The sequence below is a fragment of the Calypte anna genome, chromosome 14 (assembly GCF_003957555.1).
Source record: "Calypte anna isolate BGI_N300 chromosome 14, bCalAnn1_v1.p, whole genome shotgun sequence".
Taxonomy (NCBI): domain Eukaryota; kingdom Metazoa; phylum Chordata; class Aves; order Apodiformes; family Trochilidae; genus Calypte; species Calypte anna.
Genome location: NC_044260.1, coordinates 1,047,638 through 1,106,741, shown reverse-complemented (window position 1 = coordinate 1,106,741; position 59,104 = coordinate 1,047,638). Strand labels below are relative to the sequence as shown.

Here is a 59,104-nt window from a genome sequence, read left to right as displayed (position 1 = left end):
CTAAACCTCCCCTGGCACAACTTGAGACCTTTTGTGCCCTCTTGTCTTGCTGAGAGTTGCCTGGGAAAAGAGCCCAACCCCCCCCTGGCTCCAACCTCCTTTCAGGGAGTTGGAGAGAGTGATGAGGTCTCCCCTGAGCCTCCTCTTCTCCAGCCTCAACACCCCCAGCTCCCTCAGCCTCTCCTCACAGGATCTCCTCAAACCATCTTTCTGTAGAAAAAAAAAAAAAAAGAGATGCAAAAAACAACAGGTACCTGGGTGCCATTCCCAGCCAAAGAGATTTTTCTGTTTTCCCCAAACACAGAAGCAAAATGAATCCACGACCTGACAAGAGGCAGCCTCAGAAGCTGGAGTGTCACTGGGGCAGTGGGTTTGCACAGCACCAAACCAAGACAGAGGCTTTTTTTTCCCCCACGACCACTCTGCCCATAGTCAGGTCTCCAGCACCACTGCAGCTTCAGCATGAAGAAATGAAGTATTTGATAAGTGATCAGTCTGATTGGCAGCAAACAGGGAATCTGGATGGGCTCTGGAGAGGCACCTCTTGAAATAGCCTGCTAATGAAGTACCTTCCAATTGAAACCATCCTGAACCAGAAGCTGAAATGACTTCCCAGCTGGAGGCAGGCTGGCTGCTCCCCCAGCTGCAAGCCCACTGGACCCACGGGGCAGAGCCAAGGCTGCAGGAAGGGCAAGACTCAACCACTGCAAAAATGAGAAGTGGTGAGGGCTCCCAGGGACAGTTTTGTCAGTTCCCCAATCCTTATTCCATGAGCAATGGCTTTAAAAGTCACACCTTCCCCCAGACTCTTGTCTGGACAGAAACACAAAAGCCTCCAGTAAAGCCAGGAGTTGATCATCCCCCCAAAAGTGCCATTATTTAAAGTGTAACGTGGTTTAAAGAAGCAATTCAGCCACCTGCAACACAACGAGTCTTCAGTTTTATTGAGTTAGCAGGGTCTCAACTGACTCTGATTTCAGGGATCCATAAGAAAGCCTCCTTTCTCCCAGCAAGAACAGCCCTGCCCCAGGGAAGTGAGGAAAGCATCCAAGAAACCACATCTACAAGACACAAGAAGCATCACTCTCAGGAACAGTCAGATTTCTCCTGGCACCTTGGACTTGGAGCACACACCTTCAAGCACCTCAACCAAACCATCAACTGACTTGAAAATTAAACGATGGCAGCAAGAGGTTTTGGTGCTCTTTTTGTTTGTTTGTTTTTTGAATGGGATCATAACCACTATGCAGAGTCTGGACAAAGCAACACGGCTGGAATATAAGCAATACAATTTTAATTCTGACCAGTCACCTACAAACCCCTTTGTCTTTCCACTGTTCTGATGGCATTATTAAATATCACGCTTGTGACATCGGCTTGGGAAAAATGACACAAAGATACAGGTATTATGATACAATAGTACAAATGATAAATTATTTATACAGTAAATAATGTCAATAGTCAGCACAAATTCATAAAAAGCAGCCGGCTCCCAGTATTATGAAAACAGTTTGGTAAATATTTAAATTGTAACACTTGTAAAGGAAGCGAGTCTTGTGAGATTCTGCTGTGAAAAATAAACCATATATTTCTCCACAATTTGTGCAATATTAATACATACAGTACACGTTAGAAACTGTAACAGCAAAAGGGAAGATGGATAACAATAGTTGTCTTAGCTACGGGACTTCAAATAGACTGTAAACACCACAGCCCACCATGGTTTTCCTTCTCTGTCCCCTCAGTGTAGTTTAAGTTTCTGTATAGTATAAAACTGAATAAATAACTGAGCTTATTTTGGGTTTAAAATTATGCCAAGATTTTTTTTTTTTAATTTTTTTTTTTACAAAATATTTATTTAACACTTTATCTTTGGTCAATTTGACCAGTAAGGCTATTTTGGGATTACTAACATTTTAAAAATCAAAAGCACTTTTTAAGATTTGCAAGTGAGAAAAGAAGGGGAAGAGGGAAAATACATTTGGAGAAACATGCCAGAGCAGATGTGATCGGATACACACACGTCCTCCATGGAAAAAAAAGAAAAAAAGAACAGTGGGAGGGTGAGGAGGGAGGAAGAATTATTCTGGAGAGCAGATAAATTATCAAGGAATGAGTTTTTACCACTCTGGACACAACTGAAGCTTCACCTGGGGCTGGGACAGCAATCCCTGTCCAGCCTCACTGCTCCAGCTGGAGCCAGGGGCTCGTTCCCAGCCCAGGAACCAAGGAGATTTACCAAACCTGCTGCTTATTATCTTCAACTCAGCTCCTGCCACAACCCCCCCCCGTGTCAGGCTGGGCCTCTTGGCACAGTAACTCCGTATCCTGATGCTTGACAGCCCCAGGGGTTGGGCTGATTGCTCTTCAGAGTGCCACACCATCCTTTATTGTGCGATATATGTCTATTTATATATATATATATATCATGTAAAAGTACTACAGCTCTTACAGAAGTGGCTTGGAAAAAACCAACAATTTGCCATTCAGCAGTTTCATTAAGCTTAGGGCTTCCTACCAGACCAACAGCACCATGTTTATCAATCCCTGGTGACAGGTTGTGACTCTGAACTGTAGATGGCTTCACCTCTTTTAAATACTTACTCTCACCCCAATCTTGCCTCTAAAACCAGTTACCTAGTGATAAACCAGAGGACGCAGTCAGAACTTTTTGGTTGAACTGACAATGCCCCACTTAACTGTTGCAAATGTATTTAGGTGACAGACTCAGGGGAAAAAAAAAAAAACAAACAAACCATCAAGCGACCTCAGTTCCACTGCTGACAAAATTAAATTGGAAAAAATAATGATAAATCTTGCCACAGATCAATTGGAAAGCACTTTTCACCATCCCCCCCCCCCCCCCCATCTGCAAGGATCACACCCTTCCTGGTCTACACTTTTCAATAACTTCAACAACAACAAAAAAGTAAAGTATTTTTCCTTACTCTGAAAGGCAACATGAATGTTTTGTTTTCTTAAAGACATACTGGGTGTGGACATCAATTCTCCTTCCTCCTATATAGAAACAAGAGCAGATGAATCCTACTTGCAAACTCAAGAGTATTCAAGAGGACAGAACAATCTGCAGAGAAACATCCACACATTTAGCATTCCGTATACTAATAGAGCTACACTGACCTACACAGCTAAAATCTGTGATTGTACCCTAGATTTGATAGTCTTTCAGCCTCCCCTACCCACCAAAAGGTAGAACGCAGACCCTCCCATGTTAGGCAGCCCCTCTCTCCTGTGGCACAGCCCCACGCAGCATCACCACATCAGAACACACGACTCTGGCAACTTCTTTCAGCTTCTTTGTTGGGTTGGTTGGTTTTTCCCCCCCCCCACCCCACTTTCTTCTAATTAGGGAAAGGTCACCAAGATGCATCAGTTCATTCAGAGAGATGCCCTGGAGGCAGGAGCAAGCACAGGGACATCCCTTTCCACATGCTCTGCAGAAGTTTTCTCAGGAAAGCAGAGCTCAAACGTTGCTGTCTTTGCCAAGGCCAGGTCCCCACCAGAAACCCTGGCTGAAACCTGAGCGTGGTTTAGTGCTGATGAGTCCAGACATGCAAGTTAAAATGTACAGTTCAGCTTACAATTAACAGCTGTAAATGGGATCAGTTATTAATATGGAGTGCACCTTTCATTAAGAAAAGAAAATTAGTCAATAAAATTAATGAGTCATTGTACATTGAAAGTTTTTAAACATCTCGAGAAGTATTACAAGGAAAAAAAAAAAAAAAAAAAAGAACAACACCTCTCTTCTGGTCTCTTCACAAAGGCTACAGGTCTGTCTGTTTTGGGACTCAGGAAATGGGAACAAATCAAGGGAAAGGCAACTTTAGTGTTTTCTCTTTTTAATGTAGTCTTAAATCACGTTATGCTCAAATTCAAGTCATCTAAAAATAACTAGTCACGAGGATTTGTGTTCGATTTGCATTATGAATACTTCATTTAAAAGTAAATAGTTTAGTGTTAATCTTCCCTTTTAAACTCTCTTTACAGAAACAAAGAGCTAAAACCATAAATAAAGAGGGCATTAAAACCATAAAAATGACATTCGCCAATATCTTAATTTTTCAGCCAGACTTGATAAATCTATCAAAACCAGACAGTTAAATAAGAACCACATTATAAAAATTAGCAAAAAAAGGACTATTAGGTAACTCTGCAAACTCAAATATGAAACTGTACTAAACAAAATATGTGCAAAAGTATACAAGAGTAACTGCATATAGCAAGGTTAAGCCTGAATTAGTTTTAAAGCTTGCCCCGGTGAAACTGAATTCAAAGTTGTCCCACTGTATTTCTTTTTTTTTTTTTTTTTCTTTTTTTTCTTTTTTTTCTTTCAACTCACATTGTAAGTCAAATAAAAACAAAATACACATAACTTCCAAACGAAGCTGGTACTGGACAAGCACAGAGCAGGACACTCACCCAGCACGAGTGCAGCATGCCACTCACAGAGAGTTCCTCAGGAGTCCTTAGAGAGTAGTGTACAAATTCAACACTGCATACAACAGCACACATTATACTTGACAACTTGAGAATGTTCTTGGGGTGGTTTTGTTTTGTTTTGTTTTGTTGTCTGCTTTGTTTCCTTTTGAGACAAGCTTGCTTTCTCAGTCACACCTCTGAGAGGAAAGCAGTGCGATTCTGCGTTGCAATGTTTAATGCATAAAAAACCAGCCACCTGGGCCCTCCAAATTGTTCTCTTCTAAGAGTAAGGACTATGGGTGAACCAACAGTCTAGAACTGTGTATAGTTATGTGCAAAACATTCACTAGCACTCTGAATCTCAGGTTTATCATATGGGCATAGGAAGTGACAGATGCAGGTAAATAGTAATTTCAGGATCCAGCACACCATCTGACATCTACAAAATAGCCAACGCAGTTTAAAATGGCAGGTTCTCCCTAAAAAGTGTATTGAAATGATTAACAAAGTAACAAAATGGGCAGAATCTAACTTTGGTGAAAAGTCTGAACATTTCACATAATGCTCAACAAGCCAAAGTAAGGTACCATCTGTAGCAAAGACTAGATTTAGATTAACTGGTAAGTAGAGACAACTCTTCAAAGATCATAACTGTAAACTGCAAATCTACTTCCAAGTCTCTCACACACCCTTCAGTCCACACAGGCCACGTTTGTTTCGCTGTAAAGACTTCAGCCTGGAAACACTATGAAAAGAAAGTTCCTTTAATTGGGTCTTTATAGGAGAAAAGGGTTAGTTGTACTTGTAGACTGGGATGCTGAGGGAGGGATTCCCGTACTGTGAAGAGGTTGGGTCATTGATCCTGCAATGCTCACGTTCAGCCCCTGGCCCATCCGTGTTATAGGGGCCACAGTGCCCATGGCTGGGATGGGTGCCATTCCCACAGGTACTGGGGCCACGGAAGACAGAGGTATTGGCTCCATGCTGATCGGTGGCACGGCGCTGAAGGAAGGGCTGGTTCCCATCACAGGACTGGCTCTCATCTGGTTCAGAGTGAGTGGCTGAGGCTGAATAACTTGGAAAGGGTTGATTGGAGTTGGTGCTGTAGCAGCTCCTGGTTTCGAGAGAAGGGGGAAGGAAGAGGGGAAGAGATGGCAGCTCCACCAATATAAGGTTTTGGAGATTGTCTTGGCTAGCAAAGAAGGAATTTCCTGTCCATCCCCACATAATCCCAACCCCAAAGAACACAACAGAGAAACCTGCATGGATGCCATTCAGTAACCTAGGGCTGCACTGGTGCACAACTACAGTCTGTCTCCTTGAACCTACCAATGCCATAAAACATCCCTTTGCTGAGCAAGTTTCCCCTTCTGAGAGCAGTCACTGGAGGCACAGGTTCTCAATTTGGTTGGTTGGAACATGCCTAACCATCTAGAGCTTACTAATTTGTTGGGTTTCTTGTTTGTTTGGGGTTGGTTTTTTTTTTGCTTTTTTTTGTTTTTTGTTTTTTGCTTTTTTTTTTTGTTAAATGCTACTTAAAATCTGCATTACAGAAGAGAACTGCAGGCTCTCTGTACTCCTTTAATGCAGACTGGCTACTGCACATTTGTGCCCTGGCTTCAAGATCTCATCCAGTCAGCTCCATTTAGAAGCTGTACATGCTTCTGGCACCGAGTTTTGACAAGAATTCATAAAGTAAACAAGTTGTTTCCGAACTACAGCAGTGCTAGAAAAAGCAGGGAATAACTTTCCCAGCGTTTGAGGTTGTCTGGACTGCTGCCAGCACTACAAATTCATTTTACCATACATGCAGAGTGCTATTTGCATGGCCCAGTGACCCCTTATAAACTTTTTGGAGTAACCAGTAATGGCAGACACACAGACTTCCTCTTGCTAAACACTGCCAAGGCTGTTCAGAATTACTGGTTTTTTCCTACCCAAGAAATTTAATAAATTGTCTTTTTTTTTTTTTTTTTTCCATTGAAGAAAATAAATGCTGCAGGAGCATTTAAAAGTGCTTCACCATATTACTGTCACACAGAAATTTCAGTGCATACCAATAGCTTTTAAAAAAATACATTTGTCTTCCAGGTTTTTTGTGTCACCATCTAAGTCTGCTGTAAGTGAAGCCACACTTCCAGCAGGGGCCAACCTGCAGGAAAACTCCAAAAGCCTCTTTTGTGCAAAATACAGTGAGAGTGTGGGGGTTTTGATCAGAACTGGTTTATCACACTAGCCTAAAGACAGCCTAACCAGCAGCCACTAAATGATGCTGCTGAGTTACAACTGTTCAGCTCAACCCAAGGTCTATCATTTTGAGACAGCAAGGGAAAAAGTGGGAGAAAAAAATGCTTGAACAAAGCTAAACCAGCAGATCTGCATCAGATGGAGGGGCAGAAAGTCTGCTCTCTCAGTGTCCAGCACTACACTTTGAAACCTCACTTTCCTGCTGGCTGAAGTAGTCAAGAAAAACAACCCCACAAAAATCAAACAGGACTGAGTTGTGCAGAGTTCTCCTAGAGGAAGGGAAAGCTGAAATAGAAAACTGAAGGAATGTGTGGAAACAGACCTGGTGCCAAGAATGGATTCAGTGAAGTAACAGGTTGTGGTGGCTTGGACACCAGTGAGTCCAGGTTCACCAAAGCAGCGTTGGGGCCCAAAAAGGACTCGGGGGTTTTCCGAGCTGCACTTTGTTTGCCTGATGTCATGCTGGAGTGCTGGGAATCAAAGAGATCGGGACTTGTGGTACCGCTATGCTGAGATGGCAAAGTGGAACCTGATTCAGCTGAAACAACACAAAGAGAAAAACAAAACTTATCTCATTAATCTACAGTCAAACAAAGAAAACCCTGAAGTCTCTGATAACAGAAATGTTTTAAAATCTAAATGTTTGTATTAGTCAGATTTCAATGCTTCAGTGCGTTACACCCTTACAGCATGCAAGCAGATAAACGTTCTTGAGAAGAGCATGAAGCAGCTGAAGTTAAGAGTTGCAGTGATCTACTGAAGGTGCTCCCTGAACTGCCCTGGACAATGCTCTCACAACTACACTGCAGCAGATGGAAGTCTCCAAGGAAAAACTACTCCAAAATCTTGGCTTCTACCCTTCCACCACTCCAGTGCTACACCCCTCCTAGCTAGGTGTCACCCAGGTTTCCTCTTTCCTGTTCAAAAAGCCTACCCAAGCTTTGAATTACTCACTACTCTTTCAGGCAGAATCATCCTGAAAGCACACAGTGTCAAAGTGTTTACACCTTGAGGTCTGGCAGTTTTCATTTCAGTGACTCCAGGCTACAGAAAACAGAAGTATTCATAGATGTGTGTTTTCTCATCTTCCTATTATTGTTACATGCTAGAATTTACAGACTGGAAGAATTCAGTCAACATTGGTCTGTTTGCCTCTCTGAACACGAGCCGTGCTCCAAACATGCTGAATACTCTAAATTTAGAAGTAAAACAAATTTCTGGGTCAATGCAGCAAAAGATTACAGAGTGAAGTTCTATGGCTTACAGTGCCAAAGGCCCATTCCCCATAAATTCATGCACAGGCCAAAATGTCACCAACAAGCTTCTACTGCTGCATTATCACCAGCTTTATATTGAAAGTAAATTTTATTTTTTTTTTAATAAAACTTAAGAATAGAGACATTTGTTACTGAGACTACCACCCAGACTGTCCACATGCTAAGAATTTGATTCATACCTGGCTTTTTGGAAGTTCGAAGTGTGTCAAATTCAGAAAAATCATCTTTAACTGTACCATTCAAATTACTGAAGAGGTCAAAAGATGTACTTCCTGTTCAAAACAACAAGACAGCCCTGTCATTAACAGATCTTCTGTTGCATCACACTCCTGATCCCACTGATAGGAGTTTCTAACCCATCCTTGTTACCAAGAAGCCACTCTGTCAGGTTCCAGGGCAGCAGTTCAGATCAGCTTGGGTGCTCCTACTCTTCCCCAGGACCAGGATAATGTCAGAAAATTTAAAAAACTCAGAATGATCTGCTTTTAAATCAGAAGAGAAAGCACACCTTAGCATGCTGGGTTTTACTGTCTGCAGTAGAGAGGTGCATAGGCAGAAGAGAACAGCAGTAAATTTCCAGCCTAAACTATAAAGTGTGTTGTTAATCAGCCCTCAAGTAAAACACACTTCTGAGTGCAGCCCCAAAATGTATCATTGCTATAACTTAAGTGATTGATTCACGCTTCCAAAGCTAAAAGGAGCAGAAATGCAACAGAAAAGGTTATCTAGGGCATGTAGAGATGGCAAAGCCCTGTTAGCTAAAGCACCAGAACTTGCCCACAGTTTGCAACAAATAAAAAACATTTTCAAAATCTGGACACACCCTTACCTCAAAATGGAGGAAGAAAAACCACACCTAAATGAACAGCAATCTCACTCCTGAAAAGGTTTAAAGTTCGGGGGGGGTTTTTGGGTGTGTATTAGTTGAAATTTCTTAGTTTAGTTCTAATCTTAACACATTTCCAGCAAATGAAGGCATGGACTTTGCTCGTGAAAAGCACAAAAAGAGAAAGCCCCAAGAGAACAAGGTTATGTATCCCAACAACACTCCCTTCCTGTAACACCAGAGTTACAGAATCATTCTCACAATGATCCAGTTATTGCCCTTTGCCCACTGAAAAGCAGATTAAACAACTTCTTGCAGTGCTCAGCTAGAGACTCCTTTGTTTACTGAGGTGAATGTACAAGCAGCAAATGCATTTAGGATGCATTTAGCCATGATGCCAACAAGAAAATGCCAGGCACCAAGATTCATCAAGGCTGCATTAGTTACAGAGCATGGAAAGACAATTACATCCACGCCTTCTGCATCTTGCCACACAGGGCTAGGGACAGCTTTCACACTCTCAGTCTGAAGTAATAAACCCTCATTTGCACCTCTAAAAGTCTCTCAGAGCATGGAGCTGCTCAACCTGTCAATCTACGTCTGCAGAGACATCCATCTGCACAGCCATTTATCATGATGAAAGGTAAAATTAGAGTATCATTCATTTCCAGAAATTACGTCCTTGTCTAATTAAAGATAAAATCCATTTAAAAACAGAACAGCAGCAGCAGTCATTAAGTGCTCAGCATGCATCCACACATACCAATAAATAATGTAGAAGGGTCAGAGCACAAAGCAACACAAATTCAGTGCTCTAAGTCAGAATAATTACATCTGAAGCACTTTTTGCTGCTAGCTATTACAGCTCCCATTTATTTTACAGACCAGTAATGCAAACTGTTCAGCACACAGCTTCTTTTAACCAAGCAAAGCAAGAAAACCATTTGGATTTCACATTTATTAGTCAAATAATATGGATATGGGATGAGAGGGTTTCTCACCAGAACTAGAGAGGGGTTTGTTTGCAGGTGCTGGTCCCCAGGGATCCACAGAAGACTTTGCTGCAGTAGAAGATGGCTGAGCAGGAGCCCAAGGGTCAACATTTTTGGACAGAGGTTGAGCTGTGGATCCTGCTGGTGCTGCCCAAGGGTCAACGGAAGCAGCTGGTTTGGCACCTGCAAAAAGAACCACCAGGAAGAGGAACACAAGTCAGAGCAGTTTCACTTTGGAAAGCTTTGCTTGGAGACTCTTTTGAGCCATTACTACCAATTAATACTAAACATAAATAGGTGAAGCAGTTCAACATCAGGAATACTGTTAAGTCTCAGCTTCTGTGTTGTGCATGCTGAATAAGCACAAGTGAAGTCTGGGCAAGGCAGCTGAACAAAACAAACCTCCTTGTTTGAAACTGAATTTAAAAAAAAAATAATCTGCAGTGCCAGTAAGAAAATAAACTTGCTTTTGTTATAGGCAGTGCCACCACAACACACAATATCTGAATGAAAGTGACCTAAACCATGGTATATTTATAAACTCATAGAAAAGCTTCCTAAAAAGCCTCTATGCAAAAGGCATTAAGACTTAAACAAAGAAATCAGTAAGGTTCAAGTGGAATAGTTTTCAAATTCTTTTAACCAATTTTCAAATTCTTTACTGTTATTTTATAAACTATAAGCTGCTTCCTCGAGCTACTTGTGCTTTTTTACTCCTATTTGTAAGCACTTTTCCTGATACAGATGTAAGGTCCAATGATACCTCATTCCTATGTCTTTTTTTCAACCCCAGTGCCTGTATGTTCAGGATTCCCATTTTTACTGGGAGACATTGGCAATTTTCTCATTCCTACAAATTCAGGTAACAAAATTGCTTGTAAAACAGGTTTTGGACAAGGTTAAGGCTTCCTAGAGTAAAATGACAAATTAAGGCAGTAAAGAGAAAAGGAAACAGAAACAAACTTGCCTCATTGCATACAATTTCCTGCCAGTTTTTCCTTCTCCCTTCCCAACCTACTCATTTATTGCTCTTCAGCTAAGGTGGCCTCTTCTTCCTCCTCCCATTAACCAAAACTATTTTGGCTTATCAAACCCTAGGGACCCTGAAGCAGATCACACATCAAGGTTTGCAGTGGGCCAGGTCTGTGTTGGAAGGTCTCACTCTCACTTTGTTTCTGGGTTGTTCTTCCCCTCTCCCTGGCCAGAGTGCAGGAATGGGAACTCAGGAATTCCAATGCACATCCTGTGCAACTCAACAGTCATCAATTACCTTCAAGACAGATGGTACATGCACAGACATTTCCTCTTCCCAAGGAAATTTCTCAACCAGTGATAGTTTAATTACTAAATGAAAACAACTCTATAATCCAAGAGAAGGACAGAATTACCCATGCAGTGTACAGCTACCCTGTGGGCTTCAAGCTTCAACTGAATATTGCTTTATTTTTCCAAACTACATACAAATCTCCCTTGGCATCACAATATTCTTGAAAACCAATTCAACACTACACACAGTGGCACAAACTCCAGTTTTTAATGTTGCTTTTTGTCTCACCAACAGACGCCACAGTCTCACTGCAGCTTCCAACCAGGAAATGTTGAAATTCTCCAAATGAGTCCAACAATTCCCACACCAGTACTTACATTTCCTTTATCTACCCTTAGTGCTGAGTTACAAGCAGTGCCACACAAGAAATGCTACTGACAGCACTTCCCAGAAACGGAAGCTTTCAAAAAAATGTCTTTTGTTTCATAAAGAGAGTGCACAAAATTAGAGCACTTGGGCAGACACCTTCCCGTAGCTTCCATTATCTCCCCTGAAATGCCAAAGCACATACAGGACTGGAGAAATATGGTTTAATGAGTCACTCTTTTATTAGCAATCAAATCATAAATCTCTCATCTTCAAAACTATCCTTGGGAGCAAAGTAAGCAGGAAGCTGGAACAAGGTTGTTCTATGGCATTAATAAAGTTGGGAGCCATGGAGAAGAAATGCTGTACGTGCAACTGATGCAAGGAAAACGTTGTGAGAGGATGATACATCAAGCACAAGATTTGAAGGTGGATTTTGTTTGGGTTTTAACCACATGAAGTTAAACTGAACAACCTAGAGGCCCCAAACTTGGGACTTTTCCTGATTTCATGTTTGCAGTTTGCTTGAAACAATGACAGGAGGTTTACTCTTCTCTTTCTTAAGATTCAAAATGCAGACACAAACTCAGCTGCTTAAAAAGCAAGAACAGTACAGCTTCCATTTGTTTCTGCTTGGAAACGAGTTAGGAGAACACTAGTTCTAGAGCACAGGAAACAACCAAAATGGGACAATATCCTCTCATCACGAAGTGTGACACTGAACACTGTCATGGAGAAAAGCTCAACATTAAAACACAAAAACTTTTAAGAGAAGTGTTCCTCCTGGCAGAGTTCGTGCTTACCAAAGGATTGCCATGGGTCAGAGGCAGTAGCTGCAACTGTGGATCCTCCCCAGGGATCAGTCTGGTTTGCAACAGCAGGGGGGGGTCCCCAAGGCTCTGTTTTCTGGGGGGCTGGTGCCGACGAGGGCAGGGCATCCATTAGGTCCAATAAAGTGGTATGCTGAGGGCAGGAATAATCTGAGCATTAATCAAGAGCATCACCAATCTGAAGTACAAACCCATGAGAGTGAAGAAGCAATTCTTAACGTATTTATTTTTTTTTCCTTTTACACACCTGCATTGACTAGTACTTTGAAATTTAACCCACATGGCAGAAGCTTTAAGCTATACAACAACAGCAATCCCAAAAGCATAAAAGAGCTCAGTATTAAGCTATTTTGTGTTACTGTATTTCAGCTTTTGGCAGCGTAACCGGGAATTTCTTAGTCGAAGGCACTACTACCTCCTTCTTTTTGGGAATTTTAACTGTGTCTCTGCGACTCTCCTCCAGAGCCATCTGTAATCTCAGATCATCTCCGCGTCTGAGGCGCTCCTCCTGCAAAGGAAATCAACACTGGTGATATAGACCATTAGCCTAGACTCTGCTGCTTGCTCCCTCCAGGTTTCCAGCCCCCTTGGCAGGACACTGCCAGGGAAGGGCTGGGCAGTGCTCCCTGCCACCCTAGGAGTGATGTGCATGCCAGGCAGGCACAGTGGGATTGCCAGGATTATGTGCTGGAACTTGTACATAACATGAGGGGAGGAAATAAATAAAAAAAAAGAAGTATTTCTTGTGATTCTTGCCTCAATTAAACAGAGGTCTGGAGTACCCTGACATCCATTTTGCTGAGAAATTCACCCTGATGCTGTTTTAGTCCTAATGGGAAAGGCCATACAGCATATTATTTCCAAAAATTCAGTTGCATTGCTCAAATCACCACAGAACTGAAAGGTAAAGTATCCCATCTCCAAATTATTGTCATGTTTTTTTCTGACCATTCAACTTGCCACTGAAGGATGTAGTGATTTAAACTTTTCCTGGCTTTTGTCATCTTCCCCCCACAAGTAATGCAATCATTCTAAAGAAGCTTCAGTGAATTCATCTAGATAACTCCATGCACATTTTGTAGGTTTTTAACACCTGTAAACTACCATGTTTGTGGTACATCCAACTACTTTATATACCCTTGCACACATCATGTCTTTCAGAAGTTGACTTATTGCCCTGATGGTACTCCCCTTGCAATTTATAACCTATTTAAACTGATAGATTATGATTTTAATTTTCTTTAACTTTGCTGGTCAATAATCAAGTTTATTGGGTGATACTTTCTCTTTCCAAGCAGAGATACTGAAGTCTAACATGCAGCAGTAAGCTAAACTTGTCACAGGGAGACTCTCAGACACTCAGCAGGCTGACTTGAATCTTCACTTACAACTGAGATTCAACAACTTTGTTACATATTAATATGCAGTAAACTTTATCCACAATTATAGCATTTACTTGAAATTCAGAGTGAACCCCCTAAGAATTATCACAGTAACATAACCCATGTGACAGACTAGAAACCAAGTTATTTTAAATAGGTTCTTTATAAATTCTAGTACTCTGTCAGGTCACCCTTCTGTTCCACATAATTTCCCCAGATGAGCAGATCATTCAAAATTCCATTGTAATCAGAATTCACTGACATTTCTTATGCTGGCCCCGTTAACGAAGGTTTTCAGGACCAGTCCCATTTTCAGTTCTTCCTAATTGAAAACATCTTCAGTAGCATGATGATTAACATCCTCCCACCCAAAGCCTTCAAGCAAAGTGACTGTCATCTTCCACTACTTCCAACAACTCAGAGGCTGCAGTTACCTTAAAAATAGATGGTTTTGGGGTTTTTTTTGGCATGGGGAGGGAGGAAATAAATAAATAAACCAGCAACATCTTCCAAAGCAGCCTTTCTCTCCCTCTATTTCACCTGGAGCAAAGCCAAGCTGCCATTTTAAAAATAAAAACAAAACCAAAGAGGACTGTAGTCTGGACTATCAAAGTATAGTAGGAAAACCTACACGGGAACTGACCTGCTCCGCCACTTCCCGGCTCATGGCCAACGCAAGCTGCAGTTGGAGCTCCTCTTCTCCACTTGTCTGAGGCCGGGCCTGCTCGAGCTCTGAGGAAACTCGAGGGGATGTAGCTGTTTGGAAGACACAAAAGATCGGATTTAACAAGGATATAACACAGGTTTGATTATTCTTCTGGCCAGTCCACCCCACTTTCACACAGCGGTCCTCCCTGGCTCAGCAATGAGATGTGGGTGTCGGAGGACACCGACTTGCTGACCACCATCACTTGGCTCCCTGACCTGTCAGAGAAAGCTCCTACCAGGGCTGAGGTTAACCAGCCAGAACAATTAAGCATGGAGCAAGGAAGTTTGATTGCTTGAAAAGTGTTACTGGAAAACCAAGAATTTTTGTGTTAGTGGGGTTGTAGCATCAAGAATACATCAGCAAAGTGGGGAGGACACAGTCTAAGAAACTACAGAATTAACAACTGAAGAAAACATTTGTTGATACTTCTTACATCTTTCAATGTCAGCAAGAATTTGCTGGGAGTTGGCCAATACCAGGGTAAAATTGGTTACCACCCACTTTTCTGTAAAATAATCCAGCCTTAATGGGACAGAGAAAGAACTATTCTGAGCTAGGCAGGCTCAGAGCCCAACAAGACAGCTATTCATCCTCAACATTTACAGAAATACTGGGCCATTCTCTGTTTAAAAACAAAAAAAGGTTGGTATATATGTTGAGGAATGTTGGGTTTTTTTTCCTGGTGCTTGGTGTGTCTCTGGATGAAGAGCTCTTTAGCTAAGTAGCAGCTGGTAATCTCCTTCAACTCCTCCACACGTAACAGTCAAGTCTGACAGCTCAAACACACAGTTTCTCAAGACACAAATATTCTTTCACTGATGTTTTCACTACAGTAGCATGCAGAAGTTCCCATCTGAATGGAACAACATTAATAGGGTTATCACTAAGCAGTAATTAAGCAATTTCTGTCCTCTCCGAGAATTCTCTGCAGATCTAGAAATATCTTACTTTGGCAAGGAAGTTTGGGTTTAATGGTTGGAATTCTGATTACTTTGGCAAAATACATGTTGACATTTAAGAAAGGGAAATAGTATTTTTAAACTATGTTGTCAAGCTCAAAAAAAATCATGTTTCTTCTTAATAGTTCAGCTAGACATGTAAAATTAAGATTGCCAAACTTGATTGAAAAAAAACCCCAAAACAAACAACACAACTTTTTCAGGCACTGTTTAAAGCCTCCAAGTATTTCCCAAGGCTTTCTCCCCTTCATTTTGAGGCTAAAATGACATTATAATGCCAAAAAAGTGCAACCTTCTCTTTCCCCCAGGAGGCCAGAAGGAAGCTGATTCTCTGTAAATGAGGAATGACCTTTCCTTCCCACCCTACACCCAATGTGCCATCCCATCCCATTCCCTTTCCGAAGGGACAAATTAATTTTATCACCTAGAACAATTCCTTTCACCTTGTGCTGTTCTGAAGCTCTCAAGCCAACCAAACAAGCTCTTTGCTTCACACTTAATATTACTCAGAGCTCAATTCTATTGCTTTGTCAAATAAAGCAACATTCTCATATCAAGTACCTAAATTTAGCCTGCTTCATGAGTACCTTTTGCTCCAACAGTCACAGACAGGATCTCCAATAAATTATATGGAATTCTGCAGACTAACTGTAGGAATAAGCAGGGCATCAGATAACAGGATGCCTGCCAGGACAGAAAATACAGCCTTAAAATGTTTGTCAAGTTTGACTATTCTTATATATAAAAATAAAGAGAATTAAAAAGAAAACAGGATAAAACTCAGTATGAGGTTACCGACAGGTCACCCACAACAGAAACACTGAGATTCCTCTCTGATTACTCAGTCAAATGAAGTAGCAGTAAAGCAAATCTATGTGGACTCAGCAAATTATTTTATGATGCTAAATAGTGTGTAGTTTAAGAACTGAAACAGGGAAAGAATCAGCTGAAGAAGAGATTACATCAGACTGCCTGCCAGCAAGGACGTTTACCAGCAGTTTCTCAAGAACCAGCTTTACAACTTATCTGAGGAAAAATGATGTAATAAACAAACACAGGAGGTTATGGTGAAATGCAAAGAAAATGCTAAGAAAAGTTGTCAAACTTGGAGAAACAGGAACATAAAAAACCCCAGATGACTGAAAAGGGAACAATGGAAATGGGGTGATACAGAGAAAGGAAATGATTGCTTCGATGATGATCTTCTACAAATTGAGGGCACCAACTGCAAGTGATTGGTGCAGAGAACTTTCTTTAGTACTAAAACATCTAAATGCCAGCCACTAACCTAACATCAGCACTACTGCCACCAAGCTATAGGCAGAATCCATCTAACAGCCCAAAATGCAGTTCTAGTCATTCAAACCCAGGACAGATGATTTCCCAACAGAATGGCAGTGGCAACGATTCCCTCCTGAGCACAGAGCTTATTTTATATTTGCAAAAAGAAGACCAAGCAGTTTCTCATTGCTAAATATACTGGGCCTGCAAATACTATGGAGTGAGAAAAGCTATTTAAGGTAAAAGGGCAAAAAGTAATGGCATAAAGTAACCAGGAATACATTAGGGATGCAAATAGGAAGAAGCAACTTTCCAGCGGGAATGGTGGAAGGGAAGAGTTGGGAAGGGAAGACTGGGCCCCTCAGTTCAGGAAGGTTATCAAGGTCCTGGAGCAGGTCCAAAGGAGGCAACTGGGCTGGTGAAGGGATCCAGCACAGATCCTGTGAGGAAGGGCTGAGGGAGCTGGGGGTGTTGAGGCTGGAGAAGAGGAGGCTCAGGGGAGACCTCATCACTCTCTCCAACTCCCTGAAAGGAGGTTGGAGCCAGGGGGGGGTTGGGCTCTTTTCCCAGGCAACTCTCAGCAAGACAAGAGGGCAGGGTCTCAAGTTGTGCCAGGGGAGGTTTAGGTTGGAGATGAGAAAGAATTTCTTTCTGGAGAGGGTGATCAGGCATTGGAATGGGCTGCCCAGGGAAGTAGTGGATTCTCCGTGTCTGGAGATCTTTCCAAAGAGCCTGGATGTGGCACTGAGTGCCATGGGCTGGGAACCACGGGGGGAGTGGATCAAGGGTTGGACTTGATGAGCTCTGGGGTCCCTTCCAACCCAGCCAATTCTATGATTCTATGAGTCATAAATAGAGCTGGATAAGCATTCAAATGGGACAGCCATAGCCACAGAACCACTGAATGTTGGGGGTTGGAAGGCACCTTGAGATCCTCGGGTCCAACCCCCCTGCCAGAGCAGGATCACAGATGGCAACTGGACTACCAGCAAGAAGTGACCTCTGGGCTTCTGTTTCTTTGGCTGCAGTTGTGGAGCAGAGCTCGATTTCTGGCCTTTTTTGCACGAGTTTTTCCACCTCTGCTGACACAGCTGCATTCTGTAACAACTGAGGAGCTGATGGTAGAATGGCTTTAAAACGATGTGAAATGAGTTAGAATCAACTCAGTTGGTTTTCCTCCTGTTTCCACACAAAGGACTGGCTGGCTGAAAGCACTCACCAGTTCCAGGCCTGAACAGCATGCAGCACTTGTGTCCTAAAAAGCTGCAAGAACCAGGGTTGGATGTATCCTACTCCAAACATCTCCCTCACCCTCCCATGGTGGGTCCTTGCCTCCCAGCCATGCAGGGACACAGCAGGATTGCTTTGGCAGGGAGTTACATTACCTCACAGCTCCCGACAGAGCCTGGCATTCAGCAGCTCCAGGATCTGAACACAGATAATAAGGGGTCTCACAGATAGAGCTTATTTCTTTTCACTTCTCAGCAATTCATTCTACTTGGGTTTATTAACTCTAAATGGCACTTCAGAGCTCCTTTTACAAAAAAAAATTAAAAAGAAATAAAAAAAAAATTTTTAAATTGTCTATTAGAAATTCTTTCTTGGGCCTCACTTTAAAAAACATTGATTAAAATGTTACTATTTTCCATTTACATTTCTACATTTGTTATAAAATCATCTGCACCAAATAGCTATCATATTTTTTGAAAAAGGATTAATGAGACACAACACCCTGTATCTGGTAGGAACCTGACATGTTTCATCCAACAACTTCACTCCTAAATTCTTGCAGTTTTATAGCTACCCTTCTACAGTGGCCTCATCCTGCACCAGCATTTCAGTTCCAAGGATCTAGCATGAAGGTTACTGCCTTAGTAACAGTACCACTGCCACACAAAGAATCCCTTATCCCACAGCACATGACAGTTAACTCAGATGTTTATGTAAGATGGGACTCAATAGATCAATTCTGACCTGCTAAGCACTGCTTTGTTCCTGCCTGGAGAATCTGGAGATCCCTGGGTGGCTGCTGGTGCTGCAGGGAGCTGGGCCACAGGGCTGTCCCCTCAGCAAGGCTCCAACTGCACTGCAAGGAATTCATTTCCAACCTCAGTTAATCACTAAAGCAGGATTCCACTCCACCATCTGCCTCTCCAACAAGCTATGACGTCTTTCGTGTGTATTTATTGGTAATTTCCTATTTTTTTGCCTACATTAAAAGCCCTCTGTACACATCTATGGGTTTGGCTAAGTTAATGAGTTTAAATGCATCTAAAGTACACAGAAAGCAGAGTCCTTGCCTATATTTAGGACAAAAACTAGACTGGGTATTTTCCTTCAGAAGTATGTGCTTGTTTTTGGGGGGTCTTTTCTGTTGTTAAAATGTCAGCCTAGATGAAGCAGTGGCACAGAATGGCACAGAGACAGCCTCAGCTTTCTAATTTGCAGGTGGCATTTTTAGGAATGGATTTCAATCCTTGGTCCCATTTGTTCAGGAAGAAAAGCTGCTTCCTCACTCAATCGGGACACCTATGAAAGCAGACAAAACCAAGGCCAGCTTGAAAAATTAGAAAAATATCAAGGTAAGAACTTCAAAACTGAGAGCAATTCACTTGGGGCCAAGCAAAGATCCCTTTGGCAGTATTCAAATGACAGACTATTCAAATAAAGGTAAGATATTTTCAAAAAGCCAACCTAACCTCTCAAGTGATGAAAGGGTATGTGCAGGCTGCTTGATCTAGAAGGAATTGTGTAATCCACCTTTCCACTGGGAACTGAAGAGGTCTTTCAAATCCAAGAAGAAAATTGATAGCACCTATTCATGCAACAAGGTGGAGCTGATAAGCCTACTGCATGATTCCTATTTGCTCTGAAGCAGACAGAGCACTTTTGAAATTCATTTAATGCTGTGTACAAATCCTTCAGGTTTGTTTTGGATCATCTTGGTAGACAGTTAGACAATTTAATTGCAACTACAGAAGCCTGATTATACCAACAGCTTCTCCCACCTTTACTTAGAGCACCAGAAAAACAAAAGTATGATGAGAGGATTAAATGAAGTTGTCAAGTGACAACATTTGGGTAACAAAGAACTAACAAATTCCTTCAACACCTCAAACTACAGACATTATCCAAACAGCTCATCCAGATTCAGTGCTGGAGGACATGGCAACTATTCCCTGAGATGGAAGGCCAGAGATGTATTCCAACCTGCAAGGATGCAGAACAGTTAACTATAAAACTTCTGAATTCCCTCTAATGTCAAACCCAAACTAGACATTCCTCAGAATTATTTTCTACTCCAAGCAAAAGAGGAGGCAAAGCTGAAACAGATGAGTGAACACAAACTTGCTGACACTTCACAAAACTACTTTTAAATAATGAGTCCATTTTATGTGAATAGTCACAGGAAATATTTAAACTCATCATTTCAGTTGCAGAAAATTGCTTCCAAAATCTTTACAGGTAAGGTTAACTGACTTGGCATTTCACAAGATCCAAAAAAAGCCCTTTTCAGTCCACCTTTACTCCTATCTTTTATTAAATAGACTGCATGCATGGCTCTGATTTCTCAGCCAAGCATCTGACCTCTGGGCAAAGTGCTCCTCTGGAATCACACCCAGCACCTTGCAGTGTTCCCTACTCTGCTGCATTTGTGTAAATGCAATCAGGACATTAAAACACACACACACATCAAGTCTTGCTCTGCCAACATTTCTAAGTGCAACCCAAACCCAAGGCAGCAGATGGTCCAAAGGAGAGGACGTGCACAACTTGAAAGAACACAGGTCCTGGGTTAGGCAGAATAGGAAAGGACCTCTTTAAAAAGCCAGATTAGGGGTGGGGAGCTACTGCTCAAAAAGCTTTCAAATATTGACCTTACATTACTTCCTCTCCCCAGCAGGTTTTGTTTTAGCATCATACAAGAACGTGAAATAAAACCCAGTATCAGATTACATGCAACTCCATACAATTCACACACTTTGCAGAATAAATAAAATACTTTTTATGTATTCTATCATGAAATATTTAATAGCTCCTAGCCTGAACAACAACAACTGTCCCTGGCTAAAAACTGGAAGCAAGCCAATTGTCCCCAGTACCTCAGAACTGCTGACAAGACACAAGTTAGGAGGAGCTTTGTTTTTGCTTATACCTGTACAGTATCTCTCTTGGCTTCCACTTACAGATGACAAGACTAGATAGCAAAAACATACAAAAAACAACAGCACTTTTCCAAACGTTTTCCTCAATAGGCAGTAATACTCAGATGCCTTAAGATACTCCCTAGAATTAATACAAGCTTTACAGCAGAGATCTTCACAGCCAACCAAGTCATTAAGGCAAAACTTTAGGGGAAAAAAAATTTATTAAAACCTAACTTCACCATTTCACTTTCCACAGTTTCTAAAGGATTGTTAGAGATGAAAATATCTGCAAAGAAATGGGGAAAATGTCCAGTGTGTCTTGCCTGGAGGAGTGAGAGGGCTGGTGGCACATCAGTCAAGAGAACCCTTTCCATCTCACACTCTACACTCACACTTTACAGACACAATATATATTTTTTCATAAAGGATAAATTTGGGACAGAAAGACCAGCAACACTACAAGAAAAACCTTTCTGGATCAAAACCCAATTCTTCTGTGCAGTCAGATACAGGCCTGCAGATATGTTTAAACAGCTAGAGCAGAGCAGTAGTGTGAGCATGGCAGGGTTTCCAGTCAGTGCTGTACAATGCAGTTTACATTAAACATCCTGAAGTTTAATTTCTCATTCTTAACAAAAAAAGAGTCCATTGACTTACCCTGTGTTGCACTTTTAGTCACTGACAGAAGGGAGAAGAGATCCCACACACATAAACCTGACACATTATCCACTGGAAATTACTTGTTCCCCTAGTGACCTGTCCTGGAGAAACTTTTTAAGCTCTTTTAGCCAGCTCAGGCTTAATTTCTTCTGCAAGAAAGTATTAAAAATGAGGAGATTTTGCAGCCAAACACTATTTGAGTAAGGGGAATGCATTCAGACCAAGAGTTCTCCAAATCTGTGTCGAGCAAGGAAAAATCAAATGTGCTACTACAGAAACACTGAGAGATGAAAGATCTCCTTCAGCTATGTTGATAAAAAGGCTGATACACTCTCCCAAACTTTATTTATATTTTAATGCTAATAAGACATGTTAAATATTTAGCAAAGACAGTGGATGTACATTTTCAATAGGCAAATCTTGTGCTATAAACTGAAAATCTAAATGCCTCTGATCTCCTCTTCAAAGGCTCAGAGGAATGAGAGATAATTCTGCCAGAACATACAGTACAGCAACTGCATCTTAAAACTATTATAAGGAAAGTATTTCCCAGGAAACAAGCACAACTTGCCTCCTTTTACATATTTTACTGAATCCATATTTTCAGAAAAAAAGTATCCCTACAGAATAAAAAAATAAAAAAAAAAACCATGATGGCTGCAATCTTTTTCACTGTAAACAATGAAATGCATCTTTTCTGTTAAATTGAGACAACACAACAACCACCCCACATTTATGTAATGGATTAAATGTCTGGATTTTGATGAAATTCCTTCCTTGTTTCCTAGGATAAAGGGCAAAGCTCTACCCAAAGTCTTCCATTATTGGAAGCACTCAGCACAGCTGTTCTGTAAGGTGTTGGTTTGCTTTGCTATAATTAGACCATACAAGAAACATATCAAAATATCAAAAGACAGAGATCATAAAAACTAAAAAGCATCTGTATTTTTGCTGATAGATAATTAAGTCCAGGAAAGCCTTCAACAGATGAAGTTTAAACAGAAAAAAAAAAAAAAAAGCAAAAAAAAAACAGCCTGAGATTTCTAAAGCTTCTTAAGTACACGATTATGGGGGAGGAGAAAAAACAAATATTAAGAAATCATCACCTCCAAAGCAGCCCTGCAAACAGACTACAAAGTTCTAGGCAGGGAAATGAGAGGACCCAGTAAATCAACACCTTGTACTGAAACAATAACCAAACTGCTTCTTGACATCTGGTCCCCCATCAAAATTCTTACAGTGTCTGAGGAACAACAATGCAGAAACACACCCTGCATTGCTCAATCCTTGCTGTGAGGAATAGTTTGAAGCCTCTGGTAGCATTTAACATGACAAACAATAGTTACATGCACTAATTAAAGCGAGGGGGTGATGAAGAAATAACCCCATGGAAGAAACCAAAGGTGTGCTCAGCATACCTTAGTGACTATTGTTTCACTCCCTCACCATGAATTAAAACCAACAATATTTCAAGCTATCTCCTAAAGTAAGATTTTTTTTTGTGTGTAGTTGACAGAGGTTTACAGAAAAAGGTTATAATGGAGATAAAGTACATGTTCTTCAAAACTTCACCCTGAATCAATGCTCCAGAATGGTTATTAAGTTGTTTGTTATTTCACTGCTAATTAAGAGGCCAAATAAAAATTCTCACAGCTGGAAATTTTCATGCACTTTTTCTGAACCCTGCACCCTACAAGCATTTCCTTTGGGTGAAAAAAACAAACAAATTCCTGCTCTCCTCCATAGCTTTAATGGACAGAGATTTTCTTCACCCCAGCTTGATTTGTCCTACTGCCTTCCACAGAAAATGCCTGTCCACATCAGAGGCACTGCCACCATTCACATATTTATAATTTGAGCAGTGCCCTGGGACCCAGGACATGACAAACTTAAGATTCTTAAAACTGGAGCTCAATCGATTCACCACACTGGCTCAGTTACAGTCCTCCACACACTGTAAGCATTCAGCTAAAGAGAAGATTTTCCTTCAGAATTAGACCACAACCACTGACATTCCAGCCAAAGCAGCTTTCATCAGTTCATTACTTATATTAAGAAGGATTTAGTGCCAAATCAGGCCTCTTCCTAACATGACAGGGAGTTCCCCCAAGCAGTGGTATAAAGAATCCATTCTTCCCACATCATAGTATTTTTTTAAAGAATGAAATATGCTATTTAGTCTGGATACTTGCATACCAAATGCTGATAGTATAAATATTTAAACACTGACATAGTCAGGGAGTTGCTCCTTCAAGAACTGTTGAGAAAGCAATAAAAGAAATTAAATACCAATATTCTTCCTAAAATAAAATAGCAGCAACAAAAAAGACAGTATCTAGCAAAATGATCCAGGAAATTCTCTTTTTTTCTTGAATTACATTTAACAAAAAATCCTCAACACAACAATTTTTCAAGCATTCCTTTTAAAACTAGAAAAAAACAAACAAAAAAATCCATTCACAATCTTCCTATGGAGACTGGGGGCCTGTCATATCAAACACTGGAACACATTCACAAAAGCAGCTTGACAATGCTACCTTTGGGAACTGGCAGTAAATAACTGCTTTTTAAATTGATTTATGACAACAGACACACACCCTCTCCAAAACAAACTTTTAACCAGTCTTTTGAAGAGACATTAGTGCCCCTGAGCAGACTTACAAAGACTCAGCCACTGCAAAAAGCCCCTCACAGTCAGCATATCAATCCTCCCAGCAGGCACCAGTCACCCTCACATCTAACAGCAAACCAGAATATAAAATCTCTCAAAAGAAAAGGAGGAGAAACTTCTTTTGTGTGCCTTTGCCTGTACTTACAGCCATGGTAAGATGCTGGGGATCCTCCAGACTTTCCATATTCTTGCTCTGAGTAGCTGGTGGAGAGGTTTGGCTGACTGGAGCCTCGGCCAAAGGTGATCTGGTTGCTACCCACTCCAGTGGCCACCTGAGCCATGCGTTCTTTGGTCTTCAGGGCTTGGGCCCTCTCTGTCTTGAGTCGCTCATCATCCTTCAGAAGGGACACCAGCTGCTTGGATTTCTCCCTCACATTGATGCCCTGGTCTTTACCATCTCGATCAATATACTGAAAATCTTTCAACGTCTGGATAGCAAAAATATTCTCTTTACACTGCTGTGCCACTCTCTCAGACCCAGTTTTAATCAGGTAATCTAACAGAGTAAGGGCCTTGTACACGTGTCGCCAGTTCTTGCCATGATCGTTCAGTCGTTTCCAGATCATGCTCATAATTTCAGAAAAGGCCACAACATTGTAAGTCAGATCTGCTATTTCAGTCATTAATGAACTGGAGGGACCCCAAGGGTCATTAGAGGTCGCTTCCCGAACTTTTATTTCGGCCTCTGAATAATTGTTCACAATGTTCTTCATCTGCCGCCTAATAGACGAAGTCGTCATTTTTATTTCCCTTTTTAACAAGACAGGTTCCAGAACACAAACAAACAAACAAAAAAGGGCTATATTTGCTCTTCTGTGAACGTTCCTGAACTGCAAAGGCTCCGTATCAGTGGCTGATTTGTAACACGTTCCACTACAATCATTTCCTCTCTTCAAGAGAATGACACGAGAAAATGAAAATCATGACCTGAGTAAGGAAAGAAAACAAAGCTCGTTAGTTGTGCCTCTAATTATTCCTACATGGAAAGCAATCTATATACACGTTTGAGACATTTTGCTAGAGTTCAACAATGGAATTTTCTCCCTGAATTTCTTCAGGACATCTGGTTTTGCAAATAACTTGTACTTCTCACAGGTGATATTAAACACTGGAGATTAAAACCCTCAGCTGCTGAACAAGACAAAAGCCAGAAAACATGCACGCTGATGCAAATGCAAAATTTGAAAAGCAAAACAGGAACAACATCCCAGAAATTACTTCTGGATTTATGTTTCCAACATGGTAAAACCTACCCAGAGTATTTAATTACAGAAATTACAATGCAAGCTTGCAGAGCTGAGATGAAACTACATCAGAATCTCCCTGCTTAGCAGCTCTTCACTTCCCTTTGCTGGAGGAATCCACGTACTGAGAGAATAAGCAAACTTCCTAAAAACTAACCAGGCTATTTCTGAAACCTCAGACAAGGTGAAAGCACACTCAGTTTACAGGGCAGAGACCTTACACAGTGCTCTCCACTTAGCTGAGGCCTAGAGAAGAGAAATGAGCACCAGAACAAGGCTCTCCAATTCAAGGTGACCTTTAATGCTAAGCAGATTAGAGGGGAATTTTTTTTTCCAAATGCATTTCCTTTGTGCATTTGACAACACTCATCACATCCCCAGTTTCTTCTTGTGTCTTTCAGACATCATAGAAGAATTTTTAATTATATAAAAATGGAATCCTAAATCCAAAATGACCAGCAAGAAAACCCAAGGACAAGCTCTGAAGCTGGAAAGCTTCAGTTATTTATTTCAGGTCATTGTTTCAAGTAAACAGAGGCCTATTAAGCTTTCGAATACATTACTTGAGCAAACTGGCAGATTTTGCTATTCCATAAACACAGTTAGAACAGGCTTTGATATTCACCAGTTGGATGAAGCCTAAGCACTGACTCTGTAAGGGAAATTGCTGTTAAGAGAGGACACAGGCTGCCCCCTAATAACATCTCTCCAAACACTCTGAAGCAGCAACAGTATCACTCATAAAAGAAGGGAGGGAAGGAAAGCAGAGATTTCAAGCCTAATATTGTTATCATTCTTCAAATTACTTTGGTGCCATTTAGAATGAAAGCAGAATTGTCAACTTGCAGAACACACAGCTCTGTAATGCCCCTCTCAGAATAAACCCATATGCCCTTCCTAGAAAGCCATTCTGGTAAAGTTAAACTACCACAGAACAGGTTTTTTCCCCACTACCAGAATAAAAATCTTTTATGTCATCATGGGAAATCAACTTAGAAACAGACCCACACTAAACTTGAGGTAAACTACATCATCCTGGTGCTCTCCGCAATATTTAAAACCAGCTGTAGAAACTGGTTAAGAAGAATGTTAATCCCTTGTCAGCTGGGCAGTGGCCATTCAGTCCCCCTGTTGCTGCTCGGATGATATCCAAGATCATCCCTGGTACCTTTCCACACATGCACTACACACACTCCCATTTCTTGAGGTACATGCACTTCTAAGCACTCTGCATTTCAGATTTGGCACTAATAAGAGTTTGTGCCATAAAATGGTCATTTACTGCTCAGGATTTCCCACTCTTTATCAAATACTTTCTAGAAGTCTTCTTGCCTTTGGTTACTGTGCTTCTACGCAAGCACGTGAAAAGAGGATTATTTCTTCTCCCTGTGCAAATGTGTTGAGGTTACTTCATCTGCCAGATTATCACTCAGCAGGTCTCACTCTTTCATCCTTTCAGTCCCAAGATTTGTTGCAAATTTGACTAATTTTGTTCAATTTGGCCACTTTATTATTATTTAGAAATGATCTGGAAAAGGGTGTATTTGCAGGCTCAGTGATCTTTGGCAGGACACTTCACTGGGAACAACCCTTCACTGTGAGAACCAACCATTTACTCCTAACCTCATTTCCTGTCTTTTAACCCACTGTAAATCTATGAAAAACATTCTTGTCTTATGAGAGTTTTGTTTCTTTGAAGGCCTGGGATGAGAGGCCTTACCAAATTATTTTTAAAACTCAAATACACTACAGGGGCAAATGCCTCACCTGTGTGTACCTTAACAACCAAAGACAACTTTGGTCTAGTACTTGTTACAACATTACAAGCTTTTGGAAAAAAAAAAATCATTTTAATACCACACATGATATTAGGAAAGGTAAATTTTACAGTAGTTGGGAACACCTGCTATTCCTAGGCAACACTAGCTCAAGCCAATGAAATAAATACCTGAAGAATTAATCACAATCACAGCACAAGCAGGCACATGGACAACCAGGATGCAATTTCACATCCCATGCCAAGCTAATTGCAACCCAGCACCAAACCCAGAGGCCTCCCAACCCTTCAACCACTTCCCCTTTCCCTCTTGCATCAAATCTAGCAGTTACACCAGACTGCAGTAAAACTGACCAACTTCGGGTCTCTCAGCTTTTAGCACTGGTTTGTTTTCTGTCAGGCCACTGCCATGACCAGGCTGCACGGCCACATGCTCACAAGCTCTGCTGCAAGGCAGATTATGAAAAAAATAAGAACAATCCAAGCCTGCCCTCACTTCTGAGGTTTTTTTCACTCTCTGAGATACTGCGGATTTCACTTCTTATTCTGTAACAGACTTGAGAGCCATCAATCCATTACTGCTGGCATGAGTCTTCCTATCTTTGATGCATGAAAACACAGGCATTTAATAATAACCCATTCATGTCTGCTTTTTCCTTTTCTTAATGGAAAGACTTCTTTTCTAATCCTATTCAGCTTTTAACCCGCTGAAGACAAATTATCCTGAACTTCATTTTACTCTATTAAAAGTGCAAAGGAGGACTGGAGTGGAATGGTGGACGCCTCATCCCCCTCCACTACTCCCTATTCTTGCACCAATGTTTGAGGTAATTATTTTGTCAACAGCAAAACTCTGTACACCTTTCAGTATCTGCTGAAACCCTCTGCTTCCACACCAAAGGAAGCATTTCACTTGCTGATTACAGGGCTTGTAACAGCCTCCCCCATGATTAAAGAGATCAAAAAGCCAAATATCCCAACTGCATACAAGTGAGAAGACATTTCTAACGCACGACCAAGTACTTACATAGAAAGTTTGGGTTTATCTCCAGAGCCCTCACTGAATTAACTTGTCACAACAAACCACAAGGAAGTACAATGAACTCTGCAACTGCAGCAAAAATCTGAGTTTGCATTTTTAACAGTACAGTTGCAAAGAAAGCAGAAAGTAAGGCTAGTCTGTGAAAGCTGCTCGTCCCTCCTAACAGGAAAAAAAAAAGGCATTCAGCTTGAATAGAGATCTTAAAAAGGAGAAGCTGAGCAAAAAGAGGAAGGGAGAGCTGTTAGTCTTGTTCAGGTTAGGTTGAGCCTTCCTCATGCTGCCTCCCCTGGTGTCTACAAGCCATTTGCTCTGTTTCATAAGTACCTTGTCAACCTTCAAGAGCCAGAAAAGCAAACACAGAATTCTGTAGGCAAGAAGGTGAAGCTGACCTGGGTTATCAAAGGTAACCTGGAGGGGAATACCCCATTTCCTTTCTCCTATCCCAATCATTTCTTTACACAACTAACCCTGGGGAATTTTCATGGTGCTTTTTTAGACACGACGTGCAGAGAGAAAGGAATTTTTGACTGAACTTCTCAACATCCCTCTCTCATAAGAGATTAAATTCAGTAAATGAAATCTTTATAAGGAAGCCATCTTTCATTTGCTAAGACTAACACAGAAATGAGGCCAAGCCACAAAGTCCTTAATAAACTAGGTTCAAAGAAACAGCCACACAAATCCACCTATATGCAGCCTTTCAGCAGAATCTATTTAGATCTCTGGAATGTAAAATTCAAGGGTTTGTCTGCACTGATAAAATGCCCTTCATATCAAGCCTGAAGGTAAATACATACACAGCCCAGCCAAGTATGGGCCAGAAATATATTAACAGCCTTTAATATCAAGTGAGCAATAAAGAGTGTGAAATTTAATATTAAACATAAGAAGTTTGCCAGAGATTTGCATAAAATTTTAATTAAGAGTATAACAGACAACACATTTAAGTTAGATTAGACATTTACTGTAAGTAACATGCATAAAAAGTGACTTTTTGAGAACAGTTATTAATTCAGTTATTCTGTGATTTCAAGGCAGCCTCTACAGATACCTTATCCTACACAAATATCCCCCCTCTCATGAAATACACAGGAAGCTTACTACAAGTTTTCACCTAAAGATTGACCGTGGAATTGCACAAAAAGATTTTTCTGGTCATCACTAGAAAATACACTCAGAGAGCCTGAGCAGGTCCCCTGATCCAGCTGGCAGGACAGCCCTCAGCAGCCACACAGAGACCAACCCACAGCAATCCTGGGGCCACCCATGGGCTCTCTCAGGTGGCTGCTACTCCACATCCTCAGCACCAAGGGTTCCAAATGGTATCATCTGGGATATTTGCACCCCATGATAATTTCAAAGGGACAGAGGCAAAATGTGAAGCCTTTAAGAGCCACCAAGAGCCTCTCCTACCCAAGTTGTTCTGAAGAAGCTGCTAAGAGATACTCCTGTGTGTCATGAAGCAGGAGTGTGTGCCTTACCTCCAAGGTGTGAGTACACACAAAATAGAGACCTGCTCTCCTTGGAGATGGAATGATAGAGGCAGGTGATTCTCAGGGACCTGCCTTCCAGGATAAACTGGAGAACCTATGGCCTAGAGAGAGCTTCTTACCATTGTGCAAAGAATCAGGCTAAGAGGAGAACACTGCCAGATGCTGACTAAGGAAAAAGTTCCCCCAAACAGACAGACAGACACTGACACCACACCTGCCCAGAGCAAAAAGCACATATTCAAACACAGCCCTATGGTAATGTAAGTCACTTTCTATTGATGGCAAAGAAAAAATATTCCCACTCCCTGAAACTGTAAATTCACATCCTAGTTTTCTTGTGGTAGCTCCTGAGTACAAATCCAAACCTACTGTGCTTTTAGAAAGTCATTTTCCACTAAAAGGAAAATCTTCACCAAAAAAAAAAAAAAAAAATAGAGCACAAGCCTTTAAGTCAGATGTACAGTAATCCAGAAAAAAATGTATAGCAATATTTCTCTTATACTGGATCCCACACTGCCAGAAATGTTCAAACTTAATTCTCTTTCGCTTTTTTTTTTTCCCTTATTCATAAATAATCCTTACAGAACAACTGGATGATCAGAGGATACAATTACATTGCCTGGGGTCTCATCTCCTACTGCAATGCAAACATTGTTCCCAAAAGCAAACAGGAAGAGGGACAACTGTACACCATGGTCACTTGGAGAAGAGTCCTAACAGAAGTGAAGGAGCTTGGCACTACACATGAAAGCCAACAAGCAGCACACTTATTAGATCTCTCTTGCTATTGTACAGCAGAGAAAACAGCAATTCATATGAATAAAGGAGTTAAATGAAGACACCAAAATTACCATCAATGCCCTTCCTCAACCTTCAAAATTATTTAGGAAATGAGTTACAAATACAGATTGGCAAACGGTTTAAAGAGCAGGGTTTAACTCCAAAAGAAAGGTTTCATTTCCATTTTTCACAGCTTAAATGCTTGTCTTCTTCAGTGTAATTTCTGAGAAGAGGAAATGGTTCAAAATTAAAAGTTTTGGAAGCTTTCCACTCCCTTTTACAAATGAGAGAACAAGGTCAGCTTTCACAGGCAGCAGGTGGCCAAATTATTTCTTTATTTAAAGAGTTAATACTGAAAGACAATTCTCCTCCAGATTTATGCATATTCATGAAACCCAAGGTTGCAACCCACACTGATTTTACTGTAATGCCTCAGACTCTCAGAGAAAAACTAACTCCAGCTTGTACAGCCACTTAGCTGTAAAAAAGATTTACACACACAAATTTGCTTCAAGTTCTCTACAACACCTTCTCTTACCCCATGTCTGCTTAAATTACCAGGGCAGTATTTGAGCTCAAGGGAGAGCTTATCTCATTACTCAGTCTACAGAAAGGAGGGGGCGAGGAGCAGCATTCCAACAACTTTCATCTCACAGCCCAGAACGCAGCAGAGCTACCTGGTCACTGTACTTTGGGACCCACCAAGCTGGAGCTGCCAGAGCTTTGACATTCACAGTGACATTTGACTTTGCAGCCCACAATGCAGCTGGAATTATTGACAGTGTGGGAAGCAGCTGCAAATATGCTCTGAAATGCTGGGAAAGGGGAGAGCCTCTGTAGGAGCCATGCAGATCACTGCAAACGATCCAAATCCGACCTGCACTGGAGGTCTAATTTTAGGATTACAAGCTTTGACAACATCTCTTTAAAAATAACACATTCCTCCTTCTACAGCTGGGTCAAGTGTCATCAGGAGTGCTACCTGCCTTTGACACAGCAGATCTCAGTGTATTTTTCATGAGTAACAGAGCAAGGCCCGGGCGTGTAACTCAACAGAATATTGCAGAATTACAGAGCAGTGTAAGGTCAAGGCATTAGCACTGAACCAGAAATTCTAAATGCAAATTAATCCAACAGGGCAGTGAAAATACCTACCCAAACTCTCAAAAGAAATTTGTTCTCCAGGGATTATCTACTTGAATGAAAGCATTTAGTCTTTTATTTTCACAAAGAGAGAAGGGAAAAAAAAATAGTGACCCAGTGTGTGCCTTAACAAAAAGGTAATAATCTGCAAAAAATTCAGTTTATCTGGTTTATTTGAGTAGCATTTTCAACTGAATTAAAGACAGGAGACACTTCTTCCATATTTTCATTTTGGCAGGGAGGAAGATATCTGATATTCTTGCCAGAGAATGTGTCTTAGAATCTATTACTAATTAGAAAAGTCCAGTCTTGTCACTTAGGCTGCTTACTGGGTGACAGCAACTGCCAAGGGAAGCCATTACATCTTCTCTCCCAACAGCTCCCAGCCCTGAGAGATCAGCTTGAAAACACAACATGCTGCAAATTATACAACCCAAAAGCATGCAAGACCACCAAATATTAGCTACCTTCTTTAAGCCACAGGATTTTCTCCTGCAACTACAATTTTTACAATTCAAAACTGCCCAGAACTACTCCATCCGTATCTATCTATGCTCATGGATCAGACTCAGTATTTTAGGAAGGTGCTTGCTACTTAGTTACCCAGTGATTTCATTAAGTAAATTCAGTTTGGACTTTGTCATTCTGAAGCAGACAACACCATGTGCAGTTTCTCCTATCCACCTACACACACACAGACATGAAACCACATTAATAAATTCAGTAGGCCAAAGGCAAATGCTCATCATTGCAAAGACTGGAGGGAAAAAAACAGTTTAACTCTCCACATTATGACTGGTAGAAGCAGAGAGACCAATTAATACTTTTACTTCATGACAGGAATTTCTAACAAAAAGGATTCTTCAAGTGCAAGGTTTGCAAAGCCACATCTGTCCATACGTCCAAAACACTACTCAGTTTAAATATTAAGGCTGCTGGCTGCTAACACAAACTGCAAGCCTGTGGAGAAACAGGAGACTGGCTTAATACTCTGTTTATTTTCACCAGTGCCCATTCACAGCATAGAATTTCAAGTGCCATCCCTCCCAGCCACCATACTCACACAGGAACCTTGAAAAGTCAACACCTGGTCTTCATTTGACTATGGCATAACTGGTAACAACTAATGGAAGGTGATTTGAACCCTCCAAAATGAAGCTACATGCAGTTGCATGCTCATGAGTAATATATAAAATTGTAAATTTATAAAACTGTAAAGCAAGAAACATATATCCTAAAATCCTCTATGTGCTCCACTGGAGGAACATTTTGGCCAAAACCCAGGGGTTTGCACAAAGCTTTACTGCCAGCAGTCAGGCTGAGAGAGGAACTGAGGATGTGGCTTCACATCACACTTCATTCTGAGGGCTGCTGGGGAGGGCAGCAGTGTCCTTCTCCTACCTGCTCTGCCCTCACACCACATCTCCAGATGGAAAGGGTTCAGTGAGCTGATCTGACAAACCAGGGGAGATGGAGAGCTGGGGTTTCTGGCAGATCAGGTCACCGAACCAATTAATCCCAAGGTCATCCTAATTACTCTGAAGTAAGCCACAAGTGGGGGAAGTAACATTCATTTCAGCAGCAGTCTGCAGCTACATTTCACCAGGCAAAATATAAAGCTGCACCTTGAAAGCTCAAAGTGGTGGCAAAGTTAAGGGTGATGGGTTAGATTTGGAGCTTGCTTTCAGCAGGTGACAGTGCAAGGACTGCAACCAGTGGGTTTTCTGGGAAATTGCCCTTCCCAGCCTAGTTGCAAGTCACAGTAACACATTCATTTTGTTTCATGTTGAAGACAGCCACAGAAAAGAAGGAAATTTGGTCCTCTTTTGAAATTGGCCATCATGAAATCTTGGCCTTGTCCTTTTTACACAGATTTTAGCTCTCTCTCCTGTAATACTTGCTGTCCTCTCCTCTTATTGCTCCAGATCTTTCCACTTTTCAGCACAGACCATTTCCAAAATCTTTTCCAAACAACCCTACCTTTTCCCTCTTCCTGACAGAGCTATCATACCCAGCATCACCACCTTAGCAGGAAAAACAATTCCATCCAAAGGAATTAGCTCTGCCAGGCAGACAGTACGTGCAGCAAGAGGAGAGGGCACAATCCTGTCACCAGCAGCCTGGATTGACACCAGGAAACAACACTCAAAAAAGCCCTGCTAGTGACAGGCTTACTTCTGTGCTGCCCAGTTCCTGATTTTGAGTTAAATTTTTGTCTTTGATGGAAGTGGATGATTAAAAGACAAATATATGTATTTTTCCTCATTATGCTACTTAAAACTCACCAATTCCTTCACTTAAGCACTAAGAAACATCCCTACTCACAACTGCAAAGATTTGGTATTGTTATGCTTTATTATTATCTTGGTTTCTGTGGAATTAGGAAAAAAAAAAACCAGATGCCAGTGAATCCCACATTATCCCATGCAAGTATACAGAAATTTTCAGCTGTCATCATAACAATTCCTCAAGATTTCTGAAACTATCCTTCAGCAGTAATGTTCTACCCACTCCCTTATCTATTCTGGATATTTAGACAGAAAATTATTTGAGTGGGAGTTAGCTTGCTCTTCTCAAAGAGGATGACAGAGACTTGTTACTAAAAAGCATCTGTGCCTGTTCCTTTATTAAAGGTCATTTTCTTCCAGTCGGGTCTTGCAGAGAACGTGTTATACCCTCTTAGCTTTGATACTCTGTGTATGTCCTCAGGACTCCACACACCCTGTAAGGAGTCCAAATGTAGAGACAGTACCTGCCATGTGTAATCCAAAACTCAAGCCTCTGGTATTTCTGAAGTGCCTGATTATAGCTAGAGACATGCTTAAAAAAAATTTACTGTCTGTACCTCCCATAGCTGCCTGGTATCACTGCCATGCTGGTTATTCTCTTAACCAGTGTTTTAAGGCAACACATTAAAAACTTTCTCTGTCTTTAGCTTTATAAACAGAACGAGAAAGCGACTTCAAAATTCACCCACTCCATTTTCTAATCTTTTTTTTTTCAAGAGCATCCCATTTAGTCCAAATGCACAAAAGAAATTCTACCCCATTAACATCCATCAGCTACCAGAAGGGTAATGAATTCATCAGTATTGCTAAAATGAGTGGGTAAAGCATGGTGCTGAATCATTTAGTAACTACATTTGCAGCAAGAAGAGCTCAAACAACCCGCCTTATGCTGTCAGCAACCATTTTCCTGAAGGAGGAAAAAATGAATGTATTAAGATCACCCTCAATTTTCTTATCCCTCTTGATGAGGCTGGTGGTGTCTCTACAAACCAGTATTTTCATGTCAAACAAGTGTCCCCTCTGGACATCATCTTCCTTAGACAAGCCACCTGCTCACTTACAAGCAGCTCTTGCTCATTGTTCTGCAAACAAAAGGACCTGGCCTTTTCCCTGCTTTTTAACATCCAGGTCAAATATGTTCAGTCTTAAATTTTAAATTTACAAAGAAAGAAAAATGCCAAAAAAAAACACCCCACACTGTACCCTCAACACCAGTCTAGTGCATCAGTTACAGTGCCACAGAGCTGACTCTGCTTTCTCCTTTGCTGTCTACTTACAAACCCATGGAAGGACCCTCCAGCAAGAAGACTTCCTAATAGTGAAAAATTCTAAAAATAAGGAAAGATGAGAACTATCAAAACCACTCAGTAGTAAGAGAAAATACATTAGGCACTAATTTGAAATTATAACTACCAGAAAAAGCCCACACCTGTGGCTGGGACAACTGACTGGCACAGTATCAGGGTGTAAAAGGGGAGGGGAGAAACCATGTTATGGAGTACAATGGTATTAAGTTATTGTTCTTGTAACTGTGAAAGGAAAAGCCATTTACTCTTCAGAAAAAAAAAAACAACTTAAAAACAAACTTAATACTGAAAGAAAGAAAAAAAAAATTACCCTTAAAGTGTAGATTAGAAACTGCTTTGATTGTTTTGCCTTGTTTGGGTATGCCAAGTCTGGTCTTCTCTGCTTCACTGCAGTTTTAAAAATTGTAGTAAGTACTTTGCACTTTTGTTTACACTTTCAGTTATAATGGTATCTAATTATGTCCAAGAATAAAAAGAGTTTTGTTAAGGTAGCCCTTGTAAACAGAGTACAATTAATTCAACTCTCAATACCTTGGCTTCCTTAATATGGATAATGCCTCAGAATACATACACTTACACATGTGTCTACATATCCTTAACTCCCACGCTTTAATTCAATTAATACTATTAAATCTTTAATGCTGAGCTTCAAAGGCTTTTTTTTTTATTATTTTTAATAGCTCTCATAGGTTAGCATGAATGTTTTAAGTCTTTCGACTATATTTTAAATAAACTCTTCTTTCCACTTTGATGTTTGCCTTTCTAACAACCCTATGCTTTGTGAAGCTCCTGGAACGTTGTTTTCTGTGAAATGATGACATTACAAACTCAAAAAGATATGTTAATCACTGAGCTGTAATCAGGGATTTTTTTTTTTTTCCCCTCTCACCTGCCCTCTGGGCTGGGAGTTGGCAACAGAACCGCTTTAATCAAAACAATGTAGAAACCCAGGAGGAGAGAGGATGCAACCAAGAGGGAGCAGGCTCTCATTTGCATCCGTTTAGCATGCAAGCAGCAGGCGGGGCTTAATTCTCCTTTACCCTGGCTTCCCATGAAAGGAGGATATGCAAAAGTCACTATAATTTATTAAAATAGGAGTTTTGACAAAAGCCTGCTCTGGCTCCAGGGAAGCCCCAGCCTCATGGCACTTCCAGACACATCCGCTTCACACGTTTGCTGGGCACTGAGTGTGTTCTTAATTATGAAGCTCTGCCTGAACCAAAGGCTTCACCATTATAGATCTGATCAGCTCCAGTTTATACATCCATGCACCTACACAGACACACACACACGTGTATATATATATATATTTATATATATATATGCAATTTACCAGCTCTGCTACCTGGTAACAGTTCTACTGTGAGCAGACTGTGCTAATAGCAAAGCAATTTACAGCAAGTTTCTCTCCCCTTTTCCTCTCACTACCTCCAGACCCCTAACCACCACCTGCTGAAGTGTTTCTAAACTCAGTTTCTAAACTCTGCATTTGTGTGACAAAAAGACAAATTTTGATGGCATATTGCAAGCCTTTCCATAAAGCAGAAAATAAAAAAACAAGGGGGGAAAAGGGGGGGAAAGAAGAAAAAAAACCACAGACTTTTCTCCTACTTCAAAGTTTATTTATCTTCTCAATAAGAAAAAGAAAACCCTTCTTAAAATAAAATTAAAAAATCAGCATTTCCTATACAGGAAAAGGCACTATAGTATTATATACACTATCCAAGCTGACACACACATTCACAGAAAGAAAGATAACAAATCTGGCTCTGGCCCAGGGCATCCAAACACAATGTTGTGCTTGCATGTACATAACAAAAATATTTCTGCATTCAGGATGTTCAAGCAAGTTTCCTGCATTTACATCTGGAAAGTCAACAGTACTAACAAACAAGGTGCTGTGTCAGGCAGTGTCTCTAAGTCAGTCACCAGTCCCAGATCCCTCAGAAGTTCAAAACCAACCTGCAGAACAGAAAAATCCTCACAAAGCATTATTAAAAAAAAATTCTGATGGAGAAAACCTACAAAACTATCAGCATCTCAGTGCCCTGCAATGCAAGCAAAGAACTCCCCAGTGCCACACACCTTCACTCAGAGATGTCCTGGTTTTGAAAGTCAATGTAACTCAACTCTCTTGGGGGCATCATGTTTGTAATGTTGTGAAATTAAATATATGCAGACAATTTGTCAGCAGACAGACACCAAAATGTCAACTATAGAATTCAGTGTGCTTATACCAGCAGGCTAGGCCAAAGGAGATTATTCACTAGGTAGTCAAATGTAAAAAAAAAAAAAACCAACCAAAAAACCCAGCCATTTCAGTCTGTCTCAGTGCTTCACAAAGGGGTCAGCGATTTGTAAATTTTAAATGCAACACTTAAGCAGTTTTGCAGACTTAAAAAAAAAACAAACCTTTACATCCTTTGAAGATATACCTCAGTGCTTCTCTGCAATCAAACAGTCTAGAAGTGATTTTGCTGTCACACAAGCTTTTATACTTCAGCTGCTCTAAAATTTAACAATTCTGGAAGCCAAGTAAGCCCAATTATAAACATTGTTGTATTTTTCTTCCTTATTAAATCTCCCCAAGAGAGCTAGTAAACATATAAACACTTTGTATCTTACAAATGAGCCACCCAGGTACCAATCTTTTAAAATCCTCAGGATGCAGTTGCTTTGCTGAAAAAGAGTAAAAAAAAAAAGCCCCAAGCAATGAGCCAGTGTGGGCTCAGAAGGCAAATATTTCATGAGATAACATACCAAATGTGAGTCTTGTGCTTTCTGATGGTCATTCCAGGAAGAGGTTTTTATCAAGTGATGAGGCACTTGGGCAGGGGCATTGTAAAGATTCACCAAATCTTCCCTGGATCTCAGTCCTGCTGGCAACACACGATTCAGATCCTCCTCTAAACACACACCACTGCTCACACTCCAGCAATGTCACAAAATGGTAGGGTGCTTCACTAATTAATTACTGGACTGAGTAATTAAAAATATTACAGGTCTGTTTTTCAAATATTAAATCAAGTGCTTTTCTTCACATATAACCCATGACAGAGAACACTCTGCTTGACCACCCAGCAGGGCACAAGGAGGTGTCTTCAAATAATTCTATTTAGAATTGAATGATAAAGATTAATTAATGGTCTTAAATTCTGGCTGATTTCACAGGGTTAGCTCAAACATTTGCTGTCACAAGGCTCATCCCTGTCCAAACTAAGCTGAAAGTTAGAAGCAAGGCAGCTGCAGCAGCAGCAGATTTAGCTGAAGAAATCCTCACTACTAAAAGAAAAACATAAATAGAATAAAACATAACTAAAATGCTGCTTGGAGCCTGCACACCTAGTTAGCAACACACAACTTGAGAACAGATTTCCTACCTACAAGGAAAGATGTCTGGGGGACTCTTTCATGCCTGTGTCTCAGGGGAGGAAGTTGTCTTTAAAAATACTTTGTTTTGCCTTTCCCTAAGGAATATTAGAACTGAGTACGCCAGTTATTTGTGTTTTCTGTCCATGAAGTCCTGCAAACAAAGGTCTTATTTTTGAACTGTACAAACCTTCCACCAGTGAGCAATTACTCATGCGATTAGTCCCAATGAAGTCAGAACTGCTTGAGAAATTGCTTGCCAACCTCAGGGTTGTGCAATCAGAAAAAAAAATGCAACAAAAACACAGAGGGGGATAAATTGCATCTGACAAAAACTGCAATCAAGAAATAGTTGGTGACAGATTGTTATTTAAGTACAAGGAAGTGATTTAAACAGAAGTTGTAATAAGATTATAAGATTCTCTATCAAGATTCTTAAAATGTCTTTGTTCTAGCAAAGCTATGAAAAGACTGTTGCCCTTGTAATGGTTCAGAAACTTCTAAATTGATGTTAAGTCTGGAAATTATTATTTAAGAGTCTGTAAAGAAAAAAAAGTAAAGTAACATCCCTGACATCATTAGCGCCTTAGTTGTCCACACTGATACTTTTAACCAGCAAGGGTATATTGTAGCATTTCTGGTGACAAAACTGGACCAAAGAGAACAGACCCAACAACAACAAAGTCCAGAGTCCTATTCTGCTTTTTAAATAATGAAAACTAGCAGTTTGCTTTTAGGAGATGTTACATTATGTAAGTGACATCTTCAGAACTGCAGGGAGATTAAAATCAATGTCTGCTCCTTGAATTCCTCTAGAGGAACAGATGTGGCACTTGAGTCACAACCCCCAGACTTCACCATTTCTCTTCAAGGAGTCACTTCCAGAACAAGCAGCCCAAAAGTATAACAACACTACAGTAAAAAACAAACAAAGCACAAAAGTCTTCTGATTTCTGTCTGGAAGTAGAGAAACACCTCGAGGTAAGGTATACTTTTCAACTGGCATCCTTTTAAACTAATAAGTTGCTCTGAACTTCTAAAACCAAATTATTACTAAATTGGTAAAAGCAGTGCTCGTTGTATGCTGCACTGTAAGTGAAAAAGAGCAAATTATCCAGAGATTGATGTTTTATTGGGAGGGATAAGAACAGAAATTTCTGCTGAAAAAGAACATCCACCAAAACATTGGGTCTAAAGGTGATCAAATCTGAGCCACAGGAAACACACACGGGCCCTGAGCAGGGAGAGGAACCAGGACTGCTCTTCAAATAAGCACTAAAGCAGATGGATAGGTGTGCAAAGTACAAGGGATGAGGATAAGAAAGCAGAAGGAGACAGAAAGAAGTCTAATGAGCTTGTACCTCATCTACAGCAGCAGATTGCATTCAGGCATTCTCCTGCCTGGGTCACCCTCCAGAACTATTCTGCTTGTCATGCCTGGTGTGTTCAGTCCTTATTATACAGTTACATTCTACAGCAAGTGTAGACAACATTAATAAAACAGCACTTGCAGGAAAGACAGGAGCAGCCAACAAGGTGGAAGAAAACTGCAGAGGTTGCATGAACAAATTTCAACTCATTACTTCAGGGAGCATGGAAGGAGAACTCCTAATTGAAAATAAATTGCATGCATCAGGAAAACCAAACATACCAAGTTTGAGATGCCTTAGAACTTTACTCAGCCACCATCACCAGAAAGTTTAGATAAGGGGAGCCTCCAACACGGAGATCTCTGCTGGGCTGGGACTGGTTTGACCCAGCTGCACTTCCCTGCTCCTGCCCAGCTCTCCTCTGCTCTGTGCTTGTGATTCCCACCTGGAAAGAGCTGGCTTTTTCAAGTCAGTGTGTGAGACAAGGGAGAGGCAGCCTGAACGGCCCAAGTCTGACCTTGAAGGCAAACTCAAGGCACTGGAGTCAGAGGCATCTATGTTACCAGCCTTGGGTGTTAAAAAAAATGAAAACAGATATACACACTACTAACAGTTAACAGAGCAGAGGGCATTTGGTTCTGGGTCAATTTTTAGGTTCAATTTTTGTAGCATACCAAAGAAAAAGCGAGAAATTACCTATACAGAAGAAAGGCATTTCATTAAGAAAACTGATTTGAAGTAATATTTCCACTGAAAAATGCACAGAAGGAACTGCAAACCAAAGTCTGGTAAACATCTCCAGCTGACAGTGGCATTGCAACTAGAAAACACAGAATACTTTTACGCTAATTTTGTAATTAATATAATTCATAGAAACTCCACTAATAGACATTTATGTGCATTTAGCTTCCCGTGGTAACTCTGAAACACAGATGCTAGAGCTAAGGACCTCCATCACAGTAATCTAAGCTACTCTCCCTTTAAAACCTGCCTACAACCTCTAGCTACCTGCAAAACACCCCTTAGAACAGCTTGATCTATTTCACCTTTAAGCAATAGTTTGAAGCATTGTCATCAAATCAACCAAATCACAGATTTGAAAACCAAAGGCAAAATTACTCTTTTCAAAACTATCTATAAGCAACAGTAGCTTTCTGTACCTTTCCACATCCTGTACAGCTCACCCAGAGGCTCAACTGCAACAACCACCTCGTTCTGGATTCATCCTGAAGCTTGCAGCCTCTGAATTCACTTATTCTGACACACAAGCATTCTAAATTCTCACACACAGAGAAGGAACAGGAAGGCAATCCTGGAACAACCATCTAACCCGATTAATTCTGGGACTTTTCATGGTCTACTATTCAGCACATACCAGTAATGAAACTGAAGCACAGCAATGGTAGCAGACCTACAATTAGACCTAGCAGGTTTTATTCTAGAGGACAGGACACATGTTGTTCTCCTCCACGGTGTCTCATGCCTTCTTAATGAGCAGCCAGGCTACTGAAATGCACAGGAAAAAAAAAGAAAAAAAAAACCACTGCTGTTCTTTGAAGCACTTAAGACAGCAGGGTACCAGTACGTTTCGATACTTTCCTTGCCTAGATCAGAGCAAGGGAAAGTGAAAAAAGAACATTGCAGATGTTCATACAAAACAGGCACCTTTCATTTTCTATTAGCAAGATCCCAAGAGACAATTTAGTGCTCTGCAAATATGGCACTGTAAGACTGGAAAGTTACTGCTGAGTCCCAGTCATTAAATAAAGATTTTACAATAACTTATATTCTTCTAGCTCAAGCAAAACCAACAGCCATTTCCCCAATCTACTGACAAGACTTCAGAAAAGTAAGATCAGGAATACCATAACTACTCTGCAATGTGTTTCTCTTAAACAGATCTTTTAATTATTTCTCACAAAACAACAAACCACCAATATCTGCATGAAGAAAGACTTATCAGCAATTTATGAAGTAACAGATTAGGCCCTCTGGCATTTCACAGCACTGATCCAAGATTTGAGATGTCTTAAAATCTCCAAGTTGAAAAGCAATCAAATGGCTGAAAGCTGAAACAAAATTAGCATGATTAACCAGTTATGTAAACAATGAAGTGGCCAGTAGACGATGAATTAATTTATGCTCATTTCATTATACAGCATTACTTGCACTGGACATCAGATGTTTGTCAACTATTCATTAAAAATGACTGTAGGAATAATGGATGTGGAAAACAGCACAAACATCCCCACCCAGGCTACCCTACAGCCAGGTCTCAGACATCTCAGAGGAGATGAGGACCACCAGGTCACTCACAGATGGGACTTTCCTTGCTCAAATATTATCCAAGGTTTACTCAGCTCCTCACTAGGGTACAGGTCCATTGTTTTTCTCTAAAGAGAGAGGTTCACCCTGTTATTATTTCATTATATTTTCCTTCTTAAAAGCAGAGATGAGTTTCCATTTGTCAGCACATAAAAAAGTCAAGCTAAGGTGTCAGGGAGCCATCATTAGAGAGGGATGATGTCACAGAGTGACTTTATGGCATCAAGGAAGTTACAATCAGCACTTGTAAGTCAAACTTCCTGAAGTAAAACTTGCAGCCAACCTGACATTATCAGACTTCATCTCCAGGAATGCATACTCATGGTTAATTTGTACTTGATGATTTTTTGATAACACAGTTAAATATTTAGCATAAGGAAGATTAGAGCTCTGAAACTCTTACCTAGCTAGTTTAGTTTAGCCAGATTATTAAAAGAAAATTTATCCAAAGTTTTGATTCTTCACAATAAAAACTATATACAAGTTTGTTCAAAAATGATGCATCCAACAATCAGCCAAGGCAAACAGATTCAGTAGGACTCCCTAGACAGGCTGCGTTTTGCTAAAGATATTGTTACAATATATTTATTTTTTAAATCAAAACCCATTGTAACATCCCATATTTCACATCCTAACAATCCTGTTTTCTATGACCTTGCCTCACACCAAGCACAGCAACACACCAGAATTACACAAGAGCTCCATATTACCACCAAACGTGTATTTCAGTGGAGAGAATAATAAAAATTAAGCTTGTGGCCTGATTTGCATTTTGAACTCCTAAAGTCAGCCTTTTATGGTCCGTAACATCCGCAACACACTTGAACAATCTGAAGAAGTATTTGAGGCCTCCTGTTCAAAATGTATGTGTGTGTGTATATATATAATTATATTATATACATAATTATAATATAATTACATTAGATATAACTCAGGATGTTTTCTTAGTAGATTAAGAATGAGAAGCATGTCCAATTCATGCAAATTTTAAATATAACTTTTCTTTTCCAAAGAGTGATGATGCCATGATTAAGTAGGAGAGAGGGGGGGAAGTATTTCATACCCCCTGGCTAAATAAAACCAAGACCAAGCATTATCAGTAAGCCCATGGCTTTAAAATAGCAAACTCCCGTGGTGGGTAGCCTGTGATATAATTCTTGTTCCAGTATATTTCACGACAAGAATAATAGCTAATATAACGCAGCACACTCAGTACCCAAGACCAATCTGTAAAGGGAAAAACTGAAGGGGGGGGGAAAAAAACCCAGATTAAATAACCCCTTAAAAATAATTAAAAGCACTACTCCACATCACTCCACATCATCCATACCGACTCTATTACTGAAAAGACCAATAAAACAAACCCCGCAGCCCCACGATTAAGGTTCGGGAGGCAGAAGGGAGGTGTCGGACACGGGGAACCGGAGGCCCCCGCCGTGATCCCCTCCCTCCACCTCAACCCGCAGGCCGCCGCCATCCCCCGCGGCCCCAGCCCAGGTGGCTTCCAGGGACGCGCTCGGCCCCATCGGCACGGGAAGGCAGGGCCCAAACTTTCGGCCGGCGTCCAAAACCCTTCCGGAGGCTGCTGGCCCCGAGCGGGACCGAAAGGCCGGGGCGATCGTGTCGTGTGTGTGTGTGTGTGTGTGTGTGTGTGTGTGTGTGTGTGTGTGTGTGTCCGCCGCCGTTACCCCGGGCAGCCCCGACCCGGCGGGCCCCCGAGGCGCGCTCCCTGCTCCCGCGGCCCCGCCGCCGGGCTGCCATGATGGGCAGGAACTGTTGCTGCCCACCCCATGGAGACAACAAAGGCCACCCCGAGCCCCCCGCCGGGGCTGCCCCGCCGCCTCCCCCCACACCCTGAACACCCCCACCCCCGGCCCCACCTGCCCCGGCCCCGCGCTCTTCAGACACCGCCCCAACCCCGCACCCGTCCGGCGGATCCCGCTCCTTCCCCGCGGGGAGGCCCGGAGCCCCAGGGGGCCTTTCCCGAGCCCACCCCGCACCCCTCTGCTGAGGGGGAAAAGGCGGAGGGAGGCTCTTCCGCCGAGCCGTCCGTCCCTTCTCCCCCCCTCAAGCGCCCCGCGGTTCCCGGACTGACCTGACGCGGCGTGCGGAAGGTGCGGGAGGAGCGGGGAAAGGGCCTCGGGAGGAGCGGGGGGGGTGTCCCGGTGCGCGGCCGCCGCCGCCTCTGGCTGGGTTTGACACCCACACGCACCATCCAACATGGCGGCGGCCGGGGGGGAGGCGGCGGAGGAGGCGGAACCGGCGGCCGCGCGCGTCCCCGAGGCGCGTCCCCGAGGCGCGTCCCCAGCCCGGGCGCGGCGAGGCGAAGGGCGGGAGGAGGAGGGAGGGAAGCGGGAGGTTTGGGAGGTGGGTGGGGGGTGACAGCGCTGAGCGTCCCCTCCCTCCACACCCGCCGAGAGCACGGAGGCCGCTGCCGGCTCCTCCTGGCAGCCAACCGGGCTCTCCCGCACTGCCTCGCCGCCTCTCCCCGCAGCCGGGCCCCGCCGTTCTCCCGGCCTCGGAGGGGCAGGGGCCGGCAGCAGCGGGGGCTTCGGGCAGGTTCAGCGGCCGGGCAGGGCCTTAGGAAGGCGAAGGGATCGCATTTCCCGCTGGCATTTCCAAGGGGAAACCGATTTCAGGGTGGGGAAGCCCTGCTTCGAGGGGCAGGAGAAGGGATCCCCCCACACACACACACAAAACAAAAAAAGCAGCGTCCCGGGTGGGCTGCCAGGTCCTGAAGCTGCTCCCATCGCCTCGCAATGGTTACAGCAACTTTCCTTCTCCTCCATAAGTGCCAAATACAATAATTACAGCGTTTATGGAATGGGGGGGGGGAGCACCTGGGGATAGCAGGAGGGAGGTTTGTGGTTGCCACCGTGGTGATCGGAGGGACACGCAGGCACGAAGCCGGCCAGAGGAGCCGGGCGGGTTGGAGCTCACGTCCTTTCCCCTCTGGGGATAATGACTAAAACCTGTGTCCGGGATCGCAGGTTGGAGGAGGTTCGTGGTCTCATTGTAGTCCTCCCTGGATACGTTTGTTCCCATCGTAAAACCCTGGGACAATTGAAGGAAACGGGAGACACGCAGCTGGGGAACCGGGTCAGGGTTAGTGCGGGTCAGGGGAGAAGTTTGGCTGTCGGGGACACTGCTGGGGTTACAGCTGGCTCTGGGTAGTGCCACCGGTCATTTAAAACCCGGATTCCTGAGGAATTCTCGCCTTGCTGAAGCACGGCAAAACCAAGTGAGCTTGGAGGAAAATCCATTTTATAAAAGTATTGCTTTTCACGCGGAAGGGAGGGAGGTCAGGCTGAGCAAAGTTTGGGCCCAGCCCCCGGAGCAAAATTCCCACTGACCTCAATAGGAGACGGATGGAGGATTAAACACAGAAGAACGGGGACTGCAGTGGAACACCGGGTAAGCTGCATTGAAAGCAACTTGTTTAGAAATGCTGCTAGTTCAAATGCTTTGAATACCATCTGGTAGCTGGGAAGCCAAGTCTTCCGCAGCTAGAGATGCTGGCTTAGCTCTTAACCTTGAGCTGGAAAGAATTAAGTTCTGGGTGAAAAAAATAGAGAATCAGCACACATCTGACGCTATCAGCAGAAGCTGAAAGAAAACTTCCCTCTTTTCTACTTTAGGAGAAAACAGTAATGATGGAAACCTAATGTTTCTGTGCACATTCATTAATCCTAATGATTAGGTGCTGACAGCTCTAAAGAACAAGAAGAAAGCTCCTGGCTGAAATAAAATGGGAAGAAAACCATGAGTTTCTACTGTCTTCTCTCCTGCCTGCCTTCCAGGTCTGGGCAGGCACCTCCCCAAAGCAGGAGGCAGCTTCCTCTCCATTTCCAGCTCCACCCCAGGTGTCTCTGTCTGGAGCATAAGGGTACAAATCAATGAACCCAGCAAGGAGCTCCTGCAGCTGGTGTGGCTGGATCAACAAAACTGTATTTTGTATCAACCAGATCAAGCCGCTTAACACAAGCAAAACAAGCCAGCCAAGTGCAATTACTTTTTTTTTTTTTGTTGTTTTCTGTTGTTACACTTGTGTTAACACCCAGGATCACAGTGTTCTGTGACGCTGGCCAGGTACCCAACCAATACAGATGCACCAAAGGGATGATCCCTTCTGGTGGTTCCCAGGGACATCCCCAGTGAGAGGGGACTCAGGGCAGTAGATCCATGACCCTTGTTTCACATTAGCAACAGGAGGTCACTGCTATTTGTCTTGTGATTTTCAACACAGGAGCTCCTGTAGAAAGCTTTCCACCCCAGCACCTCCCCATCTCTCTTCCAAGCAGGCTGTACCACACCCTGGATGTTGACCTGAGCCACTCTATCAAATTGTTCCCAGCCCACAGCTTTGCAGCTGTGTTGGCAGAGCTGCAGTTCAAGACCATTCTTTGCAAATCAAGTTCAGCATCAGAAGCCAATAAATGGCCATAGTGCCAGCAGCAGAGTGGTCCTCATGGAGAAAGCAGATGGTGGCAGTGAATGCAACGAGTGGGAGGAGAGGGATTGTTGCATGGCAAGGAGCAGGAGGATAAGGAGCAGTGCTGCAGGGAGATGTCTGGGATGCAAGAGACATTTCCAGCAAAGACAAAGCAGGCAGGGCCTCCCCTGGCTCTACCCATCCACAGCTGCCCTCCCAACTAACCTAGGGAAGAGCAGCTGCCAGGAAGCCACAGGAGGCCCTGTTCCACAGCCATAATGTGAACATCACCCACACAGCAAAGACTGCCACGTGGGGCTGAGCACACCACTAATTAGCTAATGAGTTTGTTCCAAATGTCTGGCCACGGTGTGAGTGACAACAGGAGCAGTGCTTGAAAAAGCACTGAGCAGTGACAAGGAAATTCATCTCATCTCATCTCATCTCACTGACCCCAGCCCCGCGTTAACAAATAGGTCACAAACAGCAGTGCTTTACAGTGATCTAATCCTCCAGCCATATGTTGACTGACCAAAACAAACAAACAAACAAAAATACAGAAAAAAAAAAAATAAAAGCTGCACCGAAAGCACCAAAAATCTCTGCAAAAATTCTAAGGAAAACTTGAGAAATATATCCCCGTGGTTGGAAATTTGATTTCCTCACTCTATTGTTTCTCATTTCCTGAGAGCTAGCTTGGTGGATCACATTTTCTGCTTCTGTCTCCAGTGCTTGTAACCAAACAAGACTGAATCTCATTATCCTGATGCATGGCTCTGGCTGTATGCAATCTGATCTCTAAATCACAGTCATTTTTGCTCCATTACCGATTTTCCTTCCCACTCCTAACCTATAGGTCTCCAGGGGAATCAATTAAAAAATAGACTAGCATCATCTAATGAAGGCTTGTGTAATATTCAGCACTTCAATCTGTATTAAGCAGCCAAATAAGACCCTGCCTTGTGTCTCAGGAGGTTGGGCACCCTCCACTCACACCAGCTCCAGGGGGAGTTGGCATTTCTCAGCCTCCCTGGGAAGCCATGTGCTTCCACAGGGGGTAAATAGGGACTTAAGTCCTTAGCTCCCAGTTTTGGAAATCTGGTAATTAAATGAGAATCTGGGCAAATGCAATCATTATTGTCCTCAGAGCCAAAGACACAAGACACTTCCCAAAGAGCACAGGCCCTCTTCTGAATTTGCTGAGCCATCTGCAATTTGGTGACAGTTCTTACAAATTAGTGTTTATTCCAGGTTATTCACTCCTGGATTCATAAATATTTTCTTGAAATACACAAAATCCCAGTTACACTCTTGTCTGCTTTAACTAGACACATGGATCCACAGGTCTACAGCCCTGGCATGGAATTGGTCTACAAGCCAAAGAGACCACGATAAAAATTTAGTACCTGTCATATTGAGCCTGGTTTCTTCAAACATCTCTAAGTGTAGTTACAGGGAACAAAATCCACATGACAAAATCCCCAGAGGGAAGGAGTACAGCCCAGTAATCCCATGCCCAAGTTCACCTGGACTTGACTCTAATTCAGTCAGAACAGAGTTTGCTGCTTATGGCCAGCACGAGGTTTTGGTTCCATTTGTGATGCAGACAAACTTGTAGAGCTGTTTCCAATTCAAATGTTCGTTTTGACAAGTTCAGGTTTAAGACACCTCTAACATGGGCTTTCCAAACAGACCTTTTGTGACCTTTTCGTTGGCAGATGCAAGAAATGGGGAGAGAAAGAATGCAACCCCAGCACGTTGTTTTTCTCAGAATGAATATGCACTGACAGGACAAGAGGCAGTAACATCTGAAACACGCTTCATTCTAGTAATTACCAAGTGCTGTGTTTCTTCAGAAGTCAGAGCTCTTCTCATCTGCAGGCACCTTCCCTCATTCCTTTCTCCTTACTGCTCTGCAGGTGCAGTTTCTCCCTGTGCCATCTTGAGAAGCCAAGGCTACTGCATTGCTTACATCAAATCTCACTAAAAGCCTTGAGGTGAAATTCCACAACAGTTTTAATTGACCTAAGTCATGGTGCTGTGGTTTCTGCCCTTCCTCCACCACCCTTTCCCTCCCACCACCAGTCTGTACAACTGTGATGAAGACAGATAACTTTTTTGAGGGGGAGAGCAGCTTCTCAGCCAGCTTAGCTCCCTGAACCAGCTCCCCACAAGGTCAGATGAGCTCTCACATCAGCAGAAAGGAGGGGACAGGACCACTGCAAAGCCCTATTGACCAATGAAGAAGTATTTTTCTTGTTTAATACGATACAATCACCACTTTTGACCCAAAGAGCTCAGATTTACTGCTTGTTTCCAGGCTGGGAGCATTCACCCATGGGGACCCTCTGCATAGCTCTGAGCAGCAGACTCGGGGGCAGGGTGTTTGTAGAGCAGATGGGCTACACTGAGTGTTGGCACCTGGTTCCCCAAAGCAAATTGCCCAGGCAGAGTCCATAAGCCCATGCTGGAGGACAAGGATTCCCTTTGTGGTTGGTAGAGTTTGAATAATCCCTCTTGACTTCCTCCTTGCCATGATGAGAGGACTTCCTGCCAGGGAGGAGCTGATGGACACCACCACCCATCAGAGTTCCTCTTCATCATTCCTGCAGCCACTTCAAGAATGTCACCCAAACAGTCAGACCCTCCCTTTGGCCCCAGGCCCATCCTCAGAGCAATCAAGGCTTGGTAATAACAACCTGCAGGATGACTTGGGTTGTTGCACAAGGGATGATTCTCACTCCTCCCAGATGTTTCTCACCTTGAGGGAAACCACCCTGTGGGGCTCATGATGAGCAAGGGATCAGAAAAGCAAGAGGAGCTGTACCCCTGGCTCTGGAGCATCTGGAAGTTGGATCTCTCCTGCTGGGCTGGGACAGCATTTTAGGCTGGTCAGGAAGGCAAAAGACTTTGTACACTAATAGTAAAAGGGGGGAAAAATGAAGTGTACCTAGAGCCAAGCAGCTCACCAGTGGGCACTGCTGTCAGAGGACGTGGTACACTCAAGTGCAAAGGGTTTCACATATAAACAGAAAATTCCAGGGCCTATGAGCAAAGCACAACCTCCTCCACAGGAGACGGGTGCAGTGATTCACCTACCTCTTACCTAAGGTGGAGCAGGGGTACCAAGACAGATCAGTGTTATCACACTGATGTTGGTTATTCATTTTTTTTTTGGGGGGGAGGGACAAATCACATAAAACAATAAATAGACACACAGAATAAAAATAGAGCTGGTGTAACACTGAGACAGAAAGAATTAGACAACAAACCTGTCCCAATTAGAGGAAAACACATCCAAAGTAGTCAACAGCCTGTCCTTGGGACAGATGAAAGGGAGGGAAGGGAGTGCTCCCTGCAACTTATCTTGGTTATAGCCTTGAGCACTAGGTAGAGAACACTGATTAATTGGAGTCACCATATTGACATAAAATTAGCATATTAATGCAACTATTAGCAAATGAAAATGCCCACCCATAAGCTAGAGGGACCCTACTAACAAGAAGCTCCCTTCTCTTTGAGAATGCAGAGTGATATTTTAAACCACTGTCACTTTAAATGGAAGAGAATATCTGCTGAAGTGATCATGTATGCAAATGAGAGAATAAAATTAAAGTAATTTTACAAGCTTCAGTAAAAAAGTGGCACTTGTGTTTTGGAAAGGTGATCTTGATGCTCCCTTTTCTGGGCAGAACTGGGCATTAAAGCAAATATCTTGACTCTGTGATGCAGACTGGGTGATGGACCCCATTTTTGGGGACACCATCACCAGAATGGGGCTCATAAACAAGGGGACCTGGGACATCACCTGGGCAACATGAGCTTCCTTTGTTCATGCTCCACTCCCAGAGCACCTGGCAGAGAAGCCATGCCTGGCAACACAGAATCCTAGAATCACAGAATTGGCTGGGTTGGAAGGGACCTCAGAGCTCATCAAGTCCAACCCTTGATCCACTCCCCCCGTGGTTCCCAGCCCATGGCACTCAGTGCCACATCCAGGCTCTTTGGAAAGATCTCCAGACACGGAGAATCCACTACTTCCCTGGGCAGCCCATTCCAATGCCTGATCACCCTCTCCAGAAAGAAATTCTTTCTCATCTCCAACCTAAACCTCCCCTGGCACAACTTGAGACCCTGCCCTCTTGTCTTGCTGAGAGTTGCCTGGGAAAAGAGCCCAACCCCCCCCTGGCTCCAACCTCCTTTCAGGGAGTTGCAGAGAGTGATGAGGTCTCCCCTGAGCCTCCTCTTCTCCAGCCTCAACACCCCCAGCTCCCTCAGCCTCTCCTCATAGGGTCTGTGTGGACAACCACATCAGTTTATTCCCCTGGGAACTGGGCTGTATAGCTACAACGTATGGCTGCAGCCAGACTGAGCTCAATTTCAGTGTTGCTCTCACTCCCAGTAGCAAATGCAGGATCCCTGAAGCAGACCAAGTTCTGGAAGCCACAGGCATTTTGAGCTCTGTCTCTTGTAAACCAAGGGATTGGTAACCCAGAGCTGCCATGTCCCTGGATTACAGCTGGATGCCCATCACTGATTAGCACAGCTGAAAAGCTGGTAGTTTTTCCCTTTGACAGATGAAAAGTGAGGGCTGTCTATTTGGTTTGTGTTTGCACAGCACCCAGCCAGTCACTTAAATACTTGGCCCAGTTTCTAGGTTTCTGATTCCCACTTCTGCAAACGACTTCCTCCATTCCCAGGCTCACAAATCCACTTACAACTTTCAGATTTGCATTCATGGTGGTGACTCCGAGCTTGTCATTGCTGCTGCCCTCATCATAAAGAGCATCTCATCCCCAACAAGGCTTCAGAATGCAAAACCAAAATATCCCCCCAAAACAACAACAAAACCACAACCCACTAAGCAACACCTGAGAGCTGTAAATATGTGGTCCCTCTGTAATCAACAAGCAGATTAAAAATAAAATAAAATAAATTAAAAAAAAAATAAAATCACCATCTGGGCTGGAAGAGATTCATGACAAGCCATCAGGATTGCAAAAAAGCAAACAAACCACACAGCACTGCTGGCAAGAACTTCTCAGGAACGTGTTCAGTTCCAACACTATCTGACCAAGGTGCTCCACAGATCAGTCCTGCTGGACAACTGCCCTGTGGGCTCCTCAAAACCAAAAAGCTCCATTCCTTGGAGAGAAATGTCCATCTTCAATGGCAGCAAGTTTCAGTAGCCATTTGAGCACCTTGGCTAGTCAGGCAGGTTCTAATTGGCTGTAATTAATACTCCCACTAACTTCCACATTCTTATGGACTGAACGGGATGGAGAAATACAGGATTGCTCCCTGACCTTGAGAACATTAGAGGAAGTCAAAGGAACTCATTCCCCTTCTGATCTTCAGAAACCAAACATCTCTGTGATCAGAGAAGGTAAAAGGCAAAACACCAGCACTGCTGGGAACTGGCTGTGCACGGCCCAGCATCATCTGGGCACAAACCACAACAGCCTCAGCCTCAATCAAAAATAACTGCAAAGCACATTGCTACAGACAGGAGGTTTCCTCTGTCCCACAAGGAGCCTTTTCTCATGCTTGCATGTCACTCAGAGCAGGGGCTGCAAGCCATGGGGCAGCCACAACAGGTTTTAGCAATACCGAAAGTGGCTTTTGCTGAGCTGTGGAAACTGAAGAACCCAATCAGTAAGGGTGAAAGCCAAACAAACCTGAACTGCCTGATGCATTGAAAGCCCCACATCTGTCTCCAGTGGGCCGGAAGAACAGTTTGTGACACCTGCACAGCAAGGCTTAGAAGTGCTTTACACTCAGCAGGATCTTAACCATTTGGAAAGGAAGGGCTGGGCTGTGCAGATGATTTCCTCTTCTGAAACCACCAATTTGACCCTCAAAAGAAAATTCACAGGCTCTTGCATGCAAACACCCTGTGTGTCTTGCTATTACTCTACTTGCAGTCCTTCACTGCAGGCTTCTTGCAAGGAACGGGGCTGCATCAGCTTTTCCAGCTTGCACTTGGTTATCATGAGAAAGAAACATGAGATTCCAATGTTTTCCCTCTGGGCCTGGCAAGACCTCCTGTTTTGCTCTGAGATCAGAGCCTGGGGGAGTCAGGAAACTGGAGAAGCTGTCATTTCAAGATACATCTTACAGACACAGCTCTGGTTCAGGAAGTGTCCAAGCCCCACGCTGCTGGGCCCTGGGATAACTCAGCAAGGAAATGATGTGGCTGCTTACCCATTTCCCACACTTGTCCTCCAGCATTCACAATCAGCCACTGCTGGGGTTGGGATTCTGGACTGGACACCTTTTGTTTCAAGCTCTTCTCTTCCCATGTGTTGGTTCTCAGCTTTTCATGGTTTCAAACCTGTGTGGATGTCACCTTTAAAAGCAGAGGCCAAACACACCACTCAGATGCTGGTTCTCAGCTCTCCTGAAGAGGCTGTAACAGATTTCTCTATCCCTGTGTGCCCTTGCCCAGACTCTCCATTAACCATCATGTTCTACATCCCCAGCAAAGCCTCCTAAGCAGGTGGCAGCTTTTTGTGCTTTTAGCACCCATGGGTGCTCAGAGCCTATCCTACAGTGGCAGATGTGAACAAATGCTAAAATTCTCTACTGAACCAGTGAATGTCTCTGTCCTGGAGAGCCAGGAACTGTGCAGCTGCAGCCTACTAGAGGCTGAGGAAGAGATCCCAACAGGTAGCAGCTTGAGCTGCAGACCTTCAGTTAAGCCCCTGGTCTCCAGAGGGAGAAAACACAGGTGCCTGGGCAGGAGAGGGTCTGTAGCCACTTCCCAAGCTGTTTTGGGGGGATTCTCTGGAGTGACTCCACAACTTTATGCCCTGTGCACTCACAGGCTTCCCAAACTCCTCCAGCCATCTCAAATTGCTTCCTCTTCCTCCACAACGAAAGGCAGGAGGCAGCCATCCTCTCCTGCATGCTGCCCTCTGCTCTGCCTGATCCTCTTGGAGCTGGTGCTTGCCCAGGATGAAACTCTTCCCCAAATTGCTCATCCAAGCCCCTGCAAGGAATCAGATGCCCAGTAGTGTCTTCAACCCCCTGCTCCCAGCTGAATCCAGAGAGGCTGAAATCCCAGTTCCTGCAGCTGGGAGGACCAACAAGGCCATTGAGCATGATGCAATCCCAAATACTTCTCCAGCACATCAGGACATCATCATGGAACATTGGTACGACAAGAAAAACATGTGGACAGAACACACCACGACATCCTGCTGCCACCTCAGCTCCAGAAGCTGGCAAGATGCTCAGACATGCAAAGCCTGTCATGACCAAGACTGTCAGCCAGCCACAGCTCCCCAGCAAAACCCAAAACCCAGCAAAACCCAAAACCCAGTTCCTCTTTCAGAGGAAGAGCAGGAAGGAAGGAGGGAGGGAAGACAACAAATCTGCATTTCAGATGCTTGCTGAAAGGAACACTTTATTTAAAAATATACATATATCAGCTAATCCTTCGCTGGATATTGCAAGTGCATCTTATTTGTATGCATGTGCCATGCACACACCTACGTGGGAAAGGTTTTTATTACCTGTGCTAAAGTTAGTGCCTTGTATCACTCAACCCACAAGCAGAGCTGTTCCTTTGCCATCAGCTTCATGGGGAGGTGGCCCAGGTCCCTGGTTTCCTGGAGATCTCATGAACTCTTTCATTGAAACAAATGTTGTCATTTCCAGCACTGCAGGAATGTTTCTAAAGAAAGCAAGGGCTCAAGTTTCCATTTCAAACGAAGAATTGCCTTGTAAGAGAGCTGCATGCAGCATTTGCTAAGAGAAGCAGAAAGCAGAGCATGCACCTTACAGCTACCCCCTGGGCAGTGTTTCTTTAAAACTATCAGGCCAGATCCTCGTCTCATGCACATCGGCAGATATCTGGAGAGGCTTTGGTGAAATTACCATGGATTTCCACAGCCCATGTGTCAGAAATCACAGTCCAGCAAAGCCCCAGGGAAGAAATCCATCAGTTTTATTGTGGCTACCCAAAAAAAATTTCACTCCCTGTTTCCTCATGCCTTGCACAGGCAAAAGCACCACCCAGAAAAATGGCCCGAGAGTGTTCTGTGCCACCAAAGCACCAGCACCAGCAGTTTTATTCAGCTGGGCTTTCTGAAGAAGGGAAGAAGATGCAGCAGCACTGTGTGGGTAGGGATGGGCAAGGCTACTCATGTGGGTTTCCCCCTGTAACCTTTGAGGCTGTTTGCTCATTTCAGACCAAGCTGACAGACAGGCTAGGCAGAGCTTCTTCATTTTGAAACGTTTCCTGAAGATGAGCAGCTGGGGAGGGGAGAGAGGTCACAGTAATGAGGAACAGCTCAACCCTATATCAGACTTCAGAGAGCCCACACAAGCCTGCTGCCTCAAGGCCCAGCTCTGTAGGGAAAAAAGGCTGCATGGGAAACTGTGGCAGCAGAAATAAATTAAAGTGAAAGCAGGGCTAGGGGCTCTGGGAACCTGAGTGCATCTCCTCCTTCCCTGCAGGAAGGGTGGCACGGAGCAGCCGGAGCATCCAGGGAATCCACAGCTGCACCTGCATCCGTCCCCAGCCAGGCACAGAAGGCTTCAGTGCTCTGTCTTCCCTCTGCTTCCTCCCTCTTGTCTTCCCCATCTCTGCCTTGAATAGGCAGTTTCAGGAGGAGCACACTGCCCGGATTCTCTGGGGTTTTACAGCGCATCCGGAGCTCCATGAATTATCCGGGCAGCCCCCACCCCCCGCTGCCTCCTCCCTGTTTCCCAGCCAGGGATGCTCCAAGAGGCAGATCCTCAGCTTGAGGGAGCAGCAGGCAAGCCAGCCAGCCTCCTCCCTCCAGCCACTGTCCCTCAGCTCTGGGTTGTCCCCATGGCACCACCCCACCCTGGCTGCCAAGCCACCACCCTGGGTTCCTCTTCTGCAAACCCCTCCGTGCCCTGAGCTCGGCCACAGCAAGCCAAGTGCCCAAATCCCAAGTCACCTCTGCACTGGTGGTCCCACATGTCCCTGCCTGGGAAGTGACACCCTGGCATGTCCCCCCAGAGCATCACTGCAGTGACAAGGCCCCTGCCCAGGGCACCACCCCATGCTCCTCTAGCCCAAGCAGGGAGGTTGCCCCCAGAGGAACCAAGGGCCTTCACCACCCTTCCAGAGAAAGGCATTGACGTGAGCTCTGGCTTAAGTGGTTATTAATAACTTCTTTGTTAAGAAGCCAGCCCCCCAAGGAGGAACCAAAATGTGACTGCTTCTCTGGTGGAGAGTTCAACCACCCCACCACAGGGCACCATGCTCTGTTCCTCCTGGCATCAGTTTTGTTCTCGGAAATCTCAGACCTCCCCATGAGTCATGGTGGTGACAGCATTGTCCCCTCACCTACACAGCCATTGTAGGGCTCCTCTGTTGGCTTTTTCTTTTTTTCCTTTTTAAATCCTAGAAAAATAACAGATGCTGTTGTTGAGGGGGAGCTTCTCAGAATCTGTTCAAGCACCAGGCTGTGTCTGGGTAGGACCAAACTCACGGTTCCCCTAAAACCAACCCCTGGGGAGCTGCAGACCTCCCCTGCCCATGGGTGTTTATTTCTGCTGCCCCACACTGCCTGTTCAAGGCAAGGAGCCTTCCTCCATGGCAAACACTGACAGCAAATGGCCTCCACACCAGAACCCTCCTGCCCAATTTCTGTGGAGTTTCCAGTCACAGGAACCCTTCTGATTTCTCTCCCATCCAAACCAAAGCAGTGGGGTGACCCTTCCCACCCCTATGCTCTGCTCACACCATGCAGCATGGGGGGTTTCCAGCCCTGAGTGTCCAAGGATGGCTCCTGAGGACCCACAGGAGATAACAGAAATCCCCACTCCCAGACATGCTGCAGCACCATGTCCAGAGGGTGTTGTTACTGGGATCTCACCTTCCCCATAACTCACATGGGCAGCACAACACCAAGGAGGAAGATTGGAGGCCAGATGCCACAGCAGTTTGTCACCCCTATCAGACCTTCCCAAAGCAGCACTCCTCAGAAAACATTGTTCATACAACTGGAAGCAGAACCTGAGCTGACTTGGATGATAGCACCCAGCAGGTCTCAAGGTTACCCCTGGATACATCAGTACAGCCATGGAGCACACAACAAGAACAGCTTCCAGCTGGTCACCCAGTGCCTGATCCAGGTAGACTTGCATGGATCAGCCTTCTCCAGATCCATGCAGGGAAGTCACAGCCAGCCAGAGGACAACCCACCTTCTGCTCTTCTGATGTCCCAGGTTGGTGAGGGGAACCATCCCAGAGAACAGCAGGATTTCAGGAGCATCCCCAAATCACAGCATACAGCATCCCCTCCTCATCAGTCCAACCAGGGACATCCCTTTCCTCTTATATTCCCAGGGAGACAAACAGCCTTCAGCTGCTGCTGACCCCATAATTAACTCATAATTAACTCATTAACTTGAGTCCTGTGTCCAGTTCTGGGCCCCTCAGCTCAGGAAGGAGATTGAGGTGCTGGAGCAGGTCCAGAGAAGAGCAAGGAGGCTGTGAAGGGATCCAGCACAGATCCCGTGAGGAAGGGCTGAGGGAGCTGGGGGTGTTGAGGCTGGAGGAGGCTCAGGGGAGACCTCATCACTCTCTGCAACTCCCTGAAAGGAGGTTGGAGCCAGGGGGGGGTTGGGCTCTTTTCCCAGGCAACTCTCAGCAAGACAAGAGGGCATGGGCTTAAGCTCTGCCAGGGGAGGTTTAGGTTGGAGATTAGGAAGAAATTCTTTCCAGAGAGGGTGCTCAGGCATTGGGATGGGCTGCCCAGGGAGAGGGTGGATTCTCCATCCCTGGAGGTTTTTAAGAAGAGCCTGGATGTGGCACTGAGTGCCATGGGCTGGGAACCACAGTGACAGTGGATTAAGGGTTGGACTTGATGACCTCAGAGGTCCTTTCCAACCCGGATGGTTCTGTGGTTTCCAGCACCAGGATGTTGGTGGCCCCTTCGAGGGGTCCCCTGGGCTCAGCACGATGCCACTCAGACACCAACCACCACGCTGGACCCTGCTCCCACCGCCCCCGGATCGGGACACCCGGGACACCTCCCCGTGGCTGTGACATGTGGCCCTGTCCTCAGTGTCCCCCTGGGCACTGCTGCCATCTACTGGCAGGACCCAATCCTGCTCCGGTCCTGAGTCCGGCCACCGCGCCGAGACCCGGGGACCCCTCTGTGCCCCCGGTGTCCCCTGCACAGCTCCTGGGCACATGTGGCACCACGGATGAGTCCGTGCTGGACTCCTCAAGGTGCCCTCCAAGCGTCCCTGCTGTGAGCCCAAGGCAACCAGAACTGCTCTCAGCACCCATCCTAGAGACCCAGCAGGTCACCACCCTGGCTAACTGGTGGATTTTCACCATGCCAACCCCTTCCCAGGGCTCCAGCACCTCCGTGACCTTATTGTGTGTCCCTTCAAGCAGCTCCCCGTGCACGTGGGCTTGGCACCATCTGATTTGTGCGCGTGGGGACAGGATCGGGCCCTTGGCTGGGGGTCTGTGCTTTGCTGGGGTTGTTTTCTCTAGGAAGTGCCTGGCTCTGCTTCCCACCGAGACTGCCAAGAGGCAGAGGATGCTCACCCCAAGATAGCCATGTTGTCCTCTGGGTCTTGCTGGGCCAAGGAGCTTTGCTGAGTCCTGTACTCCTTGTGACAGGGGGGCACATACCCAGCCTCTTCCCATGGCCTCCCTGCCCTCCCCAACATTCCCAGTGTCTCCGCTTCCCCTGGGAGCAGCAGCTCCCAGACTGGTGCTGGAAATAACCATGGGAGTGGGGACACCCAGAGCCACCCTACACATCCTGACAAAGGCCTGGCTGGGGTGTTACATGGCAATTGCTTTTCAGATGCACTTGGGGAGATGGAATGTTGTTTGGAGGAGGCAAATCACTGAGCTGGTGTCCCCACAGAGCCCTGCAAGACCCACAGCTCATCCCTCCCTTGGGCAGATGGCATGGGTGTCCAGCTCCTCTCTGGAAATTACCTAAGTCCACAGGCAGGGATTGAGCTGCAGCTGTCCCCAGTTTAATTCCTCACAGCAAAGCAAATCCAGTGTCGGGTGGATTTTCTGTGAGTTTCATGCCCCGTCCCACACACATGAGGCTGAAACAACATCAGGGACATTCCCTGTGGGAATGACTGTGCTTGACACCCGCAGGAGTGGCAGGAAGTTCCTTTAGTTCACCAGGGATTTTTAGTTGTGTGTTTTTTTTTTTCCCTTAGCCCTGCAAAAACAAGCTGTAAAAAAATCAGTCCCCAAAGAGGCACAACCCAGGAAGAGAGAAACAAGCATGCTGAGACCTCACCATTCAGAGCTGGGACCTGGCACATGGGTTTCCATCTGATTTCCAAAGAAACCAGGTGTGTGCCTCCACCCTGCCTCCCTGTGCCATTCCCACACACCATGATTTTTCTCTGCCAACTCAGCCCTTCCCACCAAGCCACCTTTCAAACACCGTGCCACAGCTCAGCCCTTAAGAGACATCAGAGACTCCCCCGACAGCGCTCCTGAC

The 59,104-nt window shown here is 43.7% G+C and overlaps 1 protein-coding gene across 6 annotated transcripts; it reads right to left on the bottom strand.

Moving 5' to 3' along the window:
- Positions 1 to 918: 918 nt before the first annotated feature.
- On the bottom strand, positions 919 to 44,444 carry EPN2 (epsin 2). Of its 6 annotated transcripts, none has more exons than XM_030459550.1 (9): positions 44,292 to 44,444; positions 24,204 to 24,985; positions 14,262 to 14,386; positions 12,664 to 12,756; positions 12,222 to 12,381; positions 9,795 to 9,968; positions 8,147 to 8,239; positions 7,013 to 7,228; positions 919 to 5,557 (listed from the first exon to the last, which is right to left on the bottom strand). In XM_030459550.1, exons 2-9 carry the CDS (start codon positions 24,796 to 24,798, stop codon positions 5,220 to 5,222), a joined length of 1,794 nt encoding a protein of 597 aa, XP_030315410.1. In that variant the 5' UTR covers positions 24,799 to 24,985; positions 44,292 to 44,444; the 3' UTR covers positions 919 to 5,219. The 6 variants fall into 6 exon arrangements, with proteins under 6 accessions (XP_030315410.1, XP_030315413.1, XP_030315414.1 ...); XM_030459551.1 differs by having other exon boundaries at positions 4,591 to 5,557; positions 14,274 to 14,386; positions 44,292 to 44,428; XM_030459553.1 differs by lacking the exon at positions 8,147 to 8,239.
- Between the last annotated feature and the right edge of the window lie 14,660 nt (positions 44,445 to 59,104).

What these genes read in the sequence shown, in the direction of transcription:
- EPN2 (XM_030459550.1), bottom strand. Translation starts at nt 24,798, where the DNA reads ATGACGACTTCGTCTATTAGGCGGCAGATGAAGAACATTGTGAACAAT. An exon ending in TGACCCATGGCAATCCTTTG is followed by an intron (nt 9,969 to 12,221) that starts GTAAGCACGAAC and finishes TTCTTTTTGCAG; the next exon opens with GTGCCAAACCAGCTGCTTCC. An exon ending in TCGAACTTCCAAAAAGCCAG is followed by an intron (nt 7,229 to 8,146) that starts GTATGAATCAAA and finishes GTGTTGTTTCAG; the next exon opens with CTGAATCAGGTTCCACTTTG.